Here is a 72,089-nt window from a genome sequence, read left to right on the forward strand (position 1 = left end):
TTGTTAAGGCCTTCTTATATGTAAGTTATGTTATGTTATGATGTTATGTTATGTTATGTTATACATAAGTAATACATATGTTATATGTAAGACCTGGCAAAGTTGGAAAAGGATGTTGTTTTTCTTATTAATCTATAGGGGTTATAATGAGCACAGCAAGAAAAGATCTCCTCACAGCAAGACTTCTAGCACTGTTAAGTCTATGCCATGATGATTCCCTGTGTGAGCCAGTGGGATTCCCCCAAGAAAATTAGGACCATCTATTCCTAGTTGACTTCACTTGTAATGAAATCATCCCTAAATTTTATCCCCTGTTTTCAGGTATAACTTGTCACAAGCACTTGTAGGAATTTGCCATTTTCTTCTGGCTCCAAATTTTATCACCTCCCATTTCCTATATTTCTTTGTTCACTTACTCCCACCCAAAATGTTTATCTCACTTTCTACATGTATTGAAGGAATAACATAGTCTGTCTTGTAGCAGCAATAGGGGAAAATTCAATGTTATCAACCAAGCTGCCGTGGACTAATATTCCTGTGTTTTGGGTAGTACATGCAGACCATGCACTCCCAACTCGAGGCTGCCCCCCTGGCTGTTTGACTCACAAGGATGCATTGATTTGCCTCAACTCCCTCTATTTTATGTTCAGATACTTCTCCACCAGAGTCCAGAAAAAACTGCAATAATAAGCTTCCAGCATCAGATTCACAGCTAATGTGACTTATAATTGGAAAAAACACTTTAAACAATGAATTGCAAACCTGCTTGACTAGAAATGGCCTCTACTGGGCATTTTTCAAGCTGAGAAAAATCTAGGCAACAACAAAAAAGAGATCATTTACTCCATTCAGTACCTGCCTAGTTAAGAGAAGAGTTCTTGCAAATTGCTCAGCTAGCTTACTTTTCTAGTAATGTTGGCATACAGATCTTCAAAACTAAACATTCTTTTAGTCCAATGTATTAATTTTTTACCTCAGCACATTTACTCAGAAATTCCATGTTCTGAGATTTTCTGCTTGTCCAGGTTAAATTCTTTGCTGTTTCTTGCAACTTAGGATCAATTGAAGTGCCACTGGATCTGAAAACTCTGACAAACCTACCACTGAAAGTAATTTTGCTTAACTCACTTCTCTCCATATGTATCTGAATTTCTTCCTTACATTCCTTGACATAGCAGGCCAGTGAAAGGCTGCTCAGGCCCAAATTATCCACAGATTCATTCTCAACAAAGTAAGAAAATGTTAGATGGTAATTTTCAATCTATAGCCTCTTCCTAACAGTCTTATACACAATTCATTGGCTTGTCCTTGGGGTGGTCTTGTAGCACAGCTGGACATAAGTTCTATTTCCAGATCCTACCTATGACCTTAACATTCATAAAATTTGAGACTAGGCAATTCAGTGCTACAACAGGCTCTATCCCTGACATTAAATTTTCCTTTGAAATGCTGAATGTGCTTTCATCTTCAAGAAAACAGGTGGTCTTAATTTGAAAATAGCAGCATTTAACATTAATCAGGATTTCTTTAGATGGATGCAACAGCAATACCTTGCAGACACATTAGATGAAAAGGAGTTCTCAGTATCAGCTGACCTTGTAGGGACTATACAACATAATGAATCCTGTATGTGACTCCTGTTTTAATAAAGAACATGTTTTACTCCTCCTGCTGGTTGATTGCATGAGAATAAGAGAGACTTCTCTCATGGTCATAAGAGAGACTTCTCTCATGGTCATATCTTTGTCATGGACATATCTTTATGTGTTCACCAGATCCAGAGAACCTGGAGTGATGGAGACATCTCTGTAAATCCTAAAGCAAACCTACAATATAATCTATTAGTCTGAAAAATAATATTCTGCTTCAGACTCAGTCTTGGGTCCTCTTTTGTTCTTTAGCAGGGGAAAAGAGGACAAAAGCAGGAGGGCATACTGGCACAGAGGTCTCCTTACAGATTGGGCTAGGGCAGGGACACAGGGGCAGAGTTCAATGTTCACTGAAGCATAAATACATACACACACACTCACATATATATTTATATATAAAAGAATATCTGCAAAGAACTTGAATATTTTCTGCTGCTCCAGGAAGGGGCTGGCTTTGGGCTTCTGAACTCACTGCAGTGTGGGGTCACATTCACACAGTGCTAGCCCAGGACAAAATAAGCCACTCACTCATTAAAATTCTTTTGTATTTCAAGCAGTTGAAAACCTTACCATGCAGATTTGCTGTACTGCAGTTAAATCCTGATGCGTGGAGGGACTTCATGTACTCTTGGAGGACAGCTACCTTTCAGAAGCATTTTGACTTTCTAAAGGCTATTTTCAGAATGATTTCTTAGTTCTCATAGGATATTTCTGTCAGAACTGTGAAAATATACTTAAACTGCTGTGGATAAACTTAATTATAAGTCTTGCCAAAAGCACGGGTTAAAGTCCTCCTTGCTGTTGCTGACTACAAGTTTCTGCCTGGCTGGAAAAAGTCAGCTGCTTCAAGCCCAGCAGCATTTCCATGACAATATGGTGTTGACATTGCAAAAATTAAAATGGTAATTTCTAATGTTTTTCTTCTATTTCCTACTTTGTAGTTTACTGAATGGAATGGTAGTTAAAGGGTTTCTTTGCAGCGATTACGAGATAGGAAAAAGTCCCCAGGCAAAGCCTCAGCACTTCTCCTTTGGCTACTCTAACTAATAAACTAGAAATCCTTGCCTCCTGTACAAAACAGTTCTCTTGATGGACCTTGGTGAGACATAAGCATCGTCATCCTTGCTCCATAGGCCTAAGAACTGAAGCACTGGGAGGCATAAACAGCACTGGAACAATTACAAGGTAAAAAAGGAGGCACTAAGAATGACAATAAGTCCCATGTTTCTCACGAACTGCTACCAACAATATCTCTCACATGATATAAAGAAACCATGCATGGTACAAACTGCTTGCTTAATTTGCACTAAAATATAATCTTTCGTGTATCAACAGCTGTGTGGAGGATTTATGCATGGTGCTGACAGAACATTCAGCTGGCTCCTCTGTATTGCCCTCATTGGTCCTCCTTGTTCATATCAGGCTTCTTTTGCAGTTGATTCACTGAAACATGCTTGGCTCTTCAAGGCTTTCCATGAAAATTTGGTCTACGACTTCAGCACAGCTGAACTGAAGCCAAGTGGCTAAACTTCACGTCTCCATGTCATACTGTCTCCAAACCACAGGTAATTTTCAAATATTAGCTCCTACCTTACAGCTACAGCTGCTGCCTTTTCACTGCAGTTCAGGGAGAGCTGTAATTTGTCTGCCCTCCCTTCATCTGTGTTTGGGGAGACATGCTAATGAATGGTGGTCATTCTGTTACCCCTGGGGTGGTACATCCTCTGCTGGCTCCCATCCCCCAGCTCTTGCAGAAATTCTGTCTTTCTCAAAAGTTTCAAAGCACAGAGAGAGGATGAATGAAACAAAAGGACACAGAATGAAAGCTTTAAAGGTTAGGTGTAGCGGGAGGAGCCATTCTTGCTCCTGAAGCTTGACGAGCTGCTGGTCTCTTCCAGGACTCCAGCCACCACACAGCGCTTCCAGGGTAGAAGTGTAGCGGGAAGAGCCTTTCTTGCTCCAGAGGCTCGACGAGCTGCTGGCCTCTCCATTGCCTCACACCAGAGTGAGCTGAGGTCCCTTCTGTGGGTGTGTGTCCCACCTTTATTGGCCCCCTGGTCTTGCTCATGCCCAATAGGGGCCTGTCCTAATCAGGCACAGGTGGACTCACACCCACTCTTTGGCAGCTCAAGGCACCTGGTTGACAATATCTCTCTACAGTTAGGCTTATCTTTCACCATCCACCATTAAGGAAGGGAGGGTGGAAAGGACCTCTTTTGCTTTTCAAAAGTCTTTACAGGAGGGCAGAGATCTTAAGACAGAAAAGCTAATCTGCTGCTGCTTCTTGTCCACCTCCCTTCTTTCTGCCATATGTAGTTCCTTGTCACTCCCAGAATCACTGCCTTGCCCTGGAGCCCATGGTATGGAGCAGAAGTGAATACCAGTCATCAGGTAAGATAGGGTCACAAAATTGTTTTTTAAGATGAAATGTGAAAGCAAATATCTGCTTCAATATATTCCCCTATACACTTGCTTCAGTAACATAAGAAAAGGAAAAATGATCTATGTGCTTTACAGCCATGTAGACCTATTAGATAGTGAAGCTCTTTCTAATTCCTATGTCACCCTAACAAGCAGGCAACACTTTAAACTTTTGCACTGTTTTACTAATCCTTCTAGACACACTTGTGCCCAGTTTTTCTGGAAAACATAAATATGACTCAATGGCACTGTTTCAATGCAACGTCTAATACTCTCACCTTTGCTTATCCTGTATATTGAAGACCCACAGAAACTCCAGCATCAAGGATAATATTGAGTATACTGTGAAGGTATTTGTCAGAACCTAATTAAAGAATTTTTCCTAAATCTTGTAATTTTCTGTCAGATGCAATTGGACCCCTATAAGTATATATTCTTCCAGACAAAAAGTCTGGGACAAAACTAAGTATCTGCATTGAACTGAAAAATACTTTTTTCTAGCACACGTTAGAATCCCAATACTCCTGGGTGAATTCAGCATCATTTTTCTTATTATGCTCTCCATTTGTTTCTCCAAATCCATGTTCGTATTCTGATTTTCTGACTTCCGCCACTAGTCAGCACTTGTCTATCCTAACAGTAATGCAAGCTGCCTATTTTCTTCTGTACTGCAGCCCAAACTGCCTGACAGAAAATAATGGTATTATCCCTTTCCAAAAATAATCCCTTACAAAAATATCTGCAAAATCACTTCAGGAATTAGGATTTCTCATCCGCCTCTCCAGTTTCTTATGCTATTAATGCTGAATAGGTAAGGTATTTGGGGCACAGAGGCCACTGCATATGGCCTTCCCCTGGTTAATATTTACAGAGTGCTATTATTGATATTGTTATACAGGTTCTGAAAGTGCTCCAAGATCCAGTTGTGGAGCAGGACTCTATTTAAAAAAGCTACACCTTAATACATACTGAAGTGGTGCCCCTATCACAAAGATTTTACAGTCTACAAAATAAGACTGTCAAGAATACCTACAATTTCCCAGAGGTGTACAGAACAGGACTGCCAACAAAAAGTGTTAAAAAATCATGAGCCATTCCCTAGAAAATAGTAAGGGTGGTATAAAAATCATGAGATCTTAAAAAATCGTAAAAGATGAGTTCTGCTTGCCTTCAGAGCATTTACAGTGTGTTACTGTTATATAACTTAATGTTTAATGTCACTGGGGCTTTTACAGCTGGATGTTGATATTCTAATGAGTTCAGGCAAGTGAAAAAGCTGAGGCCTAGACACAGCCAGATAATATTTTGAGTCTTATAATAAACCACCTGGTGACAAATTGGCAATGCAATGGTTGTTTAGCTCAGACCAGAAAGGATTTCAAAGGCACTGAGCATTTTCACTTTCTTGAAATAAGCCAAAAGGTCACATCATGTGCTTGTAACTCATTTTTGAGGGTTGCACAGCCAATTATTCTGAAGAGCTTTCTCCGCTTCACTCTCCAGGTCTTCAGGTATGTAACTTATTTCCTTGAACTTACTCAACATTCTCTAAAGTGGAGGTCATGAACTCATCCATTTCAATGTGTTACCAAGGGACTTGAGCTTTAAAATAATTCAGTCATTTGATATCATTATCTTCTATCAAGAAAGTGTTCTGCTTCATTATATCTTCATTAAAACAAGTCTCAAAATGGCATGTGGGTGAAGAGAGCCCACCAATGCCATCGGTGAAGTGTGAAAGAGCAACTGTCTGCAGGAATCGATACTTTTATGTATGTATTACATATGGATTAGAGCAGCTACATGTGTGATATACCATGACGTTATGAGTTATTTTACAGAACTGCTGCAGCAGCAGTAGATTATTATCCTAGACTTTGCTCCTTCTTCAAATATACCATATTCACCATATACTAATGCATATGCATGTTGCACACCATGGTGACAAAACAAGGTTAGTCCAACATAGCACGGCGATATAATATCATCATTGCCCCAACCCAGGTGCAGAACCTTGCAGTTGGCCTTTTTGAACTTCATGCAATTTGCAGGGGCCCACATTTCAAGCCTGTCAGGGTTCCCTGGATGGTATCCTTTCCCCCCAGGGTGTCAGTGACAACAGCTTGGTGTTGTCAGCAAACCTCCTGTGGGAGCACCCAATCCCACTGTCTATGTCCCCAGCAAAGATGTTAAACAGCACCAGTCCCTGTAGTGACCCCTGAAGAATGCCACTCATTACTGTGCCCACTTGGGCAAAGAGCTGTTGATAGCTACTCTTGGAGTGTGATCATCCAGCCAATTACTTACTCACTGAGTGGTCCACATCTCTCCAATTTAGAGACAAAGATGAAGTGCAGGACAGTGTCAAATGCTTTGGAAATGGGACATGACTGAGGCTGTAGCTCTGTCATAGAAGGCTACCAAATTTTGCAGGCAGGATTTGCCCGTAGTGAAGCCACATTGTCTGTCACCAGTCACCTTTTTATTTCCCATGAGTCTCAGCATTCTTTCCATAAGGAAACTGTGATGCTAAAGAAGAAACATAAAGCTAAAGAAGGATGCTGTAAGAAATATGTATTGTTCATACTCATCCTTGACATTTTCTGTAACTAGGAAGGAAAACTTTGCAGTCATCTTGGTCTAGCTCTTTTCGTGGACACTTAATGAGCTGAATACTTAAGAAAATTAAGAATAATTCTTAAAACTATTACCCCAATATTTACACAGATTTATACAGCTGCTGGCTCATCATTACTTCAAAGATATGTTATCATACTTCCTCATAGTCAAATGAGAAGTGCTGGACTTAAATAAATATACCTGTCATTGATGACTTTCAGAGCATGGCTTTCCTTCAGCCCTCTGTAAATAATACATAACATTTAACTCTTGATTTGTGAAACATGTTTTTATACCACCTCCCCAGTCTGCTTGCCTACCTTCTTACAAATTTAAAGGTCTGCAGCCAAGAAAACACACAGGCATTGTAGTAAATATTTACACTACTTAAAACAAGAATGAAAAGTTTCAAAGCATTTCTCACCAATAGAAATTCCTTTAAATTGAAAACTGATCTGTTCCAGTTTTCATTAAAATTGGTGAAAATATTCACAGTATTCTTAGTAGAAACAGGACAACAACTTAGAAAAAAACAGAAGTGATCTAGAACATAATGTTCCAGATCCAAGGTTTAAAAAGTATATTAGGTGCATCATTATCAAGGAATTCTAGTAAAGACATCATTACTTTTTTACATTGCTTGGATGCAGGTGAGTTATTTTGACCTAGGAGTTTAAAATAGTCTGATAAAACACTAATGTGTAGTTGAGATAAAACAAAACTGGGATTTGGCAGGAAAAAGATATGTGGCATTAGAGGGCATAGAGTAGCAAATAAGAATCCTACCTTCAGCTGTCATCTTCCTCCCAGCTATGATTCCACTGGCTCCAACAAAGTTGAAAAAATCCCATTGATCTGGCAAAAGAAGAGAAGGGAAAGGGAAGGCAAAGGGGAAAGGGAAAGGAAAGAAGAAGAAGCTTTTCCTGTTTTGTTTTGTTTTTTTTATTTTAGGCCAAATCCAGACCATTTAACTGACAAGGAATGTATTTTGACCAATAACTCAGTAGAGGAAAATAGAAAGAAAGATTACTAATTTAATAAGGTTTAGAGTGTCTTTGGTAAGACACTGTGCTGAAACGGGAAAACCTATGAGGACAATCTCTTTTCAGCGGTGTCCAGCAACAGGACAAAGAATGATGGGTATAAGCTAGAACATAGGAAGTTCCACCTCAACATGAGGAGAAACTTCTTTACTGGAAGGCTGATGGAGCACTGGAACAGGCTGCCAAGAGAGGCTGTGGAGTATCCTGCTCTAGAGATTTTCAAAACCCACCTGGATGCATTTTGATGTGGTTATCCTGCCCTAGGTTGTCCCGCTTTGGCAGGGGGGTCGGACTAGATGATCTCTAGAGGTCCCTTCCAACCCCTAACATTCTATGATTCTATGAAACATAGGAGAAAGGACATACTGGCAATCTTACTGAAAGGTATAAGCAGGTAATAAGGATCCCTCTGTGTATGGAGAGCTAATTACTGGTACAGAAATAGATATGTCTTTAAAATTAGAATCAGAATCGCAGAATCATATAATGTCAGACTGGAAGGGACCTCAAGGGTGCAGTCCTTCTAATATTACTTTCTATATGATATGTCATAGCACCAAAACTTTCCACCACTGGGTTTGATTCATTAAATACACCAATACAGTATCTGGTTGCTTAAATCTAACCTACACTGGATTAAAAAGGATCTCTATGTGCAAAGACACTATTGCCATAAAGCCAGTATCCTCCCCCAAAGTAATAATAATTAAAAAATCAGCTCTGCATCTGGAGATAGTCAAAGCATCTGTCAAAGAGGTCTTGTTTATTTTACAGCTTGCTTTTTTTTTTTTTTTTTTTTTTTTTTTCCATATCCAGCTACCTTACATTGTGTATTTTGCAGTTAGTCTTTAAGGTCAGATGTCAGAAGGCACAGATCCTAGACTATAAGGAAAAAACCTGCCACTTTGAGTGGTTAGTTGCACTTAAGTATTCTTACACACATAAAACATAGCTTTGTGTCACTTCCTTGAGCTTCATTTGCCTCTTCACTGAACTGCATCCAGAATGACACTTTTAGTTTCTGTATCTTAATTTCAGCCTTCATATTGGGCTAGAAAGCTAGAGTAGAACCAAAGCAAGGTGACTTTGCTAATAGCCTAGTTCTGGCATGCAGAGATAAAAGCACTGTGCTTGATGGCTCATGCTTAGTTAACTCCATGAAGATTTTACTCTTTATCTTACTGTATTCCAAAGGCAAAACAATTTCAGTTACTGTGATGATAAAAGAAGCCAGTGAACCAACATGGTCCAGCACCAACAGATGACAACGGGAGATTTTCACAGTACTTAAAAATACTATCCTGTTTTCTTATTAAGATGAGATATGTTAAACAAGAATTGATTACTCTCTGTCTTGTATTTTGTATGTGCTCCCTGACTTTATGGCATTACAAACCAGTTGCAAACTTCCCATCTTGTGGGCTAGCCTCAAACAGAAAAAGCAAACTCAGTTATCCTACCTATATTCTAGTTAGATTACTAGCACCTCTTTTTTTAAGTCTTTGCCAAATACTGTTGTTTTATCAAAACATTTTAAAAAATGCATTACCCAGAGTATCAGCATTTCCTAGTGATGTGATTTCTTCTAACCATTGCATGTATCAGGAAAAGCAGGAAAAGGCATGTCATTATTTTTCTGTGGATCAAATGAAATTCCACCAAAATTTTACACTAATTATAATAATAGACTGACCTAGGTAGAAAGAAGTTGAAGAACTAAATACGTAAATGTATAAAACTCAATTACTTTTTCCTCTCTTAACTGCAAACTCTGAAGATATTTTTAAGGAGTATGAAGAGGCAAGCTTCCATTTGCCATACCATGTTGTTGTGTTTTCCTGTAAGACCTCTCTACTTCTCACAGCACTGAGACACTTAAATGCCTCAAAAATTTGAAAGTATTTCTAGCCTCTGAAATTACTTGCTACGTTCCTATGTAATGAACTTAAATGTTGCTAAGACTGTTCTGCAGACTGGAAAAGAATGTTGAGTTACAGCGATACACACATACCAGGCCACTATGTGGTAAGAGCTTGTCAATATAATAGTTATTTATGTACTTATGAATGATCCTAGGTTGACAACAAAGTAACCAGGATTAGCTTAGTCTTCAAGAAAACAATTATAGATGTAAATGCATGCAATTATTTTCCAGGTGAATATTCATATTTTTGACTGATTCTTCTGTCTCATTAACATTAAAAAAACCAACAACCCACCAGACAAAACAAAGAAACAAAAAAACCCCAGTAACCAAAACAATTAAACCACAACCCCAGAAAATAAAACCATTTTGTCCATATACAATTACCTCTAATCTACTCTGAGACCTTTGTTACAGTGAGTAATATAGTCCAAGGATGTATTTCTATTATCTGTACACATTAAGTTTATTGACATTCTTTCTCACATGCATTCTATTAGTTTCATAGTTATTCCAGGGCATCTTGTAATCACACAAAGCTGAAAATGGTTTAAATAGAATTTCAATTTTTGTTGCTCAGCAGCTGTGCTTGGTAGATGTACAGGCAGCTAGTCTTCCAAAGTATTGGTACTTTTGGTCTTTCTCCATAGCTGAGTTCACCTTTAAAATAACTTCAATATTTCAAGAATGATCCATGGGCCTGGGCTAACTTCTTTTCCATTTTATTCCACTTTTATGGCTGTTTTTCTTGTATAGCTCCCTATACAGAAACTGCCAGCTTGACTCTACAGCCAGGATCAAAGCCAGTGTCTGTCATTCTATAATAGGAAGATCAAATTAAAAACATCTTGCTCATCAGGATGTTTAAAACATCTCTATTTCACCTGCCTATGTCTTTTTAAAAGAATCCTTTAGATTTCTAAGTATGCCATAAATTAGAAACTTCTTTTTATAAGGTCATGTCCATGGAATTGCATTTGATGAAATGAAAAAATTAAAGACAAATTATAAAGAAAAAGCCTAGAATTATGGCATGCCTATTTTCTTAAACATTTTTAGGGAAAAAACACTAGCAGAAAAGACCAGAAATGTTATTCTTTTACAGAAAACAAAAAGTATGCAGAAGTCTTCAATACAATTCAATCTATATTGTTCTACTGTTGCAGAACTGCTTCATCAAGGGCAAATCATGCCTGACGTACCTTGTGGCCTTCTATGAAAAGGTCAGAACATCAATAGACAAGGGAAGAGCAACTGATGTAATTTACCTGGACATGAGCAAAGCCTTTGACACAGTCCCACACAACATTCTGGTCTCCAAGCTGGTAAAACATGGGTTTGATGGATGGACCACTCTGTGGATTAAGCACTGGCTTGATGGCCACACCCAAAGAGTGGCTCCAGGGGGTCCATGCCCATGTGGAGGCCAGTGACAAGTGGAGTCCCTCACGGATTAGTGTTGGGACTGGTCCTGTTGCACATCTTTGTTGGTGATGGCACTGAGTGCCCCCTCAGCGAGTTCACTGATGACACTAAACTGTGTGGTACAGCTGACACACTGGAGGGAAGGGATGCCATCCAGAGGGACCTTGACAGGCTGCAGAGGTGGGGCCATGCAAAACTCATGAAATTCAACAAGACCAAGTGCAAGGTCCTGCATCTGGGTCAGGGCAATCCCAAGCACCCATACAGGCTGGGCAGTGACTGGATTGTGAGCAGCCCTGAGGAAAAGGACCTGGGTGTGCTGATGGATGAGAAGCTCAGCATGAGCCATCAGCGTACACTTGCAGCCCAGAAAGCCAATGGGTCCTTGGCTGCATCAATAGAAGCATGGCCAGCAGGTCGAGGGAGCTGATTCTCCCCTTTTACTCTGCTCTTGTGAGACCCCACCTGGTGCTGGACCCCCTACTTACAAGACATGGAAGTGCTGGAGAGTGTCCAGAGAAGGGCCATGAGGATGATCAGAGGGCTGGAGCATCTCTGCTATGAAGACAGACTGAGAGAGCTGGGGTTATTCAGTCTGAAGAGAAGACTCCAAGGAGACCTTATTGTAGCCTTCCAGTATCTGAAGGGGGGCTACAAGAAAGGTGGGGAGGGACTTTTTAGGATGTCAGGTAGTAGACAGGACCAGGAGGAATGGTTTCAGTCTAGAGGAGGGTAGATTTAGACTGGATATTAAGAAGAAGTTCTTCACCATGAGGGTGGTGAGACACTGGCACAGGTTGCCCAAAGAGGTGTTGGAAGCCCCATCCCTGGAAGTTTTTAAGGTCAGGCTGGACAGGGCTCTGAGCAACCTGATCTAGTGGGAGGTGTCCCTGCCCATGGCAGGGGGGTTGGAACTAGATGATCTTAAAGGCCCCTTCCAACCCTGAAAATTCTATTAATTTATGAAACATGGAAATAAGATGTATCTGTAGCCTTCAGAAGTTGTATAGCATGATTGCATTAGAATTCTTTTAAGGTTGCACAACTCCTCTAAGATATTGCAAGCTCTAGGAAGGCATACATCAGCTACAATAAAATTGCTTCACACCAGTAGGAGGGCAATTCTTGCTCTTCCAAAAATGTACCATGAAATCCTCAATGTGAAAAAAATGATACTTAAAGCTTTAAAAGAAGCACACAAACCATGGAAATTCCATGGAGGAAGAAGTACACTCTAACTTAGTTTTAGCTTATTTTTAGGAACCATTGTATTGCAGTTATTCCCTCTAGATCACTGAAACAGCTAAAAAGAAAAGCAGAATAAGTTTACGAAGAGATACATGAAAAACTGAATGGACAGATAATTAAAGGAAGGCTTAAAGTTTGAAGTTGCTTGCAACTGATTTTGTTGTTATTATCTAGAGTGGCATCACCTGCCCACCACCTGGGACAAACCATACCTTCTACTTACCTTGCTTTCAAGCAACACCTGAGATTCCCAGTAAATGTGGGAAGAAATAAAAAATTAAAAATTTACACTCTCTGGCAGTGAGAACCAAAGTCAGTGTTCTTCTTCTCAGAGTAAGCTTCATCCTGCCCACCCTGAAACCTCATACGCTTTTTTCTTCCTACACTCCTTCAATGCCACTCATACTTTGGCACATTTCTGTACCAAAGTCTGGGCATTGTAATGGTGATTCTTACTGTTTGTTTGCATTTGTTTGGCTTTGTCACATGGCAATACACCAGCTTTCCTTTGAAGTGGTCTAGAATCTTTTATGATTTAATTAAACTAATGTGATACTTATCCACCTGCTTCCCTTCTACCACTGGGCTTCCTCTTATTTTTTAATTAAAATTTCTCAGTGGTGGCAGATACAGACAAATTAATTCAGTTGCTCAACATTTGACAAAGTAGGCCGCTTTTTTAGGAGCTAGCTCCAGGTTTTAACTCTTCGATTAGATAATGGCTTGTTTCTCATCCAGGCAGATTTCAGTGCTGTTCCTTATCTCTGTACAGCACATCCCTGTCACTTTCCCTGAACTGTCACCCAGAACAGTCAGATCCATATTAGGAGGGAGCGTGACAAGGTTTTAGTTTTAATTTTTGCTGGTCTACCCCAGACCTTAGAGTTGGTCACATGCAGAAATAATGAAGACTTTGCTAGTGCACATTTTGGAATGAATGGTGTCAAGCGTAATCAAATAAGACAAACTAAACTTTCATTCAGCACTCTCCACGTCCTTCAGCAAGACAACAGAACAATAGTCTTTCTCTTCTTTTCTTTTCTTTTCTTTTCTTTTCTTTTCTTTTCTTTTCTTTTCTTTTCTTTTCTTTTCTTTTCTTCTTTCCGTTTCTTTTCTTTTATTTTATTTACAAAAAAATCTCTCAACTTGGAAAATAATCATCAGGTTTATAAACATATATTGAAAACCCTGCCATAATGCCACATCAAACTGAGTTCTCACATTATATACATCTCAATCATGCTTACAGGTGGAAAGCTAGGAGACCACTGCATGGAACAAAATTCCTCCTTGCAGTTTTGGTATTTGAACTAATCAGGATAAAACCCCAGTGGGATATCCTACAACCCATTTCAGGACCCCCTGCCCCCAGGTTTCCCACCAGGAGGAGTAGGGTGCCGGATATTTAATCAGAGACGATGCAGCAGAGGCATTGGTGCCCTTCCAGCAGCCACCAACGCCCGGGTCCAACCCTTCTTCCCGGAGGTGCGGGCCTCCTACACGGCCCTGCAGAGCCTGGTGTTTGCCTGCCGGGATGTGTGGCAACACCGGCCCTGCCGTGGGACTGCCTCCCCTCGGGCGTCAGGGCTGTCAGGTATGGCGGGGGATGGCTTGCATGACTCTCTGGCACAAAACCCAGTGGCCCGGCCCAGCCTGGGGCACGGAAGCAGAGTCAACCAAATGCTTTGCTGGGGCAGAGGGGTTGGGGCACGGCACCTCGCCCGCTACAGCCTCAGGCTGCCGGTCTTTCGCAGCGCCCACTGTGAAGCGCTCCGGGCAGCGGCCCCACGGGGCGGTGGAGTTTGGGTTTTGTCCACCCTGGGCGAGTTCGAGGAGGACTCTGTGGTCCCCGCACAGCCGGGGCAGTCATATGAGAAAGGCCAGCGAGCAGCATTGACCGGGGAAGGGGCCTCACCCCGCAAGCCAGCGAAGCGGGCAGGGAGGTGGGGGGTGTGCAGGAGCGGGGTGGGCAGGAGGCGGGCGAGAGGGCGGGCGGGCAGGAGGGAGGGCATGCCGAGGGGCGGGCGGAGGGCCGGGCTCTCCCGTTGCCAGGTGAGGGGCATCGTCTCCGCCTCCCGTCTGTAAGCGCGCAGGAGCGCGGAACGCAGGCAGGGGTGCGGTGCGATTCGGTTCGGCTCGCCTCGCCTCGGTTCGGCTCGCACGGCACGGCACAGCGTGGAGCTCCTCAGGCCGTTACCCCGTCTGCCGCGGCCGCCCCCCGCTATGGCGAAAACGGTCAAGAAGGGATGCAGCTGCCCGGGCTTCCTGAGGAAGAACTGGCTCCTGCTGAGCACGGTGGCCGCCGTGCTGATGGGTGAGTGAGGGGGGGAAGGCGGGCGGCAGGGAGGCAGTGCGGCGCCGCCGCCCACCGCACGGCCTTGCCCGACACATTAGGGCCCTGCCCGTCGCAGGGCCGGCGCGGCGCTAGACCGGGGCCCGTGGGGGAGCGCCGGGCAATTCCATCGAGGGGCGCTCCGCGGCAGCGGGCGGGAGGACCGAACCGGGCGGTACGGGGCGATCTGCGTCCGTCCGTCCGTCCCTCACCTTCCCTGCCGGTCGCACCCGTGCCGTGGAAGGCTACCGCCTGTAGCGGAGGGCGAGGGGGCGCGCAGGCCGGTCGGGGTGCTTGGGGACCGGGGCGTAGCGTAGCCGTGGGCGCGGGGGGACAGGTCCGCAGAGGCAGGGTGCTGTGGGGGACAGTTTCACAGGGATAAGCGCTGCGTGCCTCGCCCCCGAGCGATCAGATCGGCAGCGGGGTGCCGATACCTGGGGTGCCCGGGGCCCTCTGGGCTGGGCTTGCCCCCCAGCGTGCGGCTCTCCAGCCTGTGTGACAAAGGTCTGGTAATTAGCAGAGTAAAGCTGTGTTACGAAAAGCCTGCGAGTGCAGCGGAGGGTAAGTGAGTCCTTCGTGCTGGGGTACTGCAGGCCTCCATGGCCAGACCCCCAGCAGACGGTGCCCCGGGCCGCCCCTGCACACCTGAGGAGGCGAGGGCGGGGGAAGGATGGGGACAGCGTGCTTAAAGCCAGGACCGGCCGCGGGGGAACCAGCCGGGACACAAGGCGCCTCCCGCTCTCCTGCAGGTTGGAGCCCTGGTAGGATGGGCACTGGTGGTGGCTTTGGGGTGCTTCTGGTGGCCTAAGCAAGCAATGCAACTGGAAAAGTTTTGCAATGCCACCCCGATTTCAGAAGGGTGTTAATGGTAAAGGTAGGAGGATTTCTCCTTGCCGACAACTTTCTGAAGGAGTGAAGAACAACATCCTTTTAAGAACAGATGGGCAAAAGGGCCAAGAGAGGCTGTTAAATGACTTCTCCAAAGGGTCTTTTCCATTCGATGTAATTTTGGTCATAGTCACACGCCCTTTTTGTTTCCTTTGTGATGATTTTGATGTTAAGCAAGCAGACCTTCCTTCGTGTTATTGCTCCTGTAGAGAAGTGCTGCTCTGAGTACTTCATTAACAGCACTTGCTGTTTGATGGATCTTTCTGAGATTAATTTTCTGGTGATTTGAATTTTGGCTGGATCGTGACTATTTCTGTATGAATTTGTTAAAGAAAGATTTACTCTTTTGGAATTCCACTCAGCTATATATAAGCTGGGATCAGAGATGTACTTGTACATGTGTGTTTTCCTTCATGAATTCAGTACTTGAAAAATCTCAGTTATTTTTCACTTCCTTAATTAATGGAAAGACTTTTGTGTGTTCTGTGTACCATGTGCTAAGGGCTTGCTTGGAGAATCTGCCTGTAATAATTGGAGGAGTGTGTTTGTGTGTCTGTGATTTTATGTGTGCAATAACTTTTCCAGGTACTCCTGTCAGGTACATTTCTACAAGCTGGCATACTTATTGTCCAGTTACAGAAGTGGTTAATTAAAATTCCCTTCTCATTATCTTCAATGGATGTAGGTAGACTTGAAGTGTGTGGTGTGATCCTACAAGCTGATAATTCTAAAAGCCATAGAGCCTGACTGTGGAAACTGCCAGGACAATTGGTCCTTGATCCCCCTCATACCCAAAGAGGATCCACATCAAGAGAGTCACAGGCACCCAGATACCTCCAGTGTCTTTGCATTTCCCTACCTGCTGTCTCTACACTTCTACATTTTTTTTTAATTTTTTTTTTTCTTTTAACTGAAAACACCTCAATGGGTTATTAAAAAAAACCAAAACTCACATGGTTATTTTTCTTACCTTAGTAGAATCTGTTTCAGCCCATCAAATTGATACAAGGAGATCTATGAACTCAGATTTGGAGCCTGAAATTGACTGAATTTCAGAATTAAGACTAATTCTGAGGCTTGCAGTTCACATAACTTCAGTGACACATTTTCCTGAATGCTTGAACTGAGAAGGGCTCATCTGCACCTCCCCTTTCTCACTGCCCTTCTCTAGGAGACAGAGTGGCAGGAGAGTAGCAGCCTCACACAGGTAACTGCCAAGGAGGGATGTCTCACATCTTTCTGCTCCTTACTGAGCCCAAAGCAGCTAAAATTAAAAAAGCAGTTCAAAAGACTGTATCTTCAGTGTTTAATAAAGAAAGTTATATTGCTTCTGTTTTGTACAATCAAGTAAAAATAAAGCAGAAATATCCCTGAAACTTACTCACCCAGAAACAGGTTTCCAAAGGACAACTGCAAGGTTAAGAGTTTAAGTCACACTTCATAGGATTCTCATAGAACATCTATTTTTTGTTACCACTTTGTCTCCCAGAGGTCACTGCTGCAATGCAGCCAAAAGCAGTCGTGAAGGTAAGAGGCTGATGGTGTGTAAATACTTACTCATTATTCTGTAGGCAGTAGTTTGTAGTCATGGACAATTCTTCAGCAGAACAGGCAATGGAAATAAAACTGCAAGTGATTCAAGTAGATACAGTCTCAGGCACTGAGTTGCTGTTGCACACCATACTAAAGCAGGTATCTTTTTACAAACTCAGTGTATGCACATAGGTTGTTTGGGGGGTTTTTGTGGTTTTGTTTTGTTGGTTTTTTTTTAATACTTATAAAGTCCTTAAGACTAGTATCTTTTTGTAATAGAACTGTGGTTGGGGAACACTGGTTCTGAAGGATTCTGCTTGCATAAATTTTCAGACTTTTTTTGTTGTTCACTTAATGGGATGTCTGTCACTTCATAAACAGATTCAGGACGTCAGATCCTGCCCGTGACTCTGAAGGTGTCTTTCAGCAGCACCTGTGGGCCGCTGAAGTGGTTCAGCTCTTCATGAGGCAGGGGTGCGAAATTCCGCATTTACCACCAGCCAGCAGGGACGGTGCGTGGCAGGCATCCTGCCACCAGCCAGCCACGGGTCCCGTTTGCCAAAGGTCCACAAAAGGCACCCAGAGCCCCCTGGTGCTCTGCCGATCACGTCACCCTCCGCTCGTACCCCGAGCGCAGGTGACGCTGTGGCCTCGTGCCGCACCTCGGACCTGCCGGGAAAGGGGGCGGTGACGTCACGGCCGGTCGGCGGGAGCTGTCCGAGGTGGCGGGAAGGGGACGGGGGCAGCCGGGGGAGGGGCGGGAAGGGGTGGTGGGAGGCAGCGGTCAAGTGGCTGAAGCGGGAGGCGGTGGGCATCTCTGGCATGCCGGAATGCCCGGTTTTGGCACCTCTGAAGGGGAGGGAATTGTTCGTCGCTGAACGATTATTCAGTGTCTGCAGGATCGGACACCTTGTTCCTGCAGTTCCGGTGTTGGGAGACTGCTGGCATCAGACCTTCTGTCACGGTTTGGGTCCAGCTGGTACCAACCAGGCCTCTGCTCACTCGCTGCCCATCTTGACTATGGAACAAGGAGGGTACTCGCCCCCCATCTTCACTGTGGGACAATCTACCCAAAGGCTCCTTAATCGAGACAGGGATAGGGAGTTTTTCACTTCCCCATTTACATAAACAGGCAAAAACTTGGGAAGCAAAACCCCCCTAATTTAATCTGCAAGGAGAAAGAGAAAACATCACCAGATTTTAATAATTTCTGCCCTGTTCCCCTCCCTTCCCAGGACTGAATTCCTTCCCTGCCGCCTCCCCCTCAGGGCACAGGGGAGGGGCAAGGGGGGGTTTAGGGTCAGTTCCCCACACGGTGTTTCTGCCGCTCCTTCCTCCTCAGGGTGAGTTCTCCTCACGCTCTCCCCCAGCTCCAGCTCGGGGTCCCTCTCATGGGAGAGTCCTTCAGGAACCCCTCCGACATGAGTCCCTCCCACAGGTGCAGTCCCTCAGGCACAGACTGCTCCAGCCTGGGCTGCACACAGGGTCACGGCTGCTTCAGGAGCAGTCACCTCCTCTGGCACGGGGTCCTCCATGGCTGCAGATCCACATCTGCCCCTTTCCATGATCCTGCACAGGCTGCTGTTCCACATCTGCCCACCTGTGACACTTCAGGGACTACAAATCCACATTTACCCCACCATGGTTCTTCAAGGAATGTTTCACTGTGCTTCCTCAGAGACTGCTCAGCCGCGCTCCTCCATAGGCTGCAGGGCACAGCTGACATCTCACCATGGGCTGCAGGGAAATCTCTGCTTGGACACATTTCCCCACACTTCTTCACTGGCCTTGGTGTCTTTTCTCTGACATTTCTCACTTCATCCTCTACTTTGCTCTGCTGGTCGTTTTCTTATATTTTTACAGTTTCATTTCCCTTTCTTGAATATGTTACTTGCAGAGGCACATCCATCTTCCCATATCTGCTCGGCCTTGGGCAGAGGCTGGGCCAGAATCGGAACCAGGGAAGCTTCCAAGAGCTTCTTGCAGGAGCCATCCCTGTGGCCCCCCACTTCCAAAACACCACTGCACTAACCCAAGACACTTCCTTTTCACCCAGCATTTGGCAGTGAGACTAAAATATACATAATTCTTTCCTGTAACACCATCATCACAGAAACTTTGAATGGTATAACTATAGCTGTTTGCCAGGATGTGATGAGTGCAGCAGCCACTGGAGCTTGTTTTGTGCTCTGTGAGGTCACCCCAGCAGTCCATATACAAAAAATTTATTAGGTTTAATTTTAATGCAAATTATTATGTTTCAATATCAAATTGTAATTCCTCCCTGTAAGAATAATTTTTGTTCATGGGTCTTTGTTTTAAAAAAATAATTGTCAGGTGCATTCATACCTGCTACTTGTAGCTGGAAGGGCTAGGCTTGCTATATAATCTGAGGGGATTCGACATCTGTTTTTAAAAACACTAGTTTCTTTAATATTCACCCCTGGCAGAGAAGCTCAGCACATACTAGCATTACTGGACACTCACCAGTGCATTCTTGCACTTAATGAATGTCTCCCAGGACGAAGACAGAACGATTAGTAATCTGTCACTCTGTTGATGGCCTCTGACCACACAGAAAGCACTGTGAATCCAGGGGCCTCCACATACTCCTGCGAGTAGGAAGCTTCTTTTGCAAATAGAGCCTGCATCCTCTAAACTCCATAAAGCTATAAAGGCTTTACATTTCTCCCAGTAAGTTGTTTCTGTATTCTTATCGTGTAATTTAAAAATAAAAAGCCCCTTCTGGAAATGGTGTAAAGCTTCACTGTTTTTCATTTCCACCTCCAGGTACCTTTATCAAAAAGTAACCCGTGAGGTGTCTTCTCTACCATTTCTCTTTGCTTGCACAATACCATGTGAAGGTTACAAAACAGTGAAGCAGATTAGTTGCCTCTTGAAATACACTAGCAAAAACAGAGCTCTTCTCTTCACAGCAGGAAAAAAATTTGAAGGAAATACACCAAAGTGAAGGAGTTTTTACTGTTTCCGTTTCTGACAGGGAGAGTTGTAAAGCAAACATTTGATTAATTTACTTAGTTATGAAACATGATGTTTTATTAACTTGGAATTTATAACAACTGAGGACCAGGCATCCTGAATCAACTGTGCTAGCATAGAAATTTAACAGAAGACTATTTTCTTCAGTTTCTTCCTGGTGTTACGTAGGACACCATAGATAATACTTGTGACTTCTTATGCCTCTTTAGAAAGCTGTGATGGCTGTCTGTCTGCCATTCTGTGCTTTGCTGCATACAGCTCAACACAGGATGGGACGAGTTGAGGAACATCTGAAGCCCAGCAGTTTGTTAAAACCAGAAAATAAAATGGAATGGCCAAAAGTTGCATCTGAGGGTTCTACATACAACAGAGGATCAAAAATGCCCTGAGCCAGAAATGTGGCCAACAAAAGAAATCAAAGATATCAGTAGTTAAGCATGATGTCTGTTTAGCATGTGAGCTGTTTTTAAGCAAAGAAAACCTAACTTTCATTTCTTATTCTGGCATGTAAAGTGCTTTCCTATTGTCCATGTATTTTGTGTCTTTGTTTTAAAGTAAAACCTGGGTTTCACATTATGTTAGTGAAGTGAAACTATTGCTAGAGCTGAACTGTTAGATAAAAAGGGCTTTGGAAGGAGTGAACCTAAGGTGAATTTACACTTTAGGAAGCCCCTCTGGAAAGTCAATGAAGTGTTTCTTTCCATTGGAAACAGTAATACCAGTGATAATACCAGCAAAATGCTTACTGTTTCAAATTACAAAAATATTTTTTGTTTTCTGTCGTTGAGACTACTCATAAAAAACAATTGTGCTGTTTGTAAATCTACCTTTTTTTTTTTTTTTTTTTTTTTTACAAAAACCTAATATGATTTGTGGAAGACATTCTTACTTATGTCTTCACAATGATATCTCATTCTGAAATCACACCTGTATAATTTATTATGCTGCAGATTGGAGCTCTATTGAACTAAGTGTTCCAGATATATTTATCCATCTACCATTTTTCCAGGTATTTCACATTCCATGAGAATGTGATAGCATGCCAGAGTATTAAATGTGACATGTGATAACTATTTCTGTTAATTAATAATAATGTGGATAATCTTAGTATTTTCAGAATACATTTTAAAATGTCTTTTTTTTTTTTTCCTTTCATGCTTTTGGAACTACGAACAACCTGGACTTGCTTAATCTGAACTAATTTTCTGGGTCATGCCTCTGAACCATTCCATGGTTTCTCAACACTTCTGTCTTCGTTAGTTTCAGAACAATGATGTTTCTGCGTGTCACTCTTTAATTTCCACTAAATTTCTTTTCCAGCTGCTTATCTCAATTACAGTCAGAATCATCCTACTGCCCTTCCAGCAAGGGAATAACTAGAGCAGTATGTCCTGTTTACTGTCCTTTCCTTTAATCACAGTTTAAAACAGAAGCTGTAACAAAGGTCAGAATCCAGCAGCTATTTCCATCTACTAGTGTCTCACCTTTCTTATACTACTGCTAACCATTTAGTTTCCTGTGTATTTCAGGGGTCTTAAATGACAGTGTCTTTTTCCTGATGTGCTCTATTAAGTTAGTATCTCTTGGACTGCACAGGATGTCAAAAGGTGGGATATAGCTTTGGGATAGCAAGCAAATGTGGAAAGAGAACAGAAGATCAGTGGGCTTTAACAAGAAAGTGTGAGAATTTGTAGATTTGTGGGTGGCATTGGAATGGTGCCATCTGTATCATAATATGTGAGCACAGCACTAGATGCTAGGAACACCAGAATGGGGGACATGGCAGTATCTAAAATGAGTAACAAAAGATGTTCAAATAATAGTGCTGTTTTATGAAATTGAGTAGATTTGGAGGATGCACCAAGACCGGTACATGTCTTCATGACTGTAGAGGGGACACTCAAGTTACAGATGGGTGGGGTGAAGAAAAGTGGTAGTGGTTATACAAGTGGCAGCTGAAAGAGGTCATTGGGAAAGCCTGCAAAAGAAGAAAGGCAAGTTACCATTGCCACATTATTTTTCACTTTTATGGTAGAACACAAAAGTGTAAGATTGCAAGATACCTCCTTGATTATCACATCTAATCTACTGATGCTACGTGATTTTCTATAGATTTCTGTAGCATACCATACTCCACCTGAAACATGGATAAGCTTCTCAGTGCTGCATGTCCTCCTTGGAAGCTGTGTTCATCAAACTGATTGTTGAAAGCTTTACAATCTCCAGTCTAAATGTACTCAGGTTCAATATGGATCAAGTTGTTGAAACATCAGTCTTCCCCTGATATTCAGTCATTTTCTGTATTTGTAGCTCTCTTATCCATGTTGAACAATCCAAGCTCTTTAATCTTCCTCCTTTCAGAAGGTAGACTTCTCATTCTTTCTATTCTACTTTCTTGTTCTCTTTCTCAGCCCTTGCCTGTGTTCCAGTTTGAGTTCACATTTGTTGAAGCTTGAAAAATTGCATACAGTATTCCACATCAGAGCATGTGCTTTCACCAGAGCACATTGAAATTCATGAGGAAATGTAGGCTGAATAGCTGCTGGGAAAGAACTGTCATTTTCCTCGAATTACTTAATTTATAATAGAATGTTTATTATGTTATGCTTGTAAGTACTGTACTTAATTTCATAAATCTAACGAGTCACTGAATTTGTTGAAAAACTGGGAAAGAGGAAAGCTAATTTATCTTGGCAGAGTTAAGGACTAACCAAGGAATAAATTCTTCAGAACACTGCTCTGTATTTTTTCTGTATACTAAGGGACAGTTCCTATTGGTAGGTTCTGTATGACAATTCTTGCTGGTGTAGTGAGATACCTACACAGAATCTTTCTTTCTTTCCTGCAGGTCTATTCTTTTATCTTGGCTTTTCTAGCTAGAATTTACAGCTGCATACTGAAAATACTTGGAAGATATGTGCACATGAAATTACTCTGCAGCATATCCTTTTTCTGTCTGAATGAAACAACTGCCCTTGGTTTGACTAAGGGTGGAGCAGGTCCTGTGCAGGGCTGCATTGCAGAGAGGCAGCTCTGTGTTATCACTGACTTTTGTATCGCTGCTTTGTTATCAGCCCTGCTACAGGCTCCTGCAGCACAGAAAGCAGAAGGAGCTATGTGGCTTTGCTGGTTGCAGCAGCCTTTACACCTGCTGTGAGTATCTGGTTTTTACCCCTCCAGCCACTGCTTCATCTTGCCTTCATTCCTCAAAGTCCATGACAGGGAGTCACAGACCACCTGAACTTTCCTCACACTGCAGTCAGATGACAGTGTCTTCTAAGGAATTTACAACCCCTGCACACTCTCAACAGGTTAGTCAGAGAGAGGACACAGCAGAGGAATGATGAGCACACCTTACTGCAGTACTTACTGTAGTACTCCTACTAAGTGTTTTTCAGTAGGCCAAGATCCAACTTGGAAAATTCATTCTGCAAGATTTCTGAGAGGACTTTTCTTCACATATCTTTGTAGGAAAGCTGGCAACACCAGCATCCAAAGATCATTGCCATACAGTTGCCATACAATTGCACTCTAGGGACTCTAAGCCCTGCCTCACTACTTGCCTGCAGTTTCTTAAGAGCTGCTTTTTTCAGCCAGTATTAGTAGGTGTATTAGAAGGAATATTCATTGTCAAGTAGAAAATGGAACAGTGAAATACGTAACTTCAGAAAATATTAAAAATAATCCAAAGAGAGCTGTATTAGCAGCTCAAGTAAGAAGTTTATTATTATAAGTAAGAATTTCTTCTACACCCTGTGTTGCAGTGTTCTGTAGTTGGCACTGTGTATCACGGCCAGGGATATTAGAGAAAATTTAGAGAAAGCAGAAATAACATTATGAAAAGGTTCAGAATCTCACAGCCTGCAAAAATCTTGCCTACCTGTGCTGCAATTTCATGTTTGTATTTATTGCCCTGTAACCTGGTTCAGAACAAGTCAGTGAACTTTTTTTGCCAGGCCTTTCAGTCTCATGAATCATCTGCTGTAAAGATAATCCAGTTAAGACCCATTGAAATATGTAATTGTATTCTAGTCTGTCACGTGAATAGCATATCATGTGAAGTTATGAAGAGCTTAATCACTTTATTAATAGCACAGTCCAGGTTTCTGCACTACAGTTAAATACTGGCCTTGAACCATGTCTCTTCTTGCAATGTCATATCAAAGCAAAGTTCTTATAACTGTCCCAGTGTCTTATCAGTATCAGCCAGAACTGCTAACTCTGCTCCAGGGAAAGGGTTTCTATCAGAAGAGTTTTTCTATCAAAACGGGGAGATTAAATACAACAACCTTTTTTTTTTTTCATGTGTATGTGAATACTTCAGTTATTTCTTTGTGAGTCATGAGTTGTTTCACTAGTCAGTGAATGTAAAGAAAGTGAAGGTGCATAGTTATCATGCTGTCTTGTCATCAGAGGTGGTACCATGTTCTGAAGAGCATCCAGCCCACCATGGCAGTGACATAAACCAAGTAGCTACAGTCACTTCATACTTGCCATGCCCTGGATAGATTCAGCTACTCAGAGGTTCTGAGTTTTCAAATTGTGTTGGCCACACATAATTATAAAAAAAATGCTTCAGGATTCAGGATTCCCTGAAAAAATGTTATTTGTCTTCATATTTGGTTGCTCAGGTAGCTGCTGAGCAGACAGCACATTTTTACAAGTTTACAACTGCAGGAGGACAATCTCCGGCACTCCCTGTGTGGGCTAATATAGATAAGCCCAGATATTACGAAATTTATTTAAACAGGTTGTGTGTTCCTTAATCATTTCCAAATCAGTGTCATGAAGAGCATCACAGTACTTGAAGAAAAATGTAGTAGTCCCATAGTTTTTCCTATGCCAGGAATTTGTGTTTTTCCTTAGACACCACTTTAGAAACATCAATCTGCAAAAAAAGCATTACTCCACGTTTAGGGCAAGTTGTGGTAAACAAGTGTTCACCAGACACCCAAATGTCACAGAGTTAGCTTTGCAGATAGGCAGGACATACAACATAATGCTCTCCCAGGACACATTCTGTGGTTCACTTGCTGTACACCCATGCACAGGCCAGACTGGTTCTGCAACACAGCCATGAACCCCTTGGCCCTGGGAAGCCTGAGGCTTGGCAGATGTGATGGATTTAGTGCTACGTACAGTGCCGCCGATTGCAGGTGCTGTCCCTCTTGCTGCTTCCCTTCCCCTGTCATAACTGTAAACCTCAAGTGTTACCAGTCCTAGAAGCAGACACTGATTGAGAAACTTGCTGTTAATGTCAGCAAGTACAGCTACTTGCTGTAGTTACTTGTACAGCTACTTAGAAAAGACTTAGCTGAAAGAAAAAATTACAAGACAATTATTTTTGTGCTGGCCCAAACCAAGACACAAAACAAAAAATGTCATACAGAGGAAGAATGTATTCCCTCTAGTTTTTCATGCTGGGATTACTAGGATTACCTGAAAGATGATGTGCCAACAGATTTCGTTTGGTGTGCTTGGGTTAAGCAGGTTTTTTTCACTCCATTCTGGTTTTCTTCTCTAATTCTTCTCACCCTCACCCCTCACTTCTCCTTGTCTGTATTTATGGCCTTTCTTTTAAGGATACTCTGTCTGTTAACAAACTCGTAAGAAAAACATGTGCTACCTGGAAGAGTAATGCCAAGGCATATAACACACAAGGCATGTGTTATATCCTATGAGTTCAAGCAAGAGAAGTGTCCTGTGGCTTCTTCATATGTTGCAATCCCAGGGACTCAGACTGCACATTTCACCTTCTATGTCAGTGGCTGCTGGAAGAGGAAATGTAGACACCATGCTGTACAGCATGTGTTGTACTACACAATGCTCCAAGGATATTTGTGTCAGGAAGTTAAAATAAAGACATGGAAATGTGCTGGTTTTTCCATCTTTGGTCTTGCCTTCTGCCCAGCTTAACATAAATCTGGACCTGAAGTGGCATGTGCTGTTGAGATGCAAGTAGAAAATAACCCTTGTAAAAATCATAACTGATCTTTGACATGTGGACAAGAAGGAAAAGCAAGGACAGAGAATGAAAAAGAAAGACAAAACAGTTCAGCATGGTCATGAAAAAAAGGTGGAGTGGTGGAAAATAAGGAAAGATGAAGAGGAGAAGCAGGAAAAGTGATGTTTTGTTCTTTAAAAAAAGCAAAAGCAAATTATTTCTTAAAAGAGAAATACAGAAATTACAGCAAAAATCCTAAAATGTAGTAGAGACTTTGCATACTATACATATAGTTGTTCTAACAACTATGTAGTTGTTAGAAGCAATTGCACATGCAAGAATGAGTTTCAGAAATGGTGGAGTATCAGTGTAATTCATACAGATAAATTAATATTTTAGAAGGCTTTTGTCTGTACTTGCTCAGGGCTACTGATTATAATCAATATGATGCTAAAATATGTTCATGCTGTGCTACACTTCTTTCTGTGCATCGTAATTCCCAGTAAAAAAATTCCAGTTGTACTTGATTATTTAGAGGAGAATCAAAATGTTCTGTTTGTGTCCCTTTTTAATAACTATGCAGATTTATTCTGCTACTTTTGTAGCCTTCTCATGTTACTATTACAAAATAAAATTTCTTTCTTTTTTTTGTACCATAATAAATTCAAGTACCGTATGCTAGATGTTAACTCCAATTAAAAGGTAGCTGCATTTTACTGTATTTTTGACATACTACACAAGTTAATATTGATATAACTGCTCTGCCTAGTAAGGAATTGCATGAACAAGCGAGAGCAAAAAAGTAATGTCAAGAGTTTACTGGAATGGGAAGTCTCTTCTCAGTTACTGCCAATAGAAAAATAATATAAAAAATTTAAAAATATAAATATGTAAGTGAAGAAGTTTAAAAAAAATACATGCTAAAATTTTGAGACCACACAGGAACTTTTTAAATGAAATCCAAAGAAGTGGAAAAGAGAACAGTGGATGGTGAAAATGGGGGTGAATATTTCTACCTGCTAGTAATCCTGCTAAGTGATCAGACTTCTCAGTTTGTCAAACATGATAGTCACCACCTGGAGTGAAAGGAACATGGTCAGAGTATGTCCTGGTCACACCTGCCCAAAGTGAAGTGAAATTACACAACTTTCAATAAACATGAAGTCTAGTCTTGCTTCAATTCAAGCATATGCCTAAATTGTGTGAATTGTCTGAAGACATAAGTACCTGTATGCTTAGATCCAGCTGTCCACAGTAGTGTTTTCAGGATTAAAGCCATAGCAACTTGCCTCAATGCAACCATTTTTCAAACAGAATTATTGCTTGTACTTACCATAAAGTGCAGACTAATTAATTGCATCACATTTCACTTAGGCTCTAGATAAAGAGCATTTACATAATATTGTGAATATCATGAAGTCAATGAAGAATCAAGGTTGTTGCAAGGAACTAAAACTTTCCATATTCACTGGCCCAGATGACACCTGAATCAGAAATCTTTATAGTTGCTTTGAGCAGCCTGTTTGCCCAAAAGATTATTTTCCTCATTTTCCATTTCTTTATGAACAGAAAAGACTTGGTGAAAGTTTATAATCTCCCTCTAGTTTCATTCAGTTTGTTTTTGCAGATGCAGAAAGAGCATAAAAAGATTGTTCATTATCTTTTTGTGCTCTCAGATTCTATGAAGGTATCTATTGATTTACTTATCTGCATCAACTAACATCCTGATGGTGTGTAAACTCACACAAAGCACAGCCGTGGTGAATCTTTAGGGAGGTATCTCTACTTGCTATAAAAGGATGTTAAAGAGTTTCTTCGTAAATAGAGAACTGGATGTGGGATCCCTGTCTGGGATTTCCTTCAATATCAACAGTATGGAGCAGTTGTCTATGGATTTGCCTAGATCTGGTTTTGAACATGTTTAGTCACTTTACACCAGCTTCTTGAGTACATTTCAACATCTAACTTATATGCCTTGTATACCTCCAAAATTAAAACTGAGGGAGGAGATGCTTGGGCACTAGAAGCTTTCATGGGTCCATGCAAGTTTACATGAGCCCATGAGGCTGGTAAAGGTAGACTGGTAGCACCTTCTTGTGCTAAATAGCAACAGTGCTACAAAATGTATGCCACTGATGTCACTAAAATACTGAGGAATGTAAATAATTCCATTAACCTTAGTGAGGCTGTTCATATAAGACCTTTCTGCACTCAGTGGTTAAGGAAGGGTTCTGAGTTGCTGTGTCTTTCACTGAATCCAGATAGAAATTGGATCCCTTGATACTCAGTTTACCCAGGACTTACTACAAAGTTTGTATGTGAAAATGAGTCATAATGCTTTCTAAACACTGATGAACACATCACCAGTGAAAACCAGTGGTCTTCATTTAAAAAGCATCTTAGAATGGAAAATAAAGGCCTGTCAAACAGAAGAAATATGTCTTTTAGCCCGTGATTTATTTTATTTTGGTAGAACTCTTACCTGTGATTTGTCTCAGAAACTATAATTCATATATCATAGCTGATAATTCATTTAATTGAAAGATAAGGAGTAAAAAGGTGCCTTATGCTGTGGCTCAGTCACTGTGATTATGCTTATAGCCTGGTATTTTGTAGACTGGTCTTGTAGTGTAATTAGTGTGAAAAATGCTGAGTGTATTTTTGTTGAAAAATTCCTAGAAATTTAATCTAGTGATTGCAGTCAGACTCTTCTCTGATTATGGGTGGATGTAATCTCACCAATAAAAATTATCTAAAATGTTTATATCCTATCTCTTTCTTTAATGTTAGGCAGTATTTATGTATTATTTTGATATTTTTAATGCCAGTTATGGAACCTCTAGAGCTAGTGAAAACAGGTAAAAAGTTACTGCTGGACTGAACTGATAATCAGAGAGTATAATAAAAATTTTTCCAAAGACATGCCTAAAACCATCTCCAAGTTCAGAACTGTATGTATTATTACTGTTCCAATCATCAATATGCAGAACAGAAAAGGAAACATCTCCAGTTTGCTTTAGAATTTCCACCATGGCTGTAAAAATGTTTCGCTTTTTCACTCTTTTTGTTTCATTCTTCTCCTACTTCCCCTTCTTTCACCCCATGTCTCTGCTATAAATAACTGCTAATTTGTGTCACATTTTTATGTGTCTTTTAGGTATTGGAGTTGGCATGCTGGTACGGGAATATGGCAAACTGTCTAACCTGGACAAATTCTACTTTTCCTTTCCTGGGGAAGTGCTGATGAGAATGCTCAAACTCATCATTCTGCCGTTAATTATATCAAGTATGATCACAGGTATGAATGCTAATGTACTGTTAGATTATTATTGTTGTGGCTTAGCTTTCCTCTAAAATAAAACAAAACCAACATCTTTAAAAACAATTTGATGGATCTCTGTAATGAAAAATATAGATTGCATACATTTAGATTAAGATTTCCTCTACATAATGACAATGCATTTGGAAGGATTAGGACCATTATCTAGGAATAAAGTTATAAAGAGCTGTGAGATAGCAACTCCTGTTTATAGATTTTTGTATCTCTTTTTGCCTATTTTCTGGAGTGAATTAAATACTTGAAAATTGCAACCCCAAAGCAACAGCACATTGTCAGGTACAAGGTTAACTATTATAAGAAGCCTCATGCTGTCATTTCACAAGAAAGGAAGAGATGGTATCATATTTTACTGTCATAAAAAGAGGAGATTCCTAACCTAAGCTTCCCTGGTTTCAAAAAACTTCCTTGAGGTACCTTGCTGAGCTGTGGTGTTTCCTGAGCCTTCTGTGAGTCCATTCAATTCACTAACCTGACAGAAAACTATACATTAGGAGAAAAAAAATGAAAATTCTGTTTGATATGCTTGGCTTGAAGGAGTTTTGGGAAAGTGCAAGAGATATGGGGTAAGCTGTGTGGCCAGGAAGAGGCTATGAAAAGAAGAGAAAAGCTTCATGCTTTTGGAAGAAGAAAGAAAGCCTGCCGTGGCATAGTAGAATTTGCCAGCAGCTCTCCTAGTAGGAAGGATTTGCAAAGGTTAAAAGATTTGTCAGAGTTGAAAGCAAAGAGTCAGAACTGGATGTTAAAAAGCCCTTCTGAGAAAAAAAAAAAGGTAAAGAAAGTAAAACAAATTTATCTTTATTCTTTAAGCATCTACTGAGGGAACAAAGGCTGTGATTATTTTCTTTTAGCTTCCTACAAGGATTCAGGACACATTTGTCACTATAATGTCCATTTTAATCTTGCAAAACCTCTACTTCAGAAATGTGTTCATGTCCTGGTATTTGTTACTTGGTTGCATGGTAATGGAAATACATCAGATGGTTGACTGCAGAAAAAGAGAGCATGTTGTGAATGGAAAATGGAAGGGGAATTACAATCATGTTATGAAAGTACTTTCAGGAACAGGATACTGAATACAAACTCCCAAGCTCCTCGACTCCAAAAATATCACTGATTTCAGCAGAACACCCTAACGTGGGTCTAGGACAGGAAGAGCCTAAGAGAAGCTGCCAAAGCTTTTGGGGCACATCTATAATGCAGTGTGACAGGAACCCAGTGTTAGATTTGAAATGGAGAATCTCAAGAGCTGCAAGACAGACCCAGAAAGGGAAAGGAAAGCAGCAAGAGGCAGAGTGAGAAATCTCTTTTGATTGATTTTGAGCTGCTTGTTGCCACTTCATCATTAACCACCTGAAAGACCAAAAGAATCTGAAGGCCTCACCAGGGAGGGAAGTTTGTTTAAGACAACCTTTATCTCAGCCTAGGGAGGCAGCAGACTTCCTCTGCAGCAGGTCCAGTCTGCATATTGGGCCCTCTGTGCCCTTCAGGAGGGGATCACCCACAACAAATGACCTGTCAATTTTTCTTTTTGGACAAAAAAGAAAAAAATTATTTTCTCTTTTCTTTTTCATCATCTTTGAGGCCCTCTTCTGGACTCTCCAGTTATGTCCATCACTTTGTGGACAGTGTACTCCAGGTGCAGTGTCACTGGTGTTGGTTTAGGGAAAAGTTTACCTCCTTTCGCATGCTTTTCATAACGCTATCCAGGAGGCATTTGCTGTGAGATGTTGTTGTGTATGGTTAGCTTGTTGTGTACCTTCTCTGCAGAGCTATTCTCCAGCTGGTCAGCCTCCAGCATGTATTGGTCTCCTGTATTATTCCTCGCTAGATGTAAAGCTTTGTATTTGTCTTTGATGATCTTAATGTGATTTCTCTTAGAAGAATCCGGCCCATCAAGGTACCTCTGAATAGCAGTATAACCACCTCACATGTCAGCCACTCCTCCCAGTCTGGTATGATCTGTGAGCTTGCTTAAGGATCTCCATTATCTGGGTCACTGATGAAGATATTAAGCAGTACCAGCCCTAATATTGACCTCTGGTACAGCAGTAGTGGTTTGCCTCCAACTGGTCTGTGCTGGTGGTCAAAACCTTCTGGATCTGGCAAGTCATTCAGTTTTCAGTTCACCTCACTGTACAATTATCTAACCTGTGTTTTCTCAGTTTTTCTGTGGGGGGTGTTACAGGTGACAATGTCAAAAGATTTACTGAAGTTAGGGTAGATAACGTTTGCAATCCTGAATTTTAGCACATCTCTCCGTGTTTGACTGTGAACCTTCCCTGGCATGAAACAGAAAAATGTTTTCCTCAAAAGCAACCTTCATCATTGTTGACTAAACACACTGTGTACATGGATAGCACTATAACTTGCACACTGACTGTCTTTGGTGAGATGAGATGTCTCACCTCCCACCTCCTTGGGTTTGCATATTATGGAGACCCCCTATATGGATTATATCCAAGTGTCACAGCTGTCAGACCTGTGTAGGTATTCACATGCTCATTGGCAGACATTTAGGGCCAGATACAGATGAAATTACTGTAGTGAACTTGTTACAATGCTTCAGCTGGGCCTGAATTAGCTCACAAGCTCAGGGGATATTACTTAACTCACCATGAGAGAAAATTAACATTAAGTTATGTCATTGTGCCTTTGTTGAGGGCCAAGGGTGTGCACAGAGACAATTGCAGTGGCTCATTTGGTGCATAATTGTAAACAGACTAAGGTGCTGCATCCAAAGGCATCTAGGAAGTTTAATGCCTACAGTAGACTATTTTTTTTTAATGTATGTCATGTCAAAATACTGAATTTTGGTGACCAGTAACATTTTTGCACAAGAATCACAAAGACATAGTTGAAAATGCAATCTGTAGTTTTCTTTTTTAGTGTTAGAATGCCTTAAAAGGTGATGTCACATCTTGAAAACATCAACTTATACCTATGCTTTTGACACACTGAGCAGAACATACTGATGCATGTCCCAAGGCCAGATCCCTGTCAGCTTGGACATAATGATGTAAATCAAGCTTGAAAACAAGGAGAGTGATGGTAGGAATCACTCCCTGAGATCCCAGGAGTTTCTGCAAAATTTAAATTGTTAGAAATTTGAACTTGTTTGCAAAATCCTGTCTTAGCAGAAAAACTCAAATTATAAAAGTACAATTATCCCTCTATTTAAATGGAGGGCTTTGTGTAATGTGTTTCTCCTTTGCAAATCCAGTTCCTCAGAGTGTAAAAGAGAGAAGGCATTGCTTACATACTTACTTCACATAGCATGTGAGTTGCATATTGTGGAATTTTTCCACTGACCTGTCTAGAGGTTGAACTGTAACTTAGTGAAAAACTAACATAAGCTCTAAGCATTTAATTTATTGTAAAAATTGAAAAGGATGGCGAATAGATCCCTGCTTTGGAGATAGAAGTCTGAGTAGTGCCACGCTTTTTCAAATTGTTTTTAGTCTACCTCGGAGCTGCATTTTAAATGTTGTTTTCTTCTCTTAAGTATTTTAATGGGTGGCAGATGGAGTTTTAATTTATTTTAACATGTAAGCCTACCACCGATAATTTAGTTCAAATCATCTAGTTATTTTGTATCTCCATGAGATTTCTACCCCTCAAATAAGCTAATAGTACACACCAATGCATCATTCATGTGCAGGAATTATTTGTATTTTCTGTTCCCTGCTGTAGTAGTGGCATGGAAAAACTGAAAATGAAAATCAAAGACCTAGAGTGTTAATCAAGACAATTGCTATGACATTCAGGGCTACAGCAGTACTGAGTGTAGTACTTCACACCCTCTTTGATGTCATGCTCTGAAAGAGGAAATTATTCAGTAAATGCCAAAAATGTGTTATTTATAGGAGCTCTGTAGAGAGAAAGAATTGAGGGACATCTCTGGTGCTTTCTGGGTGCTTTGAGGTTTAAGTATATAAATTCTGGGAGTATTTAAAAACCTATAAAATGTCTTTGAAAGTCTTGGAAATTCACAAGTGCAATTTCATTGAGGGTATGAAAATTCTCTAGAACTGTGCAGTGTATTTTATCTCATGTCTGCACACTGAGCAGACTGGTGGCCTTTAATCACTAGTAGCCTTCTTTTTAATGCGTTGAGATTCACAGAGCAATTGATGTCTGCAAATCTGTTTTCTGCCTGCATAACAACAGGGCTTAGGCAGGAGTCAGTTGTGTCCAGTTTCCTGCATAGTTTTTTCCCTGTACTTGAGTAGAAGCTGGGGAAATGTATGTGCCCAGCTTGCAGCTAATTAACATGATGTGTCTGACCTTCTTTCCTGTCCCATGTTAGTAGCTAGTGTTAGGAGATCTGTACTCAACACCCCTAGTCTTCCAGATACTACTTTAGTGCCTCTGCTTCCCATCTCTTTGATCAGTCCTCCTATTATTTCAGACTGCTCTTCTTACTGGTCCACAAACTATAGGCTGTGGTCCATGGTACAGAAGTCTCCCTTTCAGGATAGAGTGTCTTCTGTCAAAAGTTCCCCTAAAAGCTGGCATCACATCTGATAAATTACCTTCTTTTCATGGTGTTTGCAGGGTTAATGCCAGCAATATTAGCTGTGTAAAAATCATCTCTGCTCTGTTTTCTGCATCATCCTTGGGGTTAAAAGATGTGACACATTAACACAGGAGATCCATGTCTCAGATCTCAGTATTGATGACACGGTTTTATCAGCTATTTAACATCTGATTTAAGTTCTACAATAACCTCTCCATCATTTGTTATCTTTTCTCCCTGCTGAAACATTAATAAAGCTTTTATTTATGTCTCTGACGTTCACTGCACTTCCAGTCGTCACAGACAGCTCCAAAGGGGATAGAACTGATGCATGGGAGTTTCCTGAGTTTCCTGACTTGTGAATTTTGTGCAGGATCAGATATGGGGTCCTCCACAATTCCTTCAAGCAGTTGTTGAGGTTTTTGTAGGTTTTGCACAGCATACTTCAGGAACAGTGAAAAAGAGACAGTAACAGTTGTTACTGTCTGAGGGCAGCTCTGTGTGAGCTGTGAATACAGCATCTACCTTGTCTGATGCTGTTCCAACCACTGGGTTTCATGCTTTCTGTAGAATGAAATAAATGCTTTCTGTACTCCAGGACCTGCTTTGACTACTGCTGCAGCACTGTCTGAAGCATCCTGCCACCTACACCTTTCCTATAACAACTGCACACCCCTTGATTTGCCCTTCATCCTCATAGTACAAACACAACGATTCAATTCCAGACTTATTCTAGCTGGCAACGACCTGTTAAAATTGTGTGTGAGAGATGAATTTCCCAGTGAAGTACCTGTGACTTTTCCTGTTTGCAGAGACCATTGCTTTCCCTGTGGAAAGAGGGTGCTGAATCATGGTTGGTGGGCAGGTATCTTGAATAGGTTTTCTTGTTCTTTCCATTGTTCAGAATCTAAGTGCTGGTTTCCTGGGTTGGATCTATGGTTGGGAAAATAGTAGTTTGCCTTATCACAGTGCCATTGAGCTTGGTGAATGGAGACAAAATGCACAAATTGGGAGACAAAAGAGCTTAAATGAAGTGGGGGGAAAAAATATTAAACATATTGTGCTTATTTCTTATGTTTATTTTTGAAAGTCAGAACAGTTCAGACTTGTAACAATTTTTTTTTCTGTCCACTATATTAGTAATGAATTCAAAATACAATGAAGCTGTGCCTGAGCTCAGACATAGATCTGCCAGTTCCATTGGCTGTAAAATTTACAGATTTAAAATACCATACATGAGTACAAGCAGGGTAACAGCGGAAGAGCAAATCCGTTTTGTTTCCTATAATGCAGGGTTTCCAAATCAATTTTCCTTTGGTATCACCATTTCTGGGGTGGCAGCTGCCTCAGTAGTTTCCATTTCTGCAGGTTCAAGAAATATACCTGTTGTGATATGCGCTGTGACTGCAGCATCCTTAACAGGCCCTGTGCATCACCAGGAGATACACTGGTTTCCATTCCCCAGGGAATCCCTGATGTGGTGTAACATACTCAGAGACTGTCTCTTGGGATCTCTGCATGGTCTTCTGCTGTTCTATGTTTCTGAAGTCACAAGAACCTCTGAAAAAGCAGGTCTGTAGTAAACTATTTACCAGGGCTCAGGCAGGCAGGAAACACACTTTGTCCCATTGTATCATGGATATTGTGCAAAAGACAGAAAACTTTTCAAGTAGTGCCAATGAGTTTTGCCTTCAGCTGTAGGAAGGGATGCTTGAGGTCCTGTCCCTACTGTCCATGTGCAATCATGGGGGCAGGACAGACTGAAGAGTGACACATCTTGAGAGACTCAATATCACATTGTCTTTGGGGCCATATCTTCTTCACTACCTGATCTTCTCAGCCAGTATCTGACTCAGGACTTGCTTCCTAATGACACTTAGCTAGTTAATTAGTGGGAGATTGGGTACAATAGATGGCTCAGAACCCCAAGACACAGTAGACAAGAGGAAAAAGTAAAATTATATGAGATGTGTATGAAGTGAAAGATGATTTGGAATGATCTATAGCTAATAAGAGATAGCAACATTTGACTTCTGTGTCTCAGCTGAACGATGATGTGTAGAATCATGCTGTCTGAGGCCCTGAATGTGAGTGGTATTTCAATAGACAATTCTGAGTTACCTTTTTGGTCCTGACAGTCTTGTTCAGATGCAAGGGATGCAGTATTGCATTTCCTAGAGAATTCCAGAGCAGAGGGGCAAAGAGTAGATTTGCCATGCAAGCCTTTGCAAGAGAACAATAGTAATTCCCACTGTAAATTCAGATTTCAGGGAGAATATGAAGAAAATTACTTTCAGGAGATTAGTCACAGGGTAAACTTGTACAAGATTATTCCAAGTAAAGGGGCAGAATAGAGGAGAAAAGGGGGAAGGGGAAAAAATCACAGATGAGTCAGAGACAGTTTCAATAAAGTATAGGCTCTGAATTCACCATATAGGCTCTGGTCATCCTCCCCGGAGCTGTTATTGTCTGAATTGTACACAGCAGGGTTTTCCCTTTAATAAATGATCATAGGCCACAGACAAAAGAACATAGGACACCTTACTTCCCTACTCTTCCTTGTTTTTCAGAAGCACTGAGAGAAGCATTCTTTGCACAGGAAATGGAAAGGTAGTGGTAGGATTGCCTTGCAAAAGCTGAAATCCAAAGTGGACACAGATACATCACCAAGAGATGGGTTGTGGGGAGAAAGCTTGGATTTATTAGTGAATTTAACATTTATTCTATTCATACCCTTTCTCAGTCTTCAGGGAATGTCTCCCAACATGTGTCCCTGTAGGAAAAATAATTCTGGACTGGTGAGTACCAAAGGAGATTGCGTAAATGATGCCAGGCACTTTGATCTCTCCAAACTTGACTTCATGTTCATGAACTGTGTGGAATTCATGTGACGTCAGTGGGGACCTTCCCCTGCTGTGAAAAGGAAACTTTCCCACTTGTATCTATTACCCAACTATCAGTGACAAAATTTACATTGAAATAGGGTGAAATCTAATCTTATATATGTGACATTTCTTGATTTCAGGAACTGGAAAAAGAATGCAAATTTCTATTCACTTAGAATAGAGAAATAAGAAAATGTGATCTGATGCCTTCTGATACACTGTCGTAGGGCATTATTAACAACAGTCTCATTATTTACCCTGCAAATCCTTTTCTCAAAAAACAAAGGTGCATATACACTACATATTGAGCATTTCATTTTGGTGGGGTTTTGAGGACCTGAGAGAAGAAGGAGAAGGTGGGAGAGACTTAATTTCACTGATTGTTTCCTCTTTTTATTCCTTTACAAGTGTATGTGTTGCAAATTACATAAAAAATGTCATAAAGAAGAAAACAGTGCTAAGAACTTCATGTTGGTGACTAGAAAACATAAAAGCTGAAATGCAGAGGACTAGGCAGTTGATTCCCAAATTTGGCATCAGATATTAAAACCTTGACTCTGTTTGGCTAAAATAATATGGTCAGAGGGGTAGATAGATTAACAGATTTTAACATAAAGCACCCAGTGCAAACTGTGCACTTGTAGTCAGTGATGGATGCTTAATTCTCTAAATGCAAGCATGGTCCTGAATGCAGTTTGGTATGGAGCACAGCAGTTCTCAGAAGAAAAAAAGCACAAACTCTCATCATCAGACCAGACCTGTACTTAATCGGTGACGTTTTCCTGAGTGATTTGCAAGTTTTTATAGCTGTTAGCAAAAAAGTGTGAGTGCTAACTGGGTTCTAGCACAGCTCACTGACTAACAGGAATATTACTCAGTTTAAAAATGCAGGGACAAAGTTCACCCTTAATTATACCTCTGTAGCTCCCGTGAGCATAACAGTTTGCAAAGGGATTTAATTTGGAGCCAGCTGAATGGTTGTCACAGGAACTTCATGTCATAGAATTGTGGAATCTCTCTATAATGGAGTAATGTAGGGAAATAATCTTGCATGATTATTAGGCTGTTGGCTGAATCAGCAAGACAAAAAAAATCTTAAAACAAGCTTTGTGACGCACTTATGCATGAAGAGATTGTTATCTTACCTCCACTGTCTGTCTAACCAATATTGGCAGTCGATACAACAAGTTTTAGAAGCAAATCCCATGCTTTCTAGTTTTTATAAACTTCATTAAAAGATGTGAAATTTTGACAATAGCAGTTTGTTTTCTTTTAAAAACATGATGTGGAGGCTTTTAAATTAGTATGTCAGGTGCAAAAGATTCAGCATTGACAGCCTTTGAAAACAGCTCTTCTATTGTGCACAAACCCCATTGTTTGTTACTCTTCATTCTCAAAAGTTTCAATTTTTTCCTTTTCTTTTCCTTTTCCTTTTCCTCTTCCTTTTCCTTTTCTTTTTCTTTTTCCTTTTCCATGCCATATTTTGCACAGGTGAATGCACAGCAATGCAAAAGTCCTCCTTTCTGCTTGTTTTTTTCCCAGCTCCCAAGCTGAGAATTTAAAATTATTGTCCATATTCTAAATCCATCCTGTTGTCTGTGCTAACAGCCTCCTGTAATATCTATGACATTGTTTTGTTTTCTGTGCAGTGGTCTGTATTCTCTTGCTATCTGGACAGATTTTTTGTTATCCTTATTTGCTGTACAAGTGAGACAGTCTTTACATCATGATTTCTGAAGGCATTTGTAGTTCTTCTGTAGTCAATCTGATTATATGCTATCCCATGAAAACCCCAAAATAGTCAAAGAGATGAAGTAAAATAACCTTCACTGTCCCTTCACCATTATGTTTTCATTTTGAGTAAAAATTAACAGAACAAGTAAGGCATTATGTGAATACTCTAGGTGTCAGGTGTTACTGCTGTCAATATACCTTCTGAAAGTATGCTTACTAGGATGCCTTTTGAGCTCAAAGACCAGTAAGTTACATTTTTGTCAGAAAGATATTTTGATTTTTCTTCCCTAGTTTTTGAAACATCCTTTTTTTTTTCTGCAAAAAAAGCCCTTCCCTGAGGTTAAATATCTCTGTCATATTTTTTATTCCCTATATAGGGGTATCTGGACAGTTTTTGATAATCTGACTCAATAAACATAAAAATATAAATGGATCACAAATGTATAGTAAAGAGATAGCAGGGAGTTATTAACTAGCATGTTTATAGACAGCCACATTTTGCAGGCACAAGGCTCATTTTACCCTGGTTACTGAATTGTACGTGTAAAGATATAACTGTAAATATTTTAAATGATTGAAAAATACTTCATGAGCAGTTTGATATAATACTGAAGACAAAAGTTAAGTTGACCTCAGTATAACACTGGCCTCAGCAGTGTCCCCACTGCTGCTACCAAAAACTGTCCTCATGTCCTGGCAAGGACAGGTATGAGCAACGGAGTGGAAGCAGCCCAGGCTTCAAAAAAGCTTCAGTAAATTTTGTTTTTTAAATCTTAATCTGTTAATAAACATAATGTGTGCCTCTAAGCAACCAAATTCTCTATGTGCCTTTGAGCAACCCAGAGTAACAGCCCTGCTCTGAGCAGCTCTTTTCCTATGTTTTTTCGTTTAAAAGCCAACATGTTACAGATCTAAGGATAATAAAGCTATGAGTTAAGTGAATCTGGAAATAAACTTTAACATATTTTTCATAAACCAAAGATGTCTAGTTCATTACCAACACCAGGTAATCAGAAAAGCTCCATTATTTTTTTCTTAGAAAAAAATGAGGAAAACCAGGTTTGTGCAAAGAAGCAGAAACAAATCTGTGGCCCACTACAGACACTTTCTGGAAGTACAACAGGCAATTAGGTACTTAGAAATGTCTTGAATAAGGGAAAATTTCCTGCATAGAAATAAAGAGACAACAAAGAATTGTCTCCACAAAACCAGCAAGTTTCTTTAAGGCTGTTTTTTGTCACTTTGCTTTTGTGTTTCTCTTTGCAGGTGTTGCTGCTTTGGATTCCAACGTTTCTGGGAAGATTGGTTTGCGAGCAGTCGTGTATTATTTCTGCACCACAGTCATTGCTGTAATTCTAGGTACTCCGTGATACTGTAACTTTGAAAGTCCTCAGCACTGCCTAATTACAACTATGTGACATACAACTATGTGTAATTACAACACTGTGACATTACTCATTTCCCAAGACAGGGAAGAAGGGGACAAGATGCTGAGAAGGAATAATACCAAGCATCTTTACATATTTTTAGCCAGGTAAAGCGAGAAGTCAGTCCCGTGGTTCACAGTTGGGCTGTGTTCACATCCAAGGTGAAGCCACAGGAGATGTGTTGCAGTTCAGGGAAAGCCAAGAGCTGTCTGCTCAGGTAGAGTAACCAGCAGTGGGAAAGCTGAGCAAGTTCCAAAGGCCACCCTCAACTATGAACTGGATTTCCTCAGTAGCAAAAGGATAGATTGTTGATGATTTTCAGTTGCCAGAATGTACAGTGTGTCTCACCTAGAAGGTGATAGAAAATATTGCTTACTTCATTGTCTCACATCCTTCCTGAAAGGTTTTTTTCTCCTCTGTCACTGCCAGGCTACATTGCTGCCTCTCTGCAGCACACATTCTCCTCTTACAGGAGGTTCATTACCTACAAGCAACCATTGAGTCTTCTGTATTTGCTTAATCAAACATATTCAGCCTGCCTTCTTAATTAAGAAACAAAATTAAGCCCTCCTCTGTCAGCTCTCCATGCAGTTTGTGGCTTATCTTTGTATTCTGTTGAGCCTGAGTGAATACTGTGCATAGATATCAGCCACTACAAAACCCCCCATGTATTTATTTGGAAGAAAAATGTGAGCCACTTGTAAAGCAGTATTTGACAATAGAAAAAGGATAACATACAGACATGGAAGGCCAGACTGATTTCTAGAGATCTCATAATTGAGAATAATGCACCCCTTTCAGGCTGTCTCATCTGACTGAAATTTTTTTATGTATACTTAGCAAGGAAAATTAATAAAGACTAACTTTAATATGTATCTAACCCCTGTGAGAGAGGTTAAGCCAGACATTCTACACTGTATCTGTGACACTGTAGCATAGCAGTTGTTTCACTGTGGGGAGTTACACAAATTCAGTGCTGCTTTTCATCACAGGTGTCATTAGAAAGCCTTGTTCCTGGCAAGTTGAAGGATAATCCAAATGCCTCTTTTTCCCTACACTGAGATCTGGTAGTTTAATTTGCTTTAAGTTTGTTGGAATCTGGGGAGAGAAAAAAAAATCAAAAAAACCTGTACATTTGGAAAGGCATAGCATTTCATATAATAGTTAAAATTCCTGAGATGAAGCCACTAAAGTAAATGGAAAAATTGTCATTGATTTCAATATTCAGAAGGTCAAAGCTAATATTTACTTTCACTTGAGTAACATTGTTGCTATTTATGCCAAGAATCCTGTTGTACTTTGGCATGACAGAACAATAGACTTGTATCCATATCTGAATGCCACTAAAAAGAAGAGCTGCATAAGGGAAAAGGTAAATAATAATTCAAAATATTAGCATGGAGAGTTTGCAGAACACTTCAGCTGGAGCCCAGGTGAAGGAACCTCCCCTCTTGGTGAGCAGTACTGATTAGTACCATACATGCAAAAGCAAAGCTGGAGCACCCAAGTCCGGTGGCAGTGCCTCCTTTGTTGAGGGAATCCACACATTTAAGGGCACCACCTGCAGAATTCTCTTTTCTGAACAGCTGTGCGTGTGCACCCTGGGAAAGCATTTGATTAGTTCAGCTCACAAAGAGTTTAACTACACAGGGTACTCTGAGGCAGGATGCACCTATGCTTCTGCTTAGCACTGTGGGTTCTTCCTCTGTTTCTCCTTCTGCAGGGATTGTCTTAGTTGTGACCATTAAACCAGGAGTGCCTCAAACAGCAAATGAGATCGACAGAGTGGGCAGCACCCCAGAAGTCAGTACTGTTGATGCCATGCTGGATCTGATCAGGTGAGATTTTGATTTTTAGTTTCCATACTCTTGTTGCAGAAGTCCAAACAAATGCAGGTAAAGTTGTGATGTGTAATACAATCAGAATACTTTCTGATGTTGTTTGGATGAATAAGGTGAGAATAACTGGTATTCCAACAGGTTAGACATTTTAGAGTCTATGCAAAGCAGGTTGTTTATAAAATTTCTCTTCAGGTTTTGGTTAATAAACCAGTGCCAACAAAAATTCCCTCCACAGAAAATGTATATGCAGGATTTACATATTAAGAAGAAAGTTTGCAGAAAGGATGGAATGGTTGGCTGGTTACTGACTGGCACGTTCTGTCACCCTGTGTAGACAGACACCTGAAATTACAGTGCTGTGTTTCCCCTCCTCAGGGCAGGATGCAGAGTAACAGGTGCCCTATGCAAACCTTTCCTAGGGTTGCACAGTCAATGTGTTTCCTGTAACACCAGTACCTAACACACCCTTATAACTAGTCTTTCCCCATCAGCAACCTGGAAAGTGATTGACACTTGAAGTGGTTAGGAGAAAAAAACTCATGCAGAAGCCTAGCTAATGTGTTTAAGAAATTAGAAAAAAACTCACAAAAAAAGGCTACATTTCCCTTAGTGGCTGAGTATTTCCCTCAGAAATGTTTTTGTGGATTATGTTTTTTTCTCCACCTTCAGTAAATCTCTGTTCTGTCTCACAATTCCTACCCACTATTTTATTTTTGTAGAATTTTTACTTAATCATGTAAAAATAATCTGCAACATATCTAAAACTGGCTTTCTTGTCACTTTATTTTAGGGAATGTGACTGGCATTTGCAGATGCAACTCTAGGCACAGCCTTCTTTGACATTGATAAAATACACACACACACATATTTACATATGTACATATCTGCTTTGAAAAGGTCTCCTTCCTCTTTGAACAGTAAAAGTCTACAGTCATCTGGGGCATCTCTGCAGTAGCATAGATCAAGGTAGATCTATTTGAGAATAACTCAATTTCTCTGAGATCTGTATGTAAGGTAATTAAATGTCCTCAACCCCTCTGCCCCGTGTCCCAACAATTCCCAGTTCTTCCCATCCTCCATCCCCTCCCACTAACCTCCACATGAACATTTCTACACATATTCATGGGGCTGATGTGGTTCCATGCACAAAAATATTTCCCTGTAGTAAGAAGTGGTATGAATTGTAATTCAATTGTAAACTGAGGGTTTGTTACATTAATAGCTCAGCTTCTTTTAAACAGTGTAAGACTGTAAATTAGGAGCCTGAGATCTAAAATTCTCTTTTAAAGGGATTATACTTTTCCTACTTATCTATAGTCATCAGATTTAAGATCCAAATCCAGACAGTCCTGTATAGATTAAGGTAATTCCCAGGCTTGTACGAGCTACTCTTGCCTTTGAAAATGTTTGGCAATAAAAACTTGAAAAATAAAGGCAGGAGTTTGTGAAAGATCTGAAAGGTAAGTAAAGATTTTTGCTGCAATACATAAACTGCCCTTTTCTGCAGTGGTCTGGGTGTTCAATAAATAGCCAATTAATGCTCTTTTTCTGCAATTGTTTGAACCTAACATTGGTGGTCAGAAAGGACACATACAACTGGATTGCAGTGCAATCTAATTTAGTAATATTCCAGCATGTGAAAATGGTTGGACACTCTGGAATATCACATGGGAATCTTCCATCAGCCAAGACTAATTTCTGCATTCAGAGCTACAACAGAGCACACCAAATATATGATTCTTCCAGCACAGTGTTTATAAGAGCTTTTAGCCAAATTTGACAAATCCTAGAAAAGTGCCATGCCCTTTATTCTTCATGCAAATGATGGAGATGATGCAGCAGGGGCAAAACCCACTGGATTTTGTAGTTTACCAACAGAAATCACAAAAGCTGAAAAATAAGCCCAAAAAATCAACAGTAGGAAAACAGTTAACTGATCTTTTAGAGTCCTGAACTCTAAAATTATTTGAACTTCATATCTGATGGTGCTAAATACACTCTCTTCTGGATGAAGAAACACAACCTGATCTGCTTATCAAGGAGCAGATTTTATAATTTCATTTATATAAAAACTTGTTCTTCGTATGCTATAATGTTGAAATGCATCTACTTTTTAAACAGGAATATGTTCCCAGAAAACCTCGTCCAGGCCTGTTTCCAACAGGTAAGTTTGAGAATTCCTCTTTGCTACTGTAGTTTTCATTGCTAACTACAAATTATTCTTGGTTTATATCCCCAAAAACTGTCGGGAAAGAGTTATTTCTGAGAAGTCCAAGAGTAATTTAATCTCCCTTAAAACAACTTCTGTTTAGGCATCTCAGTTTCATTTTCATTACGATACAGAATCTGTTACCAGCTATTAACTCCTTAACCATCACTTGAAAAAGGAGAGTTGGGTGTGTAAAACAAGCAGTATCTCGACACGATTTTTCAGTTGAGACAGAGTTAGAAGAACCATGTCATGAGGATCTATTTCCTTGTTGTCAAAAACCCCTCAGTGTCTGATCAAATCTGCGTAGCTTGGCCCTCACCCCTCTGTGTCTAAGATGTAATGCCCATTGCCAGACCTTGCTTAAGAAAAAGGCAACCAACTGGTAGAGTCTACTTGAGATATCTTTCAGGAAAAATGAGATTTGCAAGATGAAAGAGCAAACTGCTGTCTATATATCAGATGTACTTCAGATTCAGTCATCTTTAAATATAAGTATAATGTAAATTGTAAACTACTGTAAATACAGCAAATGGGTTTTGTGATGCTCTCTGCATCCCTTTTTTTGTCTTCCTCAGCAGCTGCCTACCAATTAATCAGAGGTTTTTGTGTTAGGTAGTTAACTTTTCTCAGGAAAATATGTTAACTGCCCTGCTTTGTACAGCACTGATTATATTTCCAGTTTATAACATTTCTTTGGGTAGTTTTTCTCATCTGTTATTTGCTGTCACATAGACAGCAAGAGCACAGACAGGTTCTTTGATGGATCCTTGGCAGAATGACGACAGCACTAAATCAAAATAATGATTTTTAAAATTTTATTTTATTTTCTTAGCAGCATATTATGATTAGTTTAGGACAGAATCTATAATCATACTATAAGTATTTCTAAAAGCAGAGTCACTGTAGCACAATTTAAAAATAGCACCAATTAACTCACGCTTTCTAATTGCTGGGACTCGCTGCAGATTGTGTCAAATCTTAATACTTGGTTTGCTGTATCAACATAAGAATCATAATCTACACTCAAAACATATAAAATAATACAATTCACTCAGTCCTCAGAGGAAGCACAGGATGGAGGTTTCCCTGGCCACTGGGGGGGGTCCAGATCTCAATGTCCAGTTGCAGCTTCAATGCAGATTTCCCCTTAGGACTTGCAACTTCTTGATTTTATGGATAGTGATCTGGGTCCTGTTACAATTCCCTGTTCTGTGGTAGGGTCAAAAACAACACCAGGTTGGCCGTGTGCCTGGAGCCTTCAAGGCTGGTAAGGAGGGAAGTAGTCAGCCTGGTCAACAGGAGCTTTGATTCTGGTAAGAAAGGGTCAAAGAAATCTGTTTAATTCATCGGCTTGGTACACAGGAACTTCAGTGCCTGATAATGAGGGGAAAGGGGACTAATAACTGATAAGCTTGGGCACAGAGATGACTGTTTGCTTTCTTTAATGGTGTTAGTTGTGCTAATTAATGGTGTTAGTTGTGCTAACTGCACTACCAGGGGTCTAGTTGTATTAAGTTCATCTGGTCTCCAGACTTCTCCTGGGATGGCTTTCAGTGATTCTCTCCAGACACTTTGTCCCAGGAAGAATTCCCCCTGCCATTGTCAGGAGCTTTATGTAATCCCCCATGAGACTGCACCACATCCATAGAGCACGTGAGAGCCTGGAGAGCAGAATTCAAAGCATATTATCTGTGAATCACTTGTTTGATCTGCAGCATCAGAAGTATAGAACCATGATGTGGGGAAATAACATTTGCTACCTTCAAGGTTCATTTTCCTCTAATTTTTACTGGACAACAGCTATGCCACTCTTCAGTTTCCTCATGTTTCTTCTTCTTTTTTTTTTTTTTTTTTTTTTTCCCCATAAATTTTTCCAGTATAAAACCAAACGTGAAAAAGTTAAAGCTACAGCTGGTGTGGATAAAAATAGCTCCGCATTTACAGAAGAACCTGTTACAACAGCTACAACAGCAGCAGCTTCAGAGGTGGGACCCTTATTGTTGTATTTCTTCACAATATATGAAGTGAAGAGAAAGAACACGGAACATTTGGTTTAGTTCATGTGGTTAGTGACTGAGAAAAGGAAGCAAATGATTTTACATAGATTTTAGCAAGGGCAAAAACTTCCTAAGTCAATGCTAGAGGCAATTATGAGGATCTCCAAGTAGGCTTAAGAACAGAGGACTCCACTGGTAATTAAGCAGTCCAAAGATAATACATGATGTGAGAGAATAATCATTTCATATAGTCCATTAAATGTATGTGCTAATGAACTCTCAGTTTGCCAAGAAATTAAAGAAAGAAGTCACTGTTGAAAGGCTAAGTGTATATCAGCAGGAGAAGTTTTGAGTGCAATGAGATAATTGTAAGCACTGCAAAAGACTGACTGAATTTTTTTTTTAATGGGAAGCAAAGCAATGGAAGGCATTTGTTAGCTGTTTGTTATCCTGCTATAAAGAGACAAAGCAAAGAGACATCTAAACAAGCCTCTGATTTAAGGTGTGTAGAGAGCTTATGGGTGTTGATGGTTTATAAAGCCTAAAATTGCTCTGAAGGAGAGAAAGGAAGGAACTCAGTAAACTGTGAACACAGAACCATGAACAGTACCAAATCAGTATGAATGTTACTATAGTGTTATGTGCATCCAGTTCTTCTGTGAGTTATGCAATTTCACTAATTTCAGCTGAAAGGTAGATTTTAAATTTAGGACAAAATTGGACATTATTGTCTTCATTCTTACACAATGCACTATTTATCTTAAATCCAGACACAAACCCTCAGGCTGCTCAGAAATAACCACAAAGATTCTACATCAGCTGTACTTTGCTCTCCACAGTAGGTAGTAAGTCTTGAGTATATTGAAGACACGATTGTGGATACCTACACCTTGACATACTTTGTCAGAAGTCTATAGAATGGGCATCATAAATGAAGGGGACTTTTATCCCCTTTATATCAGATCCTTGCATAGCTTTAAAATAGAAAGCTTTCAAAGAAAATTTAGTTCTACCTTTACTCAAGAACTTGCCCACTTGGCACTGGCAGAAAGGGAGTTAGAGTATCTGGGGAAGAGATCTGTGTATTTTCAAAAAAAAAATCTAAATGTGTTTTCATTTTAGAACTCTTTTAAGGAAGTTCACTCTTTTCAGATAGTAACTTCTTCCTCTTGAATCTCCATAGAACAAAACCCAAGAATACAAAATTGTGGGCATGTATTCTGACGGCATCAATGTGCTGGGATTGATCGTCTTTTGTCTTGTTTTTGGTCTGGTCATTGGGAAAATGGGAGAGAAAGGACAAGTGCTTGTGGATTTTTTCAATGCACTGAATGAAGCTACTATGAAAATAGTTCAGATAATTATGTGGTAAGTCCAAAGGCATACTGGAATTTTTTAACAACTTCTTTAGATGTTAAACTTTTGTCATGGCTTTTAGATGCCTTTTGTCATTTAAATGGTAGGAACAGACTTATACTTCATGATTGCTTTTGTATAGTGCTTTGCAGCAAATAACTTTAAAAGAAAGGCTAATAAAAACCTTTCTTTCTACAAAATTTGATCCATTTGAGGAAGGTGGAAACAGAACTTCCACTTACTATACAGTAAAGGAATAGTCATGTTGATAACCTGTTGAAAACCTGATTTGTGGATTGTAAAAGTGTCACCATCCCGAAAATGTATTAATTTCTCTGATGGTGTTTAGTTGGGCTTCACAGCAATTCACAGAACTTTTTTTCCATGCAGAGCACAATTACAGTACTAGGACTAAAGCACAAACAATCCTTTCTAGAGTTTGATCTTACATGTGGAGCACCTTGTGCCATATACTGCAATACTCTGCTCATATCCACGTGTTTCACACAAACATTATCTTATCAGATATGACCATTCCAAGGATTTTTTTTCCATCCCAACACACTGAGGTACCTGCAAAACAGTAAATCTGTCCAGAGTTACTGCCTTTAAAGAAAAGTAAATTAGTTTCTGCAGCTTGTCCTGTGCTAGGCATCTGGTTCAGTCCCCAGCTAAGTTACTGCCCCATGAAGTAAGGGCTGTCTCACTGCCAGCAAATTACCAGCACTAATGAGACCTGAGAGTTAGCACATGCCACAGATACAGGATCCTACCCATAAGCTGACTGTCCCTTGGCTTGCATGTACCTGATGTTGGAGCTCCCTCTCTTTCTGCAGATGTGGGAGCTGTTGTCTCGAATACGGCAGAGTTTGATGCTGGCACACGTGAGGAATTAGTTCCAAAAGTTCAGGGCTCATCAGGAAGCAGAAGTCCCCACTTTACACAGGGACAGGGTAGTATTTCATTTGTGAGTTAGTACACACACATTTTATAAATTAATAATAATTTATATTTTAAAATTGATACATTTTTTAGATTCACAAATTTATAAATTCACTTACACTACTCCAGTACTGAAGTGGCAACTTTTCTCTGTGACAGTGGCAACTTTTCTCTGTGCTCTTTGGCACCGATTGGGATGCTCTGGAGCTGGTGCTAGCCTTAGGTCCTGATTTTTGGCATGAATTTTCTGTAGGCAGTAGCCCACGCAGCTGTGTCTGCAAGGTCTTGTGTAAAGCTGACTCAGGGATGGGGCTCCCTCCAATTAGCAACAGGCTGATGGCTGTGCTATCCTAAGATAATGAAGTCACTCTTATTCTGTGCAGGTGACCCACAGACAGCCCCCAGTGCTACAGGGCAGCTGCTGTAAGCACAGGAGACCTTTGCCACACGTGTGTGGTTGCAGAATTCACAGATAATGGTCTCAGCCCTGCAGACTTCCACCTCCAAGTGAGCTTATGGCTATGCATAAACATTTGCTGCAGTAGGGCAAAGCCCACACCCTCCCCAGCTTCTGCATACTCTGGGGCACCAGGTCTTAAAGTACTTGCCAGACTATACACAGGGTTTTACATTTATTCTGATTTTCTAATCTTTCTTCACTACCTCTATTGTAGTCCCACCATAAGTGAATCGAGTCAGTTGGTATAATGAAATATAACAAAATCTTCAGTGTGTAACAGAATATAAAAAACAAAGTATCTGTTGTAAAAAGTTACACTGTGTGAGAAATTGTGGCACGGTGAGCATATAATATTTCTGAGAATGCATTTTTAACTGCTTTATTCCTGTTTCCTAGGTATATGCCAGTTGGTATTGTGTTTTTAATTGCTGGGAAGATAATAGAAGTTGAGGACTGGGAAATCTTTCGTAAACTGGGTCTTTACATGGCTACAGTACTAAGCGGGTATGTAATTTAGTTAAAGATAAAATTAAAGCCGTGCAGCTTTTAGAGCTCAGCTGATTGCAACTCAGTTATCTGTTTACACCCAGTCTCTTCTAGGTCAAAGTCAAAAATTCTTATAAGTGGAAATTATGTGAGGGTGCGTGAGGATGTTTTGAATGCACATTTTCCTGAATGCATGTTTTGTTTTAATAAGTCAACGCCTTGCATTCTAAAACAAAGCAAAACAAAACAAAACACACACCCCCAAAAAAAAACCCCAAACATGTTCTTGTATTCATTGTTTCATCTTAGCGTGGTGCTGAAACAGATAATATCATCATATTTTTGAGAGTAGTAATACCTCTGTTAGATGCTAGAAGAACTTGTGAAGGGGGGTGGGGGTTGAGTTCTGTCTTACTAGACATTGCCAGACTATTGAAAATGCACAAATACCTGAATTAAGTTGTGAAGCTCTTCATGTGACCTGGGGGCCCAAGGTGCAGCAACACAGGCCCAGCTCCCTGCACATCATCAATGTGTAGGGAGTGCAGCACAGGATAAAGGATGCCAGAGAGGAAACTGACCCTGTCCTACCTCAGTGCAGAGCAGGCAAAGGGCATCAAGAGGAGCCTTGGGAACTGCACTGTTAAATACTCCTTCAAGAAAAAAGGTAGCTGGTGAAGTTGCAAAAGCAGCAATTGCTATCTGGTTAACTTAGCCAAGCATCAGAACATTTTTTCTATTATTTTTCTAGACCCTTGGGTGTGTAGAATATTCTGGACAATGTGGAGCCTTGCAGATGTGGGCAACTTAACTGCTCCAAGTGATCTAGGTTACTATACTGTGTCATTATATATCTCTGAAGACTAGCCTGCAAAGAACCCATGTGAGAGATAAATGGACATTACAGTCTCAATAAATTGAAGGCACTTAAATATCTATTTCAGTTCAGTGAAGAGCATATCTTCCAGGCTGTCTTAGTTCATTGCCTAATCTTCTACTCTTATAATTCCTTCGTTATACTAAGGATTTATTAATGTTATTTATTAATGTCTAGAGGCTAGATCCAAAGTTGTTCAAGAGCTTCTTTCTCCCCACATTATGCATATGCATGCTATTCTTCAGGTGCCATTTACACTCCTTCTAATGATAACCAAGCAGAGAGAAGGGTGATACATTAGTCTTAAATGCAAAATTCTCTATAAATAAACACAAGGATATATATTTTTTTTTTTATTAATCTTTGCTAGATAATCATGTAGTTCAGTCTTATTCATAAGCTGGTATGTTTGGACTAGCTATTAAAAAATAATTTGACCTATAATTTCTGAGTAAAATTTACAGCTCCAGAAATAGGACTGAATCATGACTTTATCAAAATGGTACAGACATGAGTGCAAGTTACATTTGTTTAATGCATAATGTGGGGTTTTTTGTGAATTTCAACTTGGAAAAGAATTAAAACATTTAAAAGATGTAAGAGTTGATGTTTACCAAGAAACTCTACATCAAGAGACTAATCATTTCTATATAAATTAGAAGTGAAATCATGACCACAAGTTATGTAAAAATAATTCATAGAATGATACTTTGTCACTTTTGTAGGTTTTCTATGTTACTAACTCAAATTAACTCAGTGAAGAAATTTAGTGGATGGATTATTACTATCCTCGGATTGTAGTTTTCACAACAGACATAAAGTTTTCCAGTTTTAATCTGATAGTATTTTTTATGACTGTTTACCTATTAATATTTACTGTATGTACTGTGACAGGACGTATCTGCCTTAAGATGTCTGTGAAGACACAGTGCTTTCCCCAGAGTACTTCAATTGCAAATTAAACTACCACTGCACATCCTGCTTATCTGGTAACCATGGGTTTCACGGGAATTCTAAGCAGGTGCCCAGGTGCCATTAAAAAGATTGCAAATAGTAATGGTGCCCACCTTTAAATCCTTGGAGGGAAAAAGTCTCTGTGCTACCAAACTGCCTTGTACATGCCACGGTTTACCCTGATGGCTGCTGGGGTAGATCTCTGAAGCATTTCCATCTCTTATGGGATGCTCTGCAGTGGGTGATACTTCTGGTGTTGTGGAGAACACCAAAGAACAGCAGCATTTGTCTGCAAAACTGACCATCAGGGAGTGCACTTTTTAATCAGATCACACGAGCAAAGATTGCAATGTATGCACAAGGCTATAGGCTGCATGGAAGTGGTGCTTGTTCGACATTTTCCAGCCTGCAAGAATACCCTTTCCCCCCACCCCTTAGCAAACAAGAAAAGCAGTACTCTTGCCTTGTTTTGGTTTCTTAAACATGAGTATTCCCACCATTTTTTTTTCATCCTTATATTCCTGACCTCTTCTATTTGCAGTGTGTTTTGTTTGTTGGCATCCTCTGAACCTCTGTCATCCTCCCTTTAAGATTGATCCTGAGAGTTAAAAGTCATCTTAAGCATACTCCTTGTATGCCCTATCAAGAAAAATGTGGAAGTGTGAAGCCTGATGTTTCTTGTTCTCCTTCTCCTTTACTTTAACTTCCTTCTCCAACTCATCTGCTAGCTCACCTTCTACCCTGCTTTATTATTCGTGAGGACATTCAGCCCTACCAGCTCTCACCCACCACTGCTCAGTCTTTATGTCTCATTCAGATCACCATGGGTCTACAGACTTCCCCCAGTGCCTCTGCTCCAGCTGACCACCTTCAGCCTCTCACTTTTAATTGTGGCATTGTCAGCATGAAGACATATTAGCAGTCACAGCAGAGGAAAATCAGAGTAAGAGGCATAAAAGTGTCAGAAGACTCAGCATGGGGTGGAATTATAAAAACAGAGTTGGCACCAAGCGTACTCCCTCTTATCTGTGCCATGTCTGGATGTTAAAAGGAATGCCAGTTTGGGGTTCTGAGGGGCAAGATTCTTCCTGTGTCAAAATTAAGCACTAGAATAGAATTTCTCCTTTCAGTTGCTGATTATGACTTTTAGTATAAAAATTTCTGCTCCTTACTATGAGTTGCATTTTATGCATGAAAATAAGTATTATATTTTATTTTTAAATAAAAAATCAGTTGTAGAAAAGCAGATACGCACAGATAGTTTATTTTGGATAATGACATGCTCTTGCAGACACTAAAAAAGTGCAGATCAAGATTTTTCAAAATACCTAGTTGGAAGTTAGTGTGCTGCTAGATGCAGACATACTTGAAATGTTTCCTCGAGTCGAGATTTTGTGAAGGCACCACATGATACCCATACCATTTTATGTTTTTTCTGTATGTTCTGCAGAATTCCCTTTGTTCTCAGTAACCATTGTAAAAATCGTTAGGTTTCTTTCTAGAATTCTTCACAAAAATTTATCAATAAATTTGCATGCTTTTACTTACATTTCACTAAATAAGTAGCTTGCTCCCATACAGGATGAAAACTTTATTGGCTGTTGCTTTTAAAAAGGCAGTTTTTCTAGGGAAACAAATAGTGATGCTTTTGTGAATTTCTGTACTGGGGCTACAGCTCTGATAATTGCCTGCTTTTGGCAGAACAAATGGTACCATGATTAATCTCTGTTATCTGCTCTGAAGTCAAAAAGCTGTAACAACCAGAGTAATGTTCCAAAGAATATCTTTTAAGGACAGAATGAAAATCCCAAGGTCATGCATGACGAGAGTTCTAGGCTTTATATTTCCAGGCTATGCTGATTTCTTTTCACAAGAACAAGAAGCTGATGCTTGTGACCTTAGAACATACAAAATATTTCACAGACCCCTCACATATATTTAATTTCAAGTATCCTCACAGGAGGCTGTTTACCTCTAATCTTAAATTCAGCAAAGCTCTGCATTCATATGCAATCGTGATGAATGCACAATGTTCAAAATTAATGCACAAGTAGAAGGATGAGTTCGTCTCTGAGACTTACCCAAATATCCAGGCTACAACTGAGAAGCAACATCAAGAGGACAATGGGATCCTTCACATGTCAATACACTTAATTTTAAAAATTAGTATTTCAAAAGTAGCTTAGCATTTTACAGTATTTAGGATGGTGAGGCTGGATATATCTCATTTGTACAGTCTGAAATAACCCACTGTGTTTTAATTGTAGTCCTCATCTTACACAGTTTTCCAGGAAGTAAGTGTAGATTTTTTTGTACAGGATTATGTTTGAAGTTTCTGCAGAAAAATGTGGACTTCATGTCTGTGACTGGGAACCATATTTACCTTTAATTTTAAATGTGCTTTATAATAAAGGCAGATAAACTTAGAAAAATATTTTTCTTTGTTTTTCTGACCTGCCTCAAGTCTGCTTTGCAAGGATTTGGCAAGGGTGGAATGTTTTACTGTATTATAAATAACTCTCTGCATATGATTTTAAATACTATTTGTTACTTCAGTTTGTCATCTTTATCAGTTTCCAGTTTACATAAGTTAATCCTTACTGTGCCTTGGAAAGAGAGACAATTAATAATTTCTCCCTTCCAAAGGGAAGTGTAGAAGAGCATTATTCTGCATTTTGTTAAGATGGTTTTGAACATTAAGGTCATTGAAGTGTACTTGAGGACAGAGCTAGATACCTCTTACCACTGTCGTGTGAAGACAACATGGTGGATCTCTTTGTTTACCTTGTCCATTTTATTTTGCAGACTTGCAATACATTCCACTATAATTCTACCACTGATCTACTTAATAATAGTAAGGAAAAATCCTTTTCGGTTTGCCATGGGGATGGCTCAGGCACTTCTGACGGCCCTCATGATTTCTTCCAGGTAAACAAAAGAAATATTTATTTTCATAGAATCATAGGAAGGTTTCGGTTGGAAGAGACCTTTGAGATCAAGTCCAACCATTAACCTAGCACTGCCATGTATATCACTAAATCATGTCACTAAGCATCACATCTACATGTCTTTTAAATACCTCCAGGGATGGGGACTGTGCTACTTTCCTGGGCAGCCTGATCCAGTGCCTGACAATCCTTTTGGTGATGAACTTTTTTCTAAAACTTCCCTGGCACAATCTGAAGCCATTTTGCCTTATTCTGTCACTTGTTACTTGGGAGAAGAGACCAACCCTCACTTGCTACAACACCCTTTCAAGGAGTTCTATAGAGCAGTAAGATCTTCTCTCAGAATCCCAGTTCCCTCAGCCACTCCTCATAGGACTTGTTCTCCAGACCCTTCACCAGCTTCCCTGCCCTTCTCTGGCCACACTCCAGCACCTCAGTGTCTTTCTTGTAGTGAGGGACCCAGACCTGAACACAGCACTCAAGGTGCAGCCTCACCAGTGTCAAGTACAGGAGCACGATCCCTTCCCTTCTCCTGCTAGCCACACTATTCCTGGTACAAGCCAGGATGCTGTTGTCCATCTTGGCCACCTGGGCACACTGCTGTATTATACTCAGCTGCATCTTGAAGCAGACCCCCAGGGTCCTTTTCCTCTGGGCAGCTTTTCAGCCACTCTTCCCTAGGCCTGTAGTGTTGAATGGGGCTGTTGTGACCCACGTGCAGAACTTAACACTTGGCCTTATTCAGCTTCATACACTTGGCCTCGACCCATCAATTCAACCTGTCCAGGTCCCTCTGCAGAACCTTCCTACCCTTAAGCAGATCAACACACCCACCCAACTTGGTGTCATCTGAAATTTATTGAAGGTGCACTTGGCCTCCTTATGCAGATCACTGATAAATATATTAAAGAGAACTGGCTCCAGATGAGCCCTGGGGAACATCACTTGTGATTGGCCACTGTTCTCCATTAACCACAGCTCCATGGGCCCAGCCATCCAGGCAGTTTTTCACCCAGCAAACTTTATGCCTGTCCAAGCCATGATCACTCAGTTTCTCTAGGAGAATATTCTTGGAAACTGTGTTGAAGGCTTTGGTAATGTCTGGGGACACATCATCCATAGACTTTCCCTCATCCACTGAGTGGATCACCTTGTCATGAAGGAGATCAGGTTGGCCAGGCAGGACCTACCTTTCATAAACCCATGCTGACTGGGTTTGTGTTGTCTGTTTGTCCTGTGCTTGCCATATGATGGCACACAAGGTGCTGTACAGTAACGTATGCAGTAGCAATAGCATTGTTTGTGCTCTGATTTCATCACTGCTGTATTACACACCCTGATTTCACAAGAACAATTCTAAATGCCCTGCAGGTTTAAGTGTTACTTTAATCTTTACTTCTGTGGTACCTATAGAGTGCTATAGATTGCACTGACTTACACCAAATAGAGTGCCACTCCCAGAAGGAAACAGTTCTTTGCCATCCGTTTCCTTAGTCAAAGTCTTGCTAGATTTTAAGCTGCTGCACTGTTTCTATGATAACATATATAATGTGAACTTTACCATGTAATTTTGAGGCTAATTCCCATTTTTTAATTTCTCCCCATAATTAGAAGCTGTAACAAAAGTTGCTTTGGTTTATGAACCAACTCTCATTTTCGTGGTCCAGCCTTCCTGCCTGTCTTAGACGTTTGTTTGAGTCTTAGAGCAGTTTAGGCTCTGAGGAAAAGGAAAGACAGGGGAGATGACATGCTGTTTCCTGTTCTTACTTTGTGTGTTTATTTGTGTGCCAGCTCAGCAACTTTGCCTGTCACCTTCCGCTGCGCGGAGGAGAAAAATGGCATCGACAAAAGAATTACCAGGTTTGTTCTTCCAGTTGGAGCTACCATCAACATGGACGGCACAGCTCTCTACGAAGCAGTGGCAGCTGTATTTATTGCACAGCTGAATGACTTAGAGCTGGATCTTGGCCAGATAGTTACCATTAGGTAAGACTAAAGGCATCACATGCATCTTGTTGGAGGTGTTTTTGTTTCACTAATGGCACATTAACTTTGGATGAAGGTAATGGGAAAGCTGCAGCTATCATTCACAGCACAGGCAGCAACAAAAACATTCTCACCTCTTTGTCCAGGGCCTTGCCCGTGCAGCCTGGTAAGGAGGTGGGATGGGCCAGGGCATGCAGCTGGTATAGGGCATCATTCTGGAAATTGACATTATTCTTCCACTGCCAATACTTGCAAACCCAACTCAGATAGTACATCTGCTATGCCTAGTTTGCTTGTTAGTCATGCATTATTTGTTATCCTGCAGTGTAGCCACTGTATCAATACATGACTTGTAGCATAAACTTCTCACTAGACTTTCATTAAATACTATTCAAGAGGGAAAATGGAACATTTGGCCTTCTTTTTGCACTGCAGTAAGCCTATTTGTGCTAGAAAATACATTTTTTGTGCGCAACATGTGTTCTGAATTACTTTTCTGGTCTTTATTTGGGATTTAGTGTCACAGCCACAGCAGCCAGCATCGGGGCTGCAGGTGTCCCCCAAGCTGGACTTGTCACCATGGTGATTGTACTGAGCGCTGTCGGCCTCCCCGCCGAGGATGTTACTCTGATCATTGCAGTTGACTGGCTTCTGTAAGTTTCGGGCATTTCCTATTTAATTATTTCTCCTTTTTAGAAATGCTTACATAAATTGTGTGGGAAAATATGGGTCTGAGAAAGAAAGAAACAAAATGAATGAGGATTGTTGTAGACAAGTTTCTTTTTATGGACAGCGTTGTTCAGATAAAGAGTTGAATGCAGTACCATCTTTAACTCTGAGACAAGCACAAATGCAAGGGGTGGCAGTGAGTAACCTCACATCCAGAGGTGCTGTGAATCTTGAAATAGTGGCCACAAAATAAATAAATCATTAGCGTAATACGCTGGAAAGACAGACTTTACAGTATCAAGGAGTGCCTCTGGAGTGTCTCAGCTGCCATAATATTACGCTAAATTCATACACTGTTACTAAAAATCAAGTGCAGCCACAAGCAGAACATCTGAGTTGATTTCCACAAAGCACATAAAATCTGTACACTGGTGAAGATGGAGTGGAGCACACCAGGAGCTAAGCAAAGCTGGTCCTTAGCTCCATGTGCACGTGGTGGGCTCTACACGGGTCTGTGCTGCCACTTTTACTTTGCCTGGGCTGTTCTTCACTGAAAGTTTTTTCAAGAGCCAATCCCTTGATCAACAAGCACACATATGGAAGCTCAGAAAGCATTCCTTATGCCTGATCTCAACCATCTCACCTAAGAGAAACCTAGAACCCCAAGGTCCCTTTAAGCATCATTTTACAGGGACGTGTTTTCACCAGAAGTCTTTTCTGTTCAGCTTTCATCAAGATTTTTCTCTTCTATTTTTGGAAAAGCCCACGAATCACAGTGTGTATTACAGAGTTCACACACATTCAGTTTTGTCCCATGATTCACTGGGATGCACAGGTTAAGGACTACAACTTTAGTTTGTAGTCTAGCTTCTTTGCCTCGTAAAATCTGTGTCCTTTAGTGCACAGAACAAGGTCTTGTTCAGCTGCAGTAACTCACTGTGAATATTTCATTGGTATCAATGCAGAGGTCTTAATCATTTCATAGTGTCTGCCTGCCTTCTTCCTAGGATTACATTTACACTCAATGTGATGCACTCCTGTTCCTCCTCTGCCCCTTCCCAGTAATTTTCTCGATGGGTTTCTTGCACCAACCTGTATATTTCACAGATAAATATATATATAAAATGTACCTGATTACATAACTCAGTTTTGCAAACTACAGAAAGCAACATCAGTCTCCAGAAACCGGAGCTGTTTAATGGATCCAATAATCAGTTCACTTTCTGTATAAGCATAATTGCTCCAAACAAAACAGCTCCAGCCACAAGTGCATCCTCCCCATCAGCTATCTGAAGCAGGTTTGTTTGCTGCACTCCACAATCCTGTACTTTTCTCCAGCTGTTCCCTCCAGCTGTTTTCCCAGTAGGTATTTAGTTTTGTTATAGATGATGAACATCAGTAAAAAACTCTGGCTCAGAGCAGGTGCACAGACTAAACATGTCTGAGAACAGAACAAACATATATTGGTTCTTTCCCTAAAGCATTCTCCTAGCCTCAAATTGCAGCTTACAAAGTTCCTGAGGTAGACATGGTGTGGTTTTTGCATTAATAGTTCTCAATAGATTTATTCTTAAATGAATGCCTCATTGATTTTGGGACTCACATAAACTTCAAGATTTGCACACTATCTAGCAATGTGTGCACAGAGATGTATTTAATTTTGTCTTAATCTAGACACCTAAGCATTTCATTCATTGTCCTCTAATTCTTATCAAGGAGTCAGAGAGAAAGAGAACAGTAATTCTCTGTTTCTCATAATTATTCTCATAATCAAATTTTTACATATCTGATCTCATCTCCACTTTGAAAGACCATGGTTTATGATTTTTAGGCACAAGAAAAATACTTGGAAGCTACCTGTTCCACCATGGCAGATAAAAAAATCAGCTGTTTCTGATTCTAGTTTAGATGTTTTTCAGATAAGGCTGTCTTGCTGTGTAAAGCAGAATAAAAATTAATTTCATGTATCAGGGATCATTGCCAGTGCATTTTGCACCTCTTCAGATGGAATGCACATCATGATGCAACGTAGATAATTAACGCTTTTGCCTTTTGCACTTATTGCCTATAGTGTATTATTTTACAGCTAGTAGTGGCTCATTAACAATCCTGCAGTTAAATATGAACTTAGCAAGATTTTACTACGTAGCCTTAAGAAGTACTTCTGTTTTTAATGAAGAAAGAACATTTTTGGAAAATATTATGAAATACGAGTTTCCAGTGCTATTGATTTCCTCACTTGTCACACTGATCCTACCAGAATTTTACTTTCGCCCTCTCTATTCTTTTCCACATGGCACTAGAGTTCAACACTCGTAGCTGAAAAACATCTGAGACACACTGATACACTTTCAGTATTATTTTTGCAGTCCCTTCTAATTGTGAAAAAATCCACCTCGACATCTCTTCACAGACAGAGCAACTTGCTCTTCCACAAAGCCCTTGCACCCTTCTGTGCACCCTGAAAGGAAGAACAGGGAAGCATGATCTTCCCCTGCCTCTACCTTCCACACCAGTTTTCACACTGTGCTATATTGCATGATTTTGTTACTTGTCTGCCAATTGGTGGCAGATTTTTTATGGCCTGTCAGTCACATTTCTGGTGGGAGACAAATCAACAGAAGCATCACACTCCTTTTAGTGACTTTTTTAATACAACTTAGTACTTCAGTCTTTTAACAAGGAGAAGAAGCTAACAGAAGATCAGCCTTTCCCTTTCCAGGGTTTGGTCCTGAATGCTGAAGATACTGGGCTGGGCACTCCTCTGGCCGAGGCAATGCTTGTTGGAAAGACAAAAGGCACAATGCAGACTTTTCTGCTTGCACTTCAGGGCGTGAGAAGTGAGACATGCATTTTGTAAGGGTGTGCACAGCAGTGTGATTACTGCTTCAGCAGACTAGTGACATAACTTAGAATTTTACACACCCTATACAAAGTAATTTGTCATGAAAGTGATGCCTAATTTCTTCAAATATATGCTGGGAAAGTTCTGTTTCTTGTTCTACAAGATCTTTTTCTTTGAATTGTAGGATTATTCTAAATCTGCACTAGTAAAAAAGCAGCTTTGCATTTGCTAGAGTAGCTTACTTTTACTGAAAGGATTTTCTAAGTAACATACAGAGTAGTTTGTCTAACAACATTTTTATTCCATAGGGATCGATTCAGAACCATGGTGAATGTCTTGGGAGATGCCTTTGGTACAGGGATAGTGGAGAAGCTCTCCAAGAAGGAGCTGGAACAGATGGATGTCACATCTGAAGTAAACATAGTCAATCCTTTTGCCTTGGAAACAATACTTGATAGTGATGAAACAGAGGCCAAGAAATCATACGTTAATGGAGGCTTTGCTGTAGATAAGTCTGACACCATATCCTTCACACAGACATCTCAGTTCTAAATACAGTATCTTCCAGGTAAAACAGGAGCCCTACAGGACATGTCCACATGCAATATCTCAAAAAGCATAAAGGATAGTTGAGAGTTAATTACATCTCACATGCATTTGATTTACTACGCAGACTCTGATTCTCCTTACCAATTCTGCCCCTTCCTTTCCCTTCTCCCAAGAATCTTAACTCTCCACATCCAGTTCTTCCTGATAGATGCAGAAAAAAGCAGTTGTAAAATACTTTAAAAAAAAAAAAAAAAAATATATATATATATATACACAATAATGGTGAGGCTATGAAATGCCTCTTCACAATCAGCATGCTCATAAATGGATATATTAGCTGGGGACAGCCAAACGTGTTTTACTCAGGAGTAGCACAGCATTCCATATCCTACACCACACCTGTACGAGATCCCTTTTAGCATCCTTGCCTTCTGAACAAATTGCACTGTACTTGACACCTACTGTAACTTTATAATGTGCCAAAATACTCATTTCTGCAGACGAGGGGATATCATTTGGGTTATTCAGGAAGGAACAGACCAGAAAGGCCTTGTAATAAGTGTTTTACTGTGAACAGGGTTTCATTTTTCTTTAATTGTGAAATAAGTGGGCATGGAAGATTTTCCAGTACTTATGTAGCTAGGTTTCACCATGCCTTTCACATGAATGCCAGCTGTTGGGTTTGGCCTTCAGCTGTGAAATAAATTGCTGTAGCTTTGCTCTTCTGGGACTTGAAGAGTTTTTGTAAAGTGATATTTCACTGACTTAGTAGCCTCCTAGAAGTACATTCCACCAGAAGCAGAAATAAGCCTGTTTACTGTTGTTCATCTTTAAGTCTAAACAATTCATAGTGCAAATTCTAAACCTTTCCTCATTGGAATAAAAACAGATAGAATATCAAGAATATAGGAGGCATACCTTTTTCTAGAAAGAAGCACCTGTCACTAAGCTTTTTACACAGACTGGTTGGTGTTTTGCTCCACTGCCAACATACCAGCTAAACTGTATTTTACAAAGCATTTCTGGACCCAGAGAGTCATGTGTTCAGGTGGCTTGCTACAGGATAAGAAGCAACAAGAATTTCCTGATAAGGAATCTCCATTTTCTAAAACATTTTATACAAGATTTCCATGGTGCAAAAATCAGTCTCTCAAGGGAGGAGTTGCTGTAACAAGTTGGTTTTTTTTTTGCCTTGCACATTAAAGTTCTTTGCCATTTTATATGTAAAGTAGACTGAAATTCATATACAGTTATTTGTAAATAAGCTTGTGGTAAACCTAAAATTGCACTCAAATGCTAGCAAAAATCCCTTGAAGATCCTGCAGTGTTATATACTCGATTGAATTCTACACTTTTGTATTTAAATAAACAAGAAGTGTGCCAAAGAGAACTGATTAAGTAAAAAAAAAGAGAGTATTTACTGAAGGTTTTGATAAATTGCACCTTAAATGGCAGGTCAATGAGCTATTATACTGTATTTAAATTAAACATTGTGAACTATATGGAAGTGTTAATCTAAGTATTAGAATGTTTATACAAAATAAAGGATATGCACAAACTGATTACATCAATCTTTTACTTGTGCAGAAATAGTATGAGACAGTCTTTATTTGTATAGCTTTGCTTATAAGAGTAAAAAAACACCAGTTTCCACACGTAGCCTATAATCTAGCTTTGTCTTTTCTTTGCTTTTTTTAAGTCACTCTTTTATGATCAACCCATTATATATTCACCCTGTTATGATGTACTGTGAACAGTGTTCCTAATGTGTTCCAAATAAAAAATTCTTTCTTCTCTTGTTTTAGCTCATCATCGTCTTCTCACTGCAAATATTGAGTTCTTTTAGCTATAGGAAGAAAAACAAAACTGGGTGAATTTAGGAGTTATCTTCACTAGTGACTCAGATGTAGCTTTGGCAAGAGTTGTTCTCTGCTTTCAATAAAATAAATGCTCTAGAGGACAGCCCTGAGATTGCAAGGAAGCCCTCTGACTATGGTTGATCTGAGTTGGGAATAAACACATAAGCAGGGGATTATGTATTTATTATTTATTCATATAGACCATATTCAGCTAAGCAGGGGTTGATGGTACTGTTCTGCCACCTGTTCATCACCAAAACATCTACTGGAGACACAAGGGTGCTTTTCCTGACACAATATTCTGAATCTGTACCTTCTGTATATGTGGAAAGATCCTATGTGGTCAATGCATCCTCTTCACCATAGGCTTCTGGTCTGAAAGCTTTCAGAGGGTGGTGGAGAGTCTCCTGTCAGAAAAGCACTTGCAGGTTTTGGCGCTCTACACCAAACCATAGTGTTATGTTCCTTCCTGTTTGGGGGGCTGGGGGGGCTGCAGAAGCTATCACAGGATTGCACCCTGAATTTTTAATAGCTTTAACTAATGGAGGATGAGGTTTGCCATGCACATATCCCTGCAGAAATGCTCAGGCCCTTGCAGACAACTGAGAAAGGAGAGCACCTGAACATAAGCATACAGAGGCCTGTCAACATCAGCAGGTCATCTGTGTCAGGTCCACAAGTGTAAACTACATAAAAACAGTCATGACATATGCGGTTCACTTGTCTAATATTCCTTGATAAAAACAGAAACTGCCCAGTTTGAGATCTTCAATGTCACAACCAATCACTTCCTCAAACTCATAATGAAGTCCTTCCCCTAAATTAAAGTCCCAGGCCCTGTTTGTGTACAATGTACCTTGGAGCACCTCCTGACACCCAGCAAGTGAGAAGCTAAACAGTAAAGCATGCACAGCTGTGCAGAGCCGCAGCTAGGCAGAGTTTTCCTCTTTTTACCTTTTCCCTTGTTTTTTGTCTGCAGCTTTTCCTGGCCCAAAGTAGGGCAACACTTATCAGACCACAAAACCCAAGGCAAGACAGGACTGCTAGGGCATAGGAGGCAGATGAGGCAAGAAACAGCAATGAAGTCACAGCCACTTGACAACCAGATCAGTGTTGTATGCTGAAAGAGTGAAAGGGATAATGGGGAAAGGCTGTGACCTGTTATAAATACCCTTTCTTGGCTGGCTGTTGATAAAGGTTGAGTAGATAACAGATTTTCGGGGTTTTTTTAACCCACTAATCCCCACAATGTTTACCAAATGTGCTGGTTTTTTTACCCAAAAAAACTACATCATCATAACATCGAGAAAAACATGTGGGGAGGAAGGAGAAGCAGAGCTAATCCCCATCCACCTATGCAACTCGGGTTGGTAGGGAGGTGGAGGAGTCAGCAATGAATGTGTGAAGTTGAACCTGGGAAGAAGAGGGCAGCTGGGTGAGAATGGGGTTTAGATTTTGTTTCTCTTGTTGAAACTCTCTTTTCAGTTTGCCATAAATGAAATTAATTTCCTCAAATCAAGTCTGTTCTGTTTGTGACAATGATTTATCAGTGACCTCCCTGTTGTTATGTCAACCCATGAGCTTTCCTATCTTATTCGTCCCTTTGGTCCTGTCAAGGATGCAGGAGAGAGAGCCTGGGTGCACAGATGGCAGCTGGACAAGGCTAACCCACCACGTAGACATAATATATACATACACAGAATTATAAACACAAAGGAGTGTATAAACATTACATATTTTGTTTATACATCTATACACTGTACTAGATGATACGAAACAGGCTGTTCAGAGGGGCTGTGGAGTCTACTATGGAGATACTCAAAAAACACTAGGATGCCACCCTGTGGAACCTGCTCTGAGTTAACCTGCAGAGGCCCCTTCCAACCCTTCTGTAGTATAGGTAGTATTGCTATGCTGCACTATTTAATAGATAATAGACACATATTTGTCAAGATATAGAAATACACACAGCTCTAGAAGCGAAGGTATAAAATGGATAAAATGCTCTTTAATAAAAGCTAACGGGATGAATAGGGTGGGTCGGGGTCCACCACTTTACCAGGCTGCAGAAAAAGCACAACATATCTGGAGTGGGGACTAGAAAAGCAGATGGATGACAAAAAGGTGGTGGGATACAGACAGAGGTGGGACACATTGGAACGTGCCTGAGTGCTGCAGAGGCCACCAAGGGTCCCCTGGTGCAAGTCATTTCACATGGAGAAACCAATCCTGTGAGCTGGACCAAGAAGGAAAAGATCTTAAGGGAATCCAAACAGCCATGGAAATCAGAAGAGCCAGCCAACAGATGGCTCACAAAATGGGTTTGGAGGTGTCTGACAGAGAAGGTAGAGGAGCAACGTGATTTCTGTCAGATCTTCTAGCTACCTGTAAGAACACTACGGGGTGCAAGTTGCTGCAATATTTGTTGCCTTATCCTTAGGTTGGTGACTTCACAGAAAGTTTCAGGTAGTTGTGTCTGACTGAGGGGGAATCAGGAGCATGCCATGACTTACCTGCCTGCCTGTCTGGGCCTGCAGCAGCCAAGGAGAGGAGCACAGGCACAGAAGTGACAATGGTACTTAAGGGGAAAAAAAAAAAAAAAAAAAAAAGGAAGAAAAGCCTGAAGAAGTCTTGATTGGCAACCAACTGCTTTCCTACTCTGTCAGCAGTTTCTCTGTACTTGAGTTAAAATGATTGTACAGTGCCTCCTTTCACAAGCCTGTGTAATAGCATGTGAGTAGATCTCTACACCACAGCTTCTGTTAGCAGAGATCCACTGTTCTCTGGCAGAGCTGGGCAGTTTTGAGGGCATAACTCCCCTTTTTTAAGCTGCTAAAAGGAAAATTACTGATCTCAGCAGAAGCCAAGTGTCAACCTGGCTTGCCAATGGAGATGTTTATAGCTTAGAGAAGGGAGCAAGAAAATAGCCTGAAAGAAACAGTTTTGGCAGAGAGGGATGCACAATGGTGAGCAGGCTTGGTGGATATGCAACAGTTTTCCATCATAATGACAGTATCACACTTGCTAATGATAGACATAATATCCAAGCTTGCCTCAGCCATTGATCCAAAAGGCAACACATGTTCTGAGACAGAGGAGGCTTTTGAAACAATTTTAGAATATAGTGCAAGCCCAAGAAGTTACAGAAGGACGAGGGAAAGCAATTTTTAAACCAGCCTCCAAACAAACTATTAAAGTAGATAATGTTCACCGTGTCATTACAAATAATGAACTAAACATCTCTGCTACAGGGAATTTTAATGATGCTCAAAACCAAGGTATGGAAATATTCTATAGCATGAAATGCTTCTTGCTACACTGCTACATTGTCAAAATTTATAAAGAGCTGTAGCCATAGCTTCCATCAAGTCACCAGAGCCAGGCTGGTGGACATAAACATTTTCAACTCTGCAAGGGCTTGGAAAACCACAGATGAGGTTGTGTTAAAATTAAAGTATCAGTGTCTCTGCTCAAAAAGGGACACAAAATCAGGGAGTCTAGCAGGAGATTTGGGACAGGTTAGGAAGATGTTCACAGGTGAAATTTTCATAGGAGGTGAAATTATGAGAAAGGGACAGCTGCCTGCATGCTACTTAGCAGATCATGATCACAAAGCCACTGAGGGGACATCTTACCTGGAAAAACTTCCAAGAAATTAATCAAGACAAAGATAGAATCTACAGAAATGGGAAGAATATCACTGCAGAAGGGAAAGGAAGAAAGAAAACAGCTTCTGTAAAAGTGGTGTGGCTACTCAAAGAAGTTTAACAGGAGCCTACCATATCCAGAATATCCAGCACTGGCAGCCAAGCAAGGGAAAGGGGAAGGGTGGCAGAAAGGTGATCATGGAACCCTATGATAGAACCCCACTGATAGACCCTATCAGTGTCAGGACTGGCATCTCTCTACAGTACTAGCATGAATTTTACTGGTTAGGTTAGGCTAGGTTAGGTTAGGTTAGGTTAGGTGCCTTGGGTCCTCAGATAAATAGGAATGCATTTAGTGAAAATTCTGCACAGCTGGAATGACACCAGCAATCAGCATCAGCAAAGATGCTACCTTTGAAATACCACCACAGGGTAAGGATGTGGCAGTATACTTTGCAGAAGTATAACATCTGTCTCTTGATGGAACATGAAAACTTTCAAATTAACCCCTACATTGAAAAGAACTCCAGCGATCAACTATCCAGCACTGTGTCAGTGACCCTCATCATAGTGAAAACAAAGTTTAAAGCAGACAAAGTCCTTACACTTGTTCTAAAAACAGATATCTAGCACTTATTTGGCAGGCTTCTCTGCAGACTGCTCCTAAGAAACTGCTGTCAGGTAGTGTAATGGAAAAAAATTATGGGGACCAATCCTTGTATATGAATTATTAGAGAGCTCAAGATGGCAATGATCTCCTTGGTTTTCAAACTATTTTCTTTCGAAGTATGGTGTCACTGTTGCAGGTATTTTCTGTAGTCTGTTTAGAGAGCCCATTCCGTGATTGAAAAGGGGATTGGATACTCTTAAGCAACACATCAGCAGCACCATTCAAGATACTGAAAAACACACGTTTGGACATGTTTCCAAGGTTGTCCCAAAAAAAGTTGGAAATGCAAGGAAATCAAAAAGGCTTGGAACTTATTTGTATTAAAAAAAAAAAAAAAAAAAAAAAAAGGCATAAAGAGTTATATGTCTCACCACCCAGCCTTTTAAAAGGACAGTCAACAGTCTCACCAGGACAAGTAGAAAAAGAGCATAAAGCCAGGCTGAACAGTGCAAAAGAAACAGAAAAAACAGAGGAAGATGTCCCATTCTTCCCATAAAAGAGGAAATATATGTTGTTGTTGTTTTGTTTTGTTTGTTGTTGTAGTTACTATTTTATTTTGGTATTTGTTCCCATGGTAGTGAAAGTCTTGCACTGCATATATGCCCCAACTGGACAGAGGTTATGGCAGTGATATTAAATTATCTTTGAAAAGATTTGCCTGTCGTGCATCCTTTCAATGGTCTAAACCTTGTAGTTATGTAGGTGGGCAGCTGGGGCTGGGAGCATTGGAGTTGCCCTGTGGAAGCTTTGCAGGCAGAAGCAGCTATAGGCACAAGAGAGGAGGAAGTGTCAGAAAATTAAGAGAGGAAATAAAGGCAGAAGTCTGGGGCAAGAGGCTTCACGGAATCTGTAGAGGCTCAGAGAGGACTGGAGGAAACAGTGATGTAGGAAAGCCAGATATAAGGAAGAGAGCATCGAATGCAGCAGTAAATATAAGTTGGGGGGGAATTAATGGAACAGGAGCTGGGTATAAAGGAGAGTGTGGAAGATCTCCACTGGGAGTTCAAAGCCTAAAGAAGATGGGAAGAATAACTAAGTAGGCTGAAGATGAAAAGGTACAAAAAAATAATTTTATGTGTGTTTCCCTATTCAGAGATCTAATACAAGGGGATTAAGGATCATGATTTTATAAGATGGAAGGATGTGATGAATGAGACATTAGAAATAATGTACACAAAGGGATCATATGGGATCAGAGGGAAATTGAGATGTGACTGTTGGATCTCTTTCAGCAGGCTGAATTCTAGTTTGGATCTTAGCTGGGAGGCAATCAGAGAGAAGGTACAGAGTCTCCTCATCTGATTCACATTACAGGTAGAGGTCCACAAGTGCTGACCTGAGGGTGTCTCTTAGTCATCTGCCCTTTCCAGCCCATCAGGATTTTTGCACATTAGCTGCCATTCTGCCCTTGGTCCATATACATGTCTGTTTGGTTCTTGGCAGCCAGTTACATGCCTGGCAAGGCTGGTTAACTCCAGGAATGCTCTGTTGCTATGGAGTGATGAAAAACAAAGGCTACAGGTGATGTATTGGATTTCCATCTGTGAATGAGCACAACAGTGGTGTTTGTAGCATAAGAAGTAAATGTATAAATTTAAATCACACTTGGGACCCCCAAAACAAAGAACTGAACAGCTGCATCATATGAGCCCATATGAGTGTAATTGACAAGAGAACAAGTGAATCACTGTATTTGTTCTCTTTTTCTGGCAACAGTAGTAACAACTGATGAAACAGGACACTGCCTGTTCCTACAGTCTATTTTCCTTTTGTCTTCCAAATGGGGTACTGCAACCCTGCTGTTCTGCATTGGCATGTAGAAAGCTATTTCAATCTGCCACTAGTTTTTATTCCAATGACAAATCCAAGCCTAAGATATTTCATAATCAAGGGAAGGACTGTAAAACCATCCTACTGACGTTCCCTCCCACCCTCATTCCCTCCCTCTTCTATATAGGCTAAGAGTGGGACTTGCCCACCCCAGACTGCAGAAGTGACAGAATTAATATTCTCTAGAGAATACTGTAATGATTAATAACCTTGTAGGAGTTAGATTTTAAGAGACCTAGTATGAGTTAAGTTTTCAGGATAAGGCTCTTCATTTCACTGAGGTTATCTCCCACTGATCAGATAATTGCTAGCATCTGATCATTGTTTGGAGTTATGGAAACATCACAAGTCTTGGTTAGCTTACCATTTGCCTGGAGGAGCTGCCCTAGAGAAAAGAAGAATAACATAGGAACAAGGATGAATGAGTCAGTGTTGCTAGCCCAGTGCAAGAAGCAGACATCATATTAACAGTTCCTCTCACTGTCTGTTTCTACAGACTACTTTATTTAACACAGCTGGCAGTCGCTGTAAAGAGGCTTCCAGCTCCCAGACTAGCTGTAAGTTAAAAGTTTTTACAGGGATAAGGTCAGATGCTTCAACTGGGGAAATTTACATCACTGAAACCCAAACCCTGATGATGTTTCCCACTAAGTTTATCTGAATTTATGTGGTATTTCCACTAAGTTTGCCAGTAGCATGGTTGCCCACTGGTTGTTTCAGCAGCTGAAATGGCATGTGATAATCCACTTATACTTACAATAGTGGCAAATCCAACATTCAGTCACAAACCTGTTTAGCAAGAACTTCGGAATGAGAGGAGGTGGAAAACTGTACAACCAATCCTCCAAGCACAGTGTCATGAATGCATTTTCTGTAATACATATTCCTCACTGTCACAGACACATAGCTTCCACTTTCAGCTGAAGTCCTAGTTTTTCCCAAGTGTGCCAATGCCAATCTCCTTAAAAATGTAGGAGTTTCTTTTCACTTTCAGCTGTGAAACAGAAGGAGACTAATAAGACCTGTGAACCTACTATTAGAAAGTGGTACTGGTAAGCAACAGGAGGAGTTGGTACTCCCACAATGATTTATCAATTTGTGAGCCTGATAGCAGCTGCTATCAGTTGTCCTGTCTTCTACTGTTTCTGACCTCCAACACTGAAGAAAAAAATTGTGGAAGAGGCAAAACAGAATTTTTGTTCTCACCACCAGAAATTCCAGTTTCTGCAGTCTTCCAGTGCAGACTAATAATCTGTGTAGTTATGCCTGCACTGGTGGAGTTACACAGGAATGACCTTGAGGTTGAGAACTGACCTTGCTGCATATGAGAAGCACATAGGAATGGGTTGCTTGTTTGTCTGTTATCTTCTGATTCTCCTCAGCAGCCTTTCTGAACGTTGATTGTTACTTACCTCACTACATAAGCCACTTTTCTGATAAAAAATTTGTAATCCCAAAGAATCCCGTTTATGTAAGGTAGGTGTTCCACCACTCAGAGACTGTTTTTGTGTCATCCTTTAGATGGCAGCAGAGGTACAATGAATTTCTTTTGGCAGCTCTTCCGGGTCTCTTGCTACTATCACGTTTTAACAGTGAGGCATCCTGCTCTAGAGAAAGCTACGAGGGATGGTGTCCCTTGCCATGCACTGCTTCAACTCTGTTGGAAACAACCGAAAAGTATCCTCTGGACAAGATACTTTTATCATTTCTCTTGAAGTTAAGCAATGAATTAACCTGACGTGTTTTGCAAGGCAGCTTCTGAGAATGAAGCTGAGATGCCCTTGAAGGAAGGTCTGTCCCTCTGAGTGTTCACTGTGCAGCAGCTGCTATCAGAGAGCGAGCAGCCTAAGCCTTCTGATAACCCTGAATTTATCCCAGATGCAGAAATATTTTAAGTGTGATACAGTATCAGTAAGAAAAATAGTGGTAAATATAGACTAAGCAATCCTCTTTCTTTACAAGGGGGTCTCAGGCACCTATCCCTGCAATCACTGAGATCAAGTTGTATATATGTATATATATATGTATATATACACATACACATTTGCATACCTTTGTGTATATGTTTCTTTTTGCATGTCTTACTGTCCTTCTGTTCTAGTAAACCTGTTTCTGCTTTAATTTCCAACTTTTAAGTCTTGTCCTTATTCCCCTTTCATCATCCCTTGGGAGGGTAGAGGAGAGTAATAGAGACCAGTTTTTTTCTGTGGTTTTTGGTCTTCCCAGATTGCTAAACAGGGACAATTAGGCTCTTAAAGGCCAGACTTTTTACAGGAGACTAAACATGCATTTCCCAATTGCCAGCAAATTGAGTGGACCAGGATAATTTCTGGTACCAACATAAGAAACTAAAGAGAGGTCCTTCGGCACTGGAGCATGGAGGTGTCAACGTTCCCTCCCACTTCCTGCCCATTCTCTATAAGCGCCACTTATTTATTATAAACTCCATGAGCCAGGGGAGCCCTGCTCTCTCTTTTACTCGGTCCTTGCTTCTCTGCTGCTTCTCTGAACTTCTTTACCACCAGCTCTTGAGAATCCACATCCATCGGATGCTGGGAAGAGCTGTGGATCCCTCTCCTGAGTTGGCCCTGCCACAGGGGTCCCTCAGGCACCTGTCCCTGATATAACTGAGACTGGGTTGTGTGTATTTATATGTATCTGTGTCTGTATATGTTTGTGTATTTGTTTCTTATCCCACATCTTACTGCCTTACTCCTGTTCAAGTAAACCTTTTTCTGTTTTAATTACCAGCACTTAAGTCTCTCATCCTTATTCTGTTCCCATCTTCCCTTGAAAGGAAGGAGGAGGGCGATAGAGGAGTTCTGTCCGCTGGTTTTTGGACTGCCCAGACTGCTAAGTTGGTACCATGAGGATTTTAGAGGCCAAGCACAGTGACTCGGCGCATATTTCCTACATGCCAGCAGAGTCAGACTAAGGGGTTTGCATCAGTTTTTTTCTTAACCATGTTTGACTTTAATGCTCCTGCTGATACTTAGCTTCTGTGAGCAAAATTGACCACTCTTGAGCATATCCCTAGACAGTCCCTTAAGCAGTGTCCTGAGTAGTGTGACAGTGTATGTAGTGTGCCTCTCATGGGGTCATTATCTCACATGGTTTCTCTTGGAAACAAGAAGCTGGGACTGTGCCCTCAGCCTCTGGACCCTTTCTGTATGGCCAGGATGAGGTGGCTGACACAGAGCAATACAGAGTCTGAAGAAATAGTGGGCCACTGTTTATGCCTCATTTAAATCAAAATCATACTGAGACTTATGCCTCTATTCTGCCTGAGTGCTTGTTCTTTTATCTCTGATACATATGATAACCCCTGTATTTTACGGAATTTCTGTACAATAAGTCTAAATAAATATTGTGCTATTGCCCTAATACACTTAGTAATAGGGACTATCCAAAAAGCAGTGTGTTTTCTGCTAAACTGTTGCCATGAAAACTTCTCAGTGCAGCAGTGCTTTTTTCGAGATCTGCCAGAAAAATAGAGGACTTATCTCTGGGGCAGAGAACATTTCTTACTTATTTAGGTGTACAACACTTAGCAGAAGAATATATTCTTACTGATTTTCCCCTGCGCTGCCTTAATATAAACACTAAGGGGCAGCACATGCCTCAATAAGTTACTCCCTGCTCATTTAGGCTGCATATTTTTTTTTTCAGCTCATGGAAACAGAATGCAACTGTTTTCTCACTGTATCATAACTAGTTAGGGAAGTGTGGGTAGCAAACCAAAAATGTACACAAAAATTTCACACACAGCATCTCTTCTTCAGTGATCACTGCAGTGCACAAATAGATGAACCACACAGAACCTCCACTCAGTAGCCTGTACGGCAGCATTTTAAACTGACTTCAAGTATGTGTTGGCCTAAAAGGTTTTCCTATATACTTTTATAAGCTATCAACTCTGAGATAGATCATGAATGGAAATTCATAGAAACAGACAGAATAAGATGGTGTCATTAGTCTTACTATTTGTGGCATATGTTTTTAGAGAACTGAAGCAAGAAGTATCTACAAGTAG

At 40.5% G+C, this 72,089-nt stretch overlaps 1 protein-coding gene across 2 annotated transcripts; it reads left to right on the top strand.

Annotated features, from left to right (window-relative positions):
• The first annotated feature begins 14,336 nt into the window (after positions 1 to 14,336).
• Positions 14,337 to 60,267, top strand: SLC1A1 (solute carrier family 1 member 1). Of its 2 annotated transcripts, XM_030467756.1 has the most exons (12): positions 14,337 to 14,643; positions 29,184 to 29,324; positions 39,768 to 39,860; positions 41,652 to 41,766; positions 43,891 to 43,933; positions 45,859 to 45,966; positions 47,162 to 47,346; positions 49,133 to 49,240; positions 53,859 to 53,981; positions 55,793 to 55,987; positions 56,506 to 56,640; positions 59,810 to 60,168. In XM_030467756.1, the coding sequence occupies exons 1-12, from the start codon at positions 14,553 to 14,555 to the stop codon at positions 60,051 to 60,053; spliced, it is 1,581 nt and encodes a 526-aa protein (XP_030323616.1). In that variant the 5' UTR covers positions 14,337 to 14,552; the 3' UTR covers positions 60,054 to 60,168. The 2 variants fall into 2 exon arrangements, with proteins under 2 accessions (XP_030323616.1, XP_030323617.1); XM_030467757.1 differs by lacking the exon at positions 29,184 to 29,324 and having other exon boundaries at positions 14,400 to 14,643; positions 59,810 to 60,267.
• Positions 60,268 to 72,089: the final 11,822 nt, after the last annotated feature.

The sequence above is a fragment of the Calypte anna genome, chromosome Z (genome assembly GCF_003957555.1).
Source record: "Calypte anna isolate BGI_N300 chromosome Z, bCalAnn1_v1.p, whole genome shotgun sequence".
Lineage (NCBI taxonomy): Eukaryota > Metazoa > Chordata > Aves > Apodiformes > Trochilidae > Calypte > Calypte anna.

Excerpts from the sequence above, each read along its gene's own strand:
- SLC1A1 (XM_030467756.1), top strand. The coding sequence starts at position 14,553 with ATGGCGAAAACGGTCAAGAAGGGATGCAGCTGCCCGGGCTTCCTGAGG. Across the intron at positions 39,861-41,651 it reads AGTCATTGCTGTAATTCTAG|GGATTGTCTTAGTTGTGACC; the intron begins GTACTCCGTGAT and ends CTCCTTCTGCAG. Across the intron at positions 49,241-53,858 it reads ATGGCTACAGTACTAAGCGG|ACTTGCAATACATTCCACTA; the intron begins GTATGTAATTTA and ends TTTATTTTGCAG.